We start from the raw sequence: 72,089 nt of genomic DNA, 5'->3' as shown, positions 1-72,089 counted from the left end.
TGATTCTCTCTCTCTTTTGGGTGCTGTGCTTTGCAAAAGAGGCATTGAGTGACAAACATGTTTGGTCTATAGTCGACTTTCAGCATGCATCTCTCATCCAGGGAGGATCCTCCCAACACCGTTTACTTGGTGTTCCCTTTTCTATATGAGCTGGCTTTCCCCCTAGCATGTGTGGGTGGCCTCCAAGCCATGAAGTGAACCTCCTGGTATTTATCTCAGCTATTCTTGGGTGTTAGTTTCCTATTTTGTTACTTTACATTCCCCAGATGAATGCAATCTTTCTATGTATGTCCCTGTCTTTCTGATTCATTTCACTAAGCATGATACTTTCTATGTAGTACCACTTGTATGTAAATTTCATGACTTCATCTTTTCTAACAGCTTCATAGTACTCTATTGTGTAGATATACCAAAGTTCCTTTAACCAGTCATCTATTCTCGGGCACTCGGGGTTTTTTTTTTTTCCAGATTTTGGCTATTGTGAGCAGTGCAGCAATGAACATAGAAGTGCAGATGTAATTTCGAGTGCACTTTTTTGACTTTCTGGGATATATTCCCAGGAGAGGTATTGCTAAGTCAAACGGAAGCTCAATTTCTAATTTTTTGAGAATCGTCCATACAGTTTTCCAAATGGGCTGAACCAGTCGGCATTCCCACCAGCAGTGAAGGAGATTCCCTTTTTCGCCACATCCACGCCAACACCGGTTACTTTTGTTCTTTTGGATGTGGGCCAGTCTCTGTGGTGTGAGATGATATCTCATTGCTGTTTTGATCTGCATCTCCCTGATGATTACTGATATAGAGCATTTTCTCATGTGCCTTTTAGCCATTCGGATTTCTTCGTTGGCAATGTTTCTGTCATCGCCCCATTAAAAAAATTATTAGTGAATCACCATGAGGTACAGTTGTAGACTTACAAATTTTTGTGCTGGGATTTCAATTATACAATGATCAAATACCCATCCTTCCACCAGTGCCCATTTTCCACCACCACGGGTCCCATATCCCTCCCACCCCCCCATCCCACCCATCCCACCCTGCCTCTGTAGCAGGGCATTCCCTTTTGTTTTCTCTCTCCTTTTTGGTGTTGTGGTTTGCAAAAGAAGCATTGGGTGGCAATCATGTTCGTTCTATAGTCTACTTTCTGCATGCTTCTCCCATCCTGGGAGGATCCTCCCAACATCCTTTATTTGGCACTCCCTTCTCTATCTGAGCTCCCTTTTGCCCTAGCATGTGTGGCTGGCCTCCAAGCCATGGAGCAAACCTCCTGGTACAAATCTCAGCCACTCTTGGGTGTTAGTCTCCTATTTTGTTACCTTATGTTCCCCATTTTTAATGGGCTTAGATGTTTTCTTGTGGAGTTCAAACAGTGCTTTGTATATCCTTGATATCAACCCCTTATCAGGTGGGTATTGGGTGAATATCCTTTACCATTCTGTAGATTGTCTTTGTATTATGGTCACTGTATCTTTGAGGTGCAGAAGCGTCTTAATTTAAGATAGTCCCATTTGTTTATCTCTGTTTCCACTTGGTTGGTCAGGGGAGTGTCGTCTTTGAAGATACCATTAGCCTCAATATCGTGGAGGGTTTTGCCGAACTTGTCTTCAATGTACCTTGTGGATTTTGGTCTGATCTTAAGATTTTTAATCCTTTTTGATCTGACTTTTGTGCATGGTGTTAGGTAGAGGTCTAAGCCCATGTTTTGCATGTTGTTGTCCAGTTATGCCAGCACCATTTGTTGAAGAGACTTTCATTGCTCCACTTCACATTTCTTGCTCCCTTATCAAAGATTAGATGCTCATGCATTTGGGGTTGTGTGTACGGATATTCCACCCTGTTCCATTGGTCTGCGGACTTGCCTTTGTTCCAGTACCATGCTGTTTAAATTATTACCGCTTTGTAGTAGAGTTTGAGGTTGGGGAGGGTAATGACTCTCCACATCTTTTTCCCAAGAATTGCTTTAGTTAATTGTGAACGTTTGTTATTCCATATGAATTTTAGGAGTGCCTGATCTATTTCTTTGAAGAATTTCATGGGTATCCTTATAGAGATCGCATTGAATCTGTATAATGCTTTGGGGAGTATTGTTATTTTGACAATGTTTATTCTTCCTATCCATGAGCAGGGTATATGTTTCCATTTCCTCGTGTCCTCTTTTATTTCATGGAGTATAGTTTCTAGTTTTCATTGTAGAGGTCCTTTACATCATTAGTTTGGCTGATTCTGAATTATTTGGTTTTCTATGGCACAATTGTAAATGGGGTTGTTTTTTCACGTCACTTTCTTCTCTCTCATCGTTTGCATATAAGAAGGCCATGGACTTTTGAGCATTAATTTTATAGTCTGCGACTTTACTGTACAAACTATTGTTTCTAGGAGTTTCTTGGTATAGGATTTAGGATTCTCGAGATATAGTATCATATCATCTGTGAATAGTGAGAGCTTGATTTCTTCCTTTCCTATTTGGATGTCATTAATGTCTTTCTTGCCTAATCGCTATTGCAAGTACTTCCAGTACTATATTGAACAGAATTGGTGATAGTGGGCATCCTTGTCTTGTCCCTGATTTTAGAGGAAAGGCCCTTAGTTTTTCCCCATTGAGGATAATACTTCCCATGGGTTTGTCACACATGGCTTTGACTATCTTGAGGAAAGTTCCTTCAAAACCCATTTGGGTTTTTTTTGTTTGTTTTTTGGGTCACACCTGGCTATGCACAGGGGTTACTCCTGGCTCTGCACTCAGGAGTTACTCCTGGCGGTGCTCAGGGGACCATATGTGACGCTGGGAATCGAGCCCGGGTTGGCCTTGTGCAAGGAAAACGCCCTACCCGCTGTGCTATCTCTCCAGCCCCTCAAAACCCAATTTGGTGAGAGTTTTCATCATAAATGCGCACTGGATCTTGTCAATAGCTTTCTCTGCGTCTATTGATATGATCATATGGGTTTTATCATTACTTTTGTTATTATGATGGAATATGTTGATTGATTTCCAAATGTTAAACCACCCTTAAATCCCCGGGATGAATCCCACTTGGTCGTGGTGTATAATCTTTTTGATAACTTGTTGGATTCTAATTGCTAATATTTTGTTGAGAATCTTTGTATCCATGTTCATCATAGATATTGGCCTATAGTTTTCTTTGTTGGTGGTGTTTTTGTTTGCTTTTGGTATTAGTGAGATATGTGCCTCATAGAAGCTGTTTGGGAGAATTCTTTTTTTTTTAATTTCCAGGAAAAGCTTGAGGAGAACTGGCAGCAGGTCTTCTTTAAATGTTTGGAAGAATTCACTAGTGAATCCATCAGGGCCTGGGCTTTTGTTTTGGGGGAAGACTTTTGATTACAGGTTCAATTCCTTGATATAAATGGGTCTATTCAGGTATCCCAAGTCTTCATCGTTCAATCTTGGAAGATTATAGGAATCCAGGAATTTATTCATTTCTTCTAGGTTCTCTTGTTTTGTGGCATACAGAATCTCAAATGATGGTCTTTTGAATTTCATTGATTTCTGTTGTGATGTCCCCTTTTTATTTCTGATCTGTTTATTAGAGTTCTCTCTCTCTTTCTTTCTGAGTCTTGCTAGTGTTTTATCAATCTTGTTTATTTTCTCAAAGAACCAGCTCTTGGTTTCATCGACCTTTCGGATTGTTTTTTGGGGGATGGGAGGTTTCCATGTCATTAATTTCCGCTCTAAGTTTTATTATTTCTTTCCCCCGGCCAGTTTCAGTTCCTTTTGTTGGTCTTTTTCTAAGATCTTGAGCTGTCAGATAGAGAAGGGAGTACCAAATAAAGGTTGTTGGGAGGATCCTCCCAGGATGGGAGAAGCATGCTGAAAGTAGACTATAGAACGAACAGGATTGCCACTCAATGCCTCTTTTGCAAACCACAGCACCCCAAAGGAGAGAGAAAACAAAAGGGAATGCCCTGCCACAGAGGCAGGGAGGGATGAGTGGAATGGGGGGTGGGAGGGATACTGGGAACCGTGGTTGTAGAAAATGGGCACTAGTGGAGGGTTGGGTATTTGATCATTGTATAATTGAAACCCAAGCACAAAAATTTGTAAGCCTACAACTGTATTTTATGGTTTTTCACTAATAAAAATTTTAAAAAAGATCTTGAAATGTGAGTTAGGTTATCTATGTAGGCCCTTTCTTCCTGCCTTAAGAATGCTTGCAAAACTATAAATTTTTCTCTTAACACTGCTTTAGCTGCGTCCCATAGGTTCTGGTAGCTCGTGTCTTCATTCTCATTTTTTCAGGTATCTTTTGATTTCATCCTTGACTTCCTTCCTGACCCACTTGTTGTTCAACATTGAGTTGTTTAATTTCCAGGTGTTTGATTTGGTTCTCCGTGTCTGTGTGTGATTCGCTTCTATCCTCAGTGCATCATGGTCTGAAAAGATTGTTGATACTACTTCTATCTTCCTGATTCTATTGAGGTATGTTTTGTGGCCTAGCACGTGGTCTATTTAGGAAAATGTTCTGTGTGCACTGGAAAAGCATATGTATTCTTTCTTTTTTGGATGTAAAGCCTTGAATAGGTCTATTAGCCTTCTGTCTTCTATTTCTTCCTTCAAAGCCAATATTTCCTTGCTTAGTTTTGTTCTTATTGATCTACCCAGAAGTGATAAGGCAATGTTGAAGTCTTCGACCACTATTGTGTTGCTAGCAATGTTCTCCTTAAAATCTGTTAGCTGTTGTTTTAAATATTTAGCTGTCCTTCATTAGGTGCATATACATTTAAGAGTGTGATTTCTTCCTATTGTATGTATCCCTTGATAAATAGAAAATGGCCTTCGCTGTCCCTTCTAATCTTTTTCAACCTGAAATCTATGTTGTCGGATACTAGTATGGCCACCCCAGCCTTTTGGGGGGGGAGCTATTTGCATGCAGGATTGTTTTCCATCCTTTAACTTTGAGTCTGTGTTTGCTCTGACTGTTCAGATGAGTTTCTTGTAGACAGCACAATGTTGGTTTCAGTTTCTGGATCCATTTTGCCACTCTGTGTCTCTTGATTGGTGTATTTAGACCGTTGACATTGAGAATGATTATTCTTATAGGGTTTTGTGCCATCTTTCTGTATCGGTTGGTTGTGCTTATAAGTCTTTTCCTTCTTATCTTACAGAGGCCCCTTTAATCCTTCTTTTAGATTTGCTTTTGAGTCTATAAAGTTCCTGAACTGTTGTTTATCTATAAAATGGTTTATTGTTTAATCGAATTTGAGTGAGAGTTTAACTGGATTAAGTGTTCTTTGTGAGGTGTTCATTTCATTGTGTTTTTTCACTATTTCCCACCATTTTCTTCGGGCTTTGATGGTTTCCTCTGATAGGTCTGTTGTAAATCTAAGGCATGCTCCTTTGTATGTGAGTTCCTTCTTTGGCCTTGCTGCTTGCAGTATTGTCTCTATCGACGGCTTCCATCATTATGACTATGATATGCCTTGGAGTGTTTTTATTAGGGTCTCTTTTAGCCTGCACCCTTCTGGCTCCTTAGATCTGGATGTCTGCATACTTTAACTCTGGGAACTTTTCAACAATGATTTCTTTGACTATGGCTTTTTCATTGGGGTTGCCTCCCTGTACTTCTGGTACTCTAATGATTCTAATGTTGTTCCTCTTGGCATCATCCCCTAGATCTCTGATTCACCTCAGAGCTATTTTGAGGTCTTTTCCCATTGTTTGTTGTTTCTTATGCGATTTCTGCTGCTCATCTTCAAGCTCACTGATCCTGTCTTTGGCTGTAGTCATTCTACTGCTGAGGGCACCCAGTGAGTTTTTAATTTCATCCACCGAATCCTTTTTTTGTGTCATCTCTTTTTGTAGCTTTCTTATTTCTGCTCTCATTTCTTCTTGCATTTTCTCGGCTATCTGTTCCACTGTTTCATTTCTTCCTTTAATTTTCTGGATGTCTCCTCCATTGATTCTTTTAATTCCTTGAACATCCTTAACATTTCATCATGGAATTCTTTATTGGAGAGCTCATTATCCTCTGTTGAGGATTCGGGACTCTTCTTCGTCCTCTCCTCATAGTGGAGATTTGCCCCGTTTCTTCATGCTGTTGTGGTTGTCTAGAGGTAAAACCTTGAAGTTCACTAGCACTGTTCCCTCTTATTGTCGGAAAGGATTCTGAATATGTTCAGTCAATGGTGGTCACCCTTCTCCCCTTCTAGAATATGTCCTTCTGCTCAGACATTATTTTGTGGTTTATGATAGGCAATGAGTGAAGCGTTGGAGGAGGTGCTCTTTTATATTGGGCTTGTACAGCTTCTGTGGTACACTGTTTTTTTGTTGAAATGGGAGTAAGCCGGTGGATTATTGTCCTATTGTGTTTGAGGCAGCCAGGACGTTTTCCACAGAATTAGGTGAGGAAGTTTGGGATATGAGTCAAGAGTGCTAGGAGTGGGAACTATAACTGCAGCTACGTGAGCACCGCCCACCACACAGAAGGCCACGCCCACTTCTGAGGAGGCCACGCCCCCTACAGTTGAGGCCATGCCCCCAGCCAGTCCTGATGTTAGTCCACAACCTGTTTTGAGGGGTGGGGTGACTATTTGGGCTGGCCCTCGCTGCAGAAGTGGAAGCAGGAGCCCCAGGCCATATGAAATAGTTTTTGACAGATGCCTTTTACCACCTTTGTATATGATTCTAGGTATGTTTTTTATGCATTGCAAAAGAGAAACTTCTTTCTAGCCTAGTTCATTATTTGCATGTAGAAATGCAACAGATTTATATATGTTAAATTTTCAACTATATTTATTTCTTGTTTTTACAGTTTTAGTGGGATTTTTAATTGTTATTTTCATTTCTCATGCAAATAATACTTAAGTTTTTCTTCTCTGACTTCTGTCTAGCATTTCTCTAATAACATATTGAATAATTATGTTGAGAGAGAATATATTTGTTTCATACCTGGTCTTAGGAGAAAACGCTTGCAGATTTTTCAACAGTATATTATTTGTGGATTTTTAAATATATATCACCTTTACTCTATTGTTCTTCGATCCCTATTTTGTTGACATATTTCTTTTTTTTAATTTTTGGGTCTCTGCCCCCGCGCTTCGGTGTTCCTTCCCGGAGTCCCTTGGAGGGGAGCGGATTGAGCTTTCCTCCCCACCCCGACCAGGGCTACGGCAGCCGGAGACCTCCAGGACCAGCCACCACCATGCTGAGACCACTCTCCGCACACCTGAAGGTACCGGCAGAGGGACAAAGCCACGCGGGTTCCGGGGCCGAGACCTCCATGCCTACTCGAATTGGAGTCGAGCATCTTCCACCCAGATCCTCCAAATTCCAGTAGGCGGGGGTCACACCCACCACCTGGCCCCCTGGCGCCGTGTAATCCCATCAGCGGCCAAGACTCAGAGACTATAAAATCCAGATCCCGGACGAGAGCAGTGCAGTCTCTGCCCCCGCGCTTCGGTGTTCCTTCCCGGAGTCCCTTGGAGGGGAGCGGGTTGAGCTTTCCTCCCCGCCCCGACCAGGGCTACGGCAGCCGGAGACCTCCAGGACCAGCCACCACCATGCTGAGACCACTCTCCGCACACCTGAAGGTACCGGCAGAGGGACAAAGCCACGCGGGTTCAGGGGCCGAGACCTCCATGCCTACTCGAATTGGAGTCGAGCATCTTCCACCCAGATCCTCCAAATTCCAGTAGGCGGGGGTCACACCCACCACCTGGCCCCCTGGCGCCGTGTAATCCCATCAGCGGCCAAGACTCAGAGACTATAAAATCCAGATCCCGGACGAGAGCAGTGCAGTCTCTGCCCCCGCGCTTCGGTGTTCCTTCCCGGAGTCCCTTGGAGGGGAGTGGGTTGAGCTTTCCTCCCCGCCCCGACCAGGGCTACGGCAGCCGGAGACCTCCAGGACCAGCCACCACCATGCTGAGACCACTCTCCGCACACCTGAAGGTACCGGCAGAGGGACAAAGCCACGCGGGTTCAGGGGCCGAGACCTCCATGCCTACTCGAATTGGAGTCGAGCATCTTCCACCCAGATCCTCCAAATTCCAGTAGGCGGGGGTCACACCCACCACCTGGCCCCCTGGCGCCGTGTAATCCCATCAGCGGCCAAGACTCAGAGACTATAAAATCCAGATCCCGGACGAGAGCAGTGCAGTCTCTGCCCCCGCGCTTCGGTGTTCCTTCCCGGAGTCCCTTGGAGGGGAGTGGGTTGAGCTTTCCTCCCCGCCCCGACCAGGGCTACGGCAGCCGGAGACCTCCAGGACCAGCCACCACCATGCTGAGACCACTCTCCGCACACCTGAAGGTACCGGCAGAGGGACAAAGCCACGCGGGTTCCGGGGCCGAGACCTCCATGCCTACTCAAATTGGAGTCGAGCATCTTCCACCCAGATCCTCCAAATTCCAGTAGGCGGGGGTCACACCCACCACCTGGCCCCCTGGCGCCGTGTAATCCCATCAGCGGCCAAGACTCAGAGACTATAAAATCCAGATCCCGGACGAGAGCAGTGCAGTCTCTGCCCCCGCGCTTCGGTGTTCCTTCCCGGAGTCCCTTGGAGGGGAGCGGATTGAGCTTTCCTCCCCACCCCGACCAGGGCTACGGCAGCCGGAGACCTCCAGGACCAGCCACCACCATGCTGAGACCACTCTCCGCACACCTGAAGGTACCGGCAGAGGGACAAAGCCACGCGGGTTCCGGGGCCGAGACCTCCATGCCTACTCGAATTGGAGTCGAGCATCTTCCACCCAGATCCTCCAAATTCCAGTAGGCGGGGGTCACACCCACCACCTGGCCCCCTGGCGCCGTGTAATCCCATCAGCGGCCAAGACTCAGAGACTATAAAATCCAGATCCCGGACGAGAGCAGTGCAGTCTCTGCCCCCGCGCTTCGGTGTTCCTTCCCGGAGTCCCTTGGAGGGGAGCGGATTGAGCTTTCCTCCCCACCCCGACCAGGGCTACGGCAGCCGGAGACCTCCAGGACCAGCCACCACCATGCTGAGACCACTCTCCGCACACCTGAAGGTACCGGCAGAGGGACAAAGCCACGCGGGTTCCGGGGCCGAGACCTCCATGCCTACTCGAATTGGAGTCGAGCATCTTCCACCCAGATCCTCCAAATTCCAGTAGGCGGGGGTCACACCCACCACCTGGCCCCCTGGCGCCGTGTAATCCCATCAGCGGCCAAGACTCAGAGACTATAAAATCCAGATCCCGAAACCGCGCGGCCGCATTTGCGGCCGCGCGACATCTTATCAGAACTTTTCTTTATGACATCTTATTATCTCATTTCTACTTTGGACAAACTTGCAGGCTATCGAATGTAGCTTGCCCACAGGGCAGAGTCTGGCAAACTCCCCGTGGCCTACCAAATATGCCAAATACCAGTAACAATGATGGGTCTCATTCTCCTGAAGAGCCATGAATATAATCTCAGGGCTAGGATGAAAGAGACGTTACTGGGGCCTGCTCGAGGCAATCGACGAAATTTTTGGGTCACAGACCGGCGATACACAGGGGTTACTCCTGGCTCTGTACTCAGGAGTTACTCCTGGCGGTGCTCAGGGGACCATATGGGATGCTGGGAATCGAACCTGGGTTGGCTGCGTGCAAGGGAAACACCCTACCCGCTGTGCTCTCTCCAGCCCCTTGTTGACATATTTCTTAATAACAGATGTTGAATCTTATGAATAGGTCTATCTGCATCTATTAGTATGAACGAATGCTTGTCTTTCCTTCTGTTGATGCAGTATATTTCATTTATTATATATGACTATATATATATATATATGATGACTATCTTGAAGTTTGAACTCAACCCTTTTTGGTCATTCTTTTATGCACTATTGAATTTGTGTTGCTAAGATTTCACTGAGGCCTGTTGTCTATGTGTATCAGGAATATTGGTATGAGTAAGAATTATTATTTACAGTGTCTGTCAGATTTTGCTAAAAGAAAAATGTTGGTCTCATATATACTGTAGAATACCTGTTTCTACAGTTTCCTGGAAAATATTGAGATGGATAGGTATAGGTCATCTTCAAATATGTAACTGAGCAGATGAATCCATATGAATAGGTCTGGATCTGAGCTTTTATTTTGCTCTTAATCTTTAATTAGTTTCATTGTCCTTCTTCATAAATGACCTATTCATGTTATATATTTAATAATAGTAATAGTGTGTACGATTATTTATAGTTCTTTTGTTTGGATTTGCTTTGTTTGGAACTCTGAGCTTCCTGTGTCTGTGTAGATAACTTGTTCAGATTGGGCATGTTTGCAACTATTATGTTTTCAAGCACTAGTTATTCCTTTCTTCCTTTTATTCTGGAACTGCTATGATGACAATGTTCATCCTCTAGATGCTCTTCCATAAATAGTTTTTATTAAAAAATTCTTTCTATCTTTGTCTTTACATTTTAAAGATAGTTTTCTATAGTTTATCCTGGAGTTTATCATGTGGTCTTTGGCTTTTGACTCTGCTTTTGAGACATTTATTGTATTATTTTTGAACCACAGTTGGTGGTGCTGAGGGACCCTGTAATGCCAGAGATGAACATGGGGATCCCTCAGACAAATCATGAGTTCCTGTCCTTTAAACCATCTTTCTGACCTTTATTGTGTCTTTCAAGACCTGCATTCTTTTTTAAATATAGGACTACTGCTATTTATTCAGCCACTGATTAAGCTGACTGAAGTGGGCATGAACTCCACATTACTTTTTTAAAAAATTTATTAAATATCCATTAGATAGATCATTACAAAGCTGTTCATGATTAGGTTTCAGTGATACAATGATCCAACGTCCATCCTTCCACCAGCATACATTTCCCACCACCGATGTTCCCTATTTCCCTGCCACCATCCCCCAACAGCCCACCCCCACTCCCAATGGCAGGTATTTTTCTTCTTTCTCTCTCTCTTCTTTTGTGCATTATGGTTTGCTATACAGATATTAAGAGTTCATCGTGTTTGTTCAGGGCACTCAGTATTTTTATTGGGTATGTAAGGCTGGAATAGCTTTTTAACTTGGTGGCAGCTTTGGGGTACAGACACGACTGCTGAGACATCTAGAAGGACAGGGAGGTGGGTGGAAGTAGCCCATTCCCACCGTGAGAAAGCCTGGAGATTTCAGTCGCAAAATCCGCATATCCAAATTTTCAGCAGATTATATCTCCATGAGATCCGTCCTGAGATGGTGGAGTCTAGTTGGAAGCATGGCCGCACCTGTGGGTTGTGGAAGCAAGCGGCTGCCAGGGGCTCTGCTTGGGTGTGCACCAGGCTAACCTGCCCCATCTGATTTACCCCAGCCTATTCAGCCTTGCGCAGGTCTGAGACTAACTTTGGCTTTTGATCCCTTTCAAGATTTATTTATGCGTTTCTGAAGCAAGGCCAGTAGATGAGCTTGTATAGCTGAGCCAGAGGTGGTTTGTGGGCATGGTCCCCACATACCTAACTTTGGTGGTTTAAATTTTGGGGAAACTTGATTCCTAGTTGTTGGCTTCCTTCCAGAGGCACAACGGCAATTTTGGTGTGAGTATCAGGAAGCCTGAAGGCACCATCAGGCTGCTAAAGCAGTCGTCCCTCAGATACAGGTTGACTTGCTGGTGGCACCACATCTCCAAGACCTGTATTCTTTATCTCAGCCATTTTTGTTTGTCTTTTTGTCATACCTTCTATGTTAAAATCCTCTTTTATTTATTTTCTCATTCCATTAAAAATTATTAGGATTGTTGCTTTGTCTTCATCTGGGAGGTTAGAGAGCCATGATGTACTTGTGCTTATTCCCATGTTTTTTTCATCTATCAGTGCAGGTGACTTCCTCTAATCTTTATTATATTTGGAGCTGCATGAGTGTTTGGGGTAAGAGTCTATGCGTGAGCATGCCTGGATGATGACAGGGGGTCCATGGTCATAGATTACAGTCAGAGACTATGGCTATGAATTTGTGAGACTGGTTTACAACTAGTTACAACTGGGAATTTCCAGTCTTAAGTTCCCTGCAACAGTCAGAAAGATAGTACATGGGGTTAGCATGAAAGTATATTTGACCCGGGTTCAAATCTCTGGCACAACATATGGTCCTCTTCGCAACACCAAGAGTGAATCTGATTACTGCCAATTGTAGTCCAAAAACAAGAACAAAAGAAACAAATGCCCTGCAGTAGCTACCACACCAAGGTTAAATGAGCCTGGGCAGTGACCCAACTTTCATAGTTCCTGCTGCCTGGCAATGACTATTGTAACTAAGTCAATTAGGCTGGTCAGTGATTAAGTGTTCACAGCCATGTGTGCCCAATAACAACAAGCACCAAGTAAACCTACATAGCTACCAGGGGATTTTGTTTACAAGCAACAACACTAAGGTCAAATAAATATGGTTAACATCCTGTGGTATGATATTTTGAGTATTTTGCAATGTCTATAGCATGAAGTTTGAGTATCTGTTATATAAAACCAATTTTTTAATTCATTGGTGTCTTGGGGCTCTCGTGTATCAAATTGGAGTAGACCTGGGTAGTGACCAGGAGTCTGAGCTTGTGAATTTCCAGGGACACTTGAGCACCAAGTTTGAGCAGGCCTGTGTGGTGACCAGTATTTGCAATCACAATTGTCCAGTCATAGGTCTCTATCAATTTTGAACTGGTGATATGGGGTGTAAGATTGTGAGTGCTTGTGTTACCTGTGTACCAAGTTCTAAAAGCCTGAGTGGCAGAGACCCTGAATTTGAGCTTGTAAGTACTTAGAAGGACCTGAGTGCTATGGTCATATGACCTGGGTTGTAATATCCTGAATGCATTAAAGTATCTATAAAGCGATATTGAGGATATCTGACTGACAGCAATGGTTCCATGGTTTCCTGTGCCTAGAAGCCTTTAGTTTGCTCTGTTGTGACAACATTGGCCTGTGAAAAACTGGATAACATGGGCCAGGCTTAAGAGGAGGCTGTGGTCTGAGTCACAGACCATGACCTCCCGTACTGAATGGAAGAATAACAGACCATAAGGAACCCCATTGGTAACTGAATATGGTTGAGGAGGTCCTCTGGTACTTTTTAACTGTAGGCCTGTGGGCTACTTGCTTGTAGTCAAACGTGGACTGGGTGGGGCTGAGTCTAGTTAGACTAAGAAAGTGTCAGTAATTAATCTCCCAAATAGTTCAATTAGTACCTTTGGGTGGGTGGAGTTTACTTCAGCAATTTGCCCTGAGAATCTGTTACTATGAAGAAAGTACTGATAAGTAGTCACTGAGTGAGTCACACCCACCAACTGCCCCCTGGCGCCATGTAATCCCATCAACGGCCAAGACTCAGAGACTATAAAACCCAGCTCCCGGAAGCGTGCGGCTGCATTTGCGGCCGCGCAACATCTTATCATCTTATTCCTACTTTGGACAAACTGGCAGGCTACCGAATGTAACCTGCCCACACGGCAAAGTCTGGCAAACTCCCCGTGGCGTACCCAATATGCCAAATACCAGTAACAATGAAGGGTCTCATTCTTCTAACTCTGAAAGAGCCTTGAATATGGCACTTTTTAAAAAATCTCAGGGCTAGGATGAAGGAGACGTTACTGGGGCCTGCTCGAGGCACTCGACGAATAACAGGATGGTTGTGATTGTGATTGTGATTGAGTGAGTCACTTAGTTTCTTGCCTCCTGTTTCAGTGTTGTATAAATTGTATCCCGTTTCAGGATACAGGCACACAGGTGCCTCTATGTGTGTAATCACAAAATAAATAAGCGATCAGTGACTGCCGCTGTGGTGTGGTCTCTCTCGCCCACCACGTGCATTTGGTGGCCATGAGCCACTCCCCCCACCCTGGCCTAAAGCTGCTGCCAACAGACTCATGAAGGAGGGAACAAGGTTGCCAGGCCAGTTGGTGATCAGTTGCCGTTTATTCAATTCTCCCCATGCTCCTGTTCCAATCTCACTGAGTGCTCCATTCCAGTCTCACATTATCCCCCATTTCCATCTCTTCCTGTCCCCCATGCTAGTCTCTCTGCGCTCCGTCTTCCAGCCTTTGTCTAGACAAGTGGGGAAGCAGAGCACAGAGAAGAGGTTAAAGATAAACACACAGGAGTGGGAGTGCTTTGGGAGTACTGTGATTGGTGTAACCCAGGAAACCTAAGCTCCCTGCAGCCAGGGAGAAAGGACAAACCAACGTTATCCTACATATCCCTCTATTCTGTTTAGAAGAACACAAAACTTTGTTTATATGGACCATAGTTTCCATATCCACTCATCTATTCTCGGAAACTTGGGTTGTTTTCAGACTCTGGCTACTGTGAATAGAGCTTCAAAAAACATTGTGCAGATGACTTTTCTGCATTGTATTTTTTTGGCCACTACACTATATTCCCAGAAATCGTATTGCTGGGTTATATGGAAGCTCAATTTCTAGATTTTTTAAAGGAATGTCCATATAGTTTTCCAGAAGGCCTGGACCAATTTGCATTACCACCAGCAGTGAATGAGAGTCCCTTTCTCTAGTGTGTGGACCAGCACTAGTTGTTCTTTTTGATGTGTGCCAGTCTCTTTGTCGTGAAATGATACTCATTGTTGTTTTGATTTGCCTTTCCTGGATAATTCATGATATAGAGCACTTTTTTCATGTGCCTTTTAGGAGGCCCAGTTTGATCCTGGACACAGAAACAGGAGCAACACCTGAACACTTCCAGTTGTGCCACACAAAAACAAACAATGTCTTTTGTTGTTGGAGCTTGTTACTCTGTGGTGGAGTTTCTTTACTGGTCAGGACATCCCTCTGACTTTAGTCTATCTGGGAGCTCTCCTGTATCTGGTTCATTTGGGTTTCATGTAAAACTGTGATTAATGCAAGCTTTGGCATAGATTTTGCAGTGATTATAATAAGATGCAAAAACTGATTTTTCTTAATTAGCTATTTTCACCTTAATGTATCTTGCTTTCTTCATTTAAATACATCACAAAGATATACCATTATGGAACTTTTCTTTCTTTGTTACAGCATCATATAATATTGATGGAACTTTTCTTTCTTTGTTACAGCATCATATAATATTCAGTTTTATCAGTGTCCCATAGTTTATATAATCCTATATTCATGGACACTTGGAATTTTTCCTTTATATTACAAATGAAAAAATGTACATACATTGATCTATAAAGTGCAGTTACGTGCTTAATGAGAGTAAATTAGCAGAAATGAGTTGTTGACTCAAAGGGAAATGTGTTAAGTCTTTGATCAACTTAGAGTTTTACTTGCCATAACAGTGTTAGGAAAATATTAAACCTTTTATCTTTCCACTTAGTTATATCAACAATATTATTTCTTTATCTTTAATACTGTTATTTAATTAAATAATTCTGATTTACAAAGTTATTGATAGTTGAATTTTAGGCATATAATATTTCAACACCAATCCCACCCTAGTGTTAATTTCCCTGCACCAGTCTTCCCATACTCCAGTCACTTTCTCCCTCTATCTGTCCCATACCTGCCTGCCATCTTGACAAACACATTATAAAGTTCTGTGGCTGCAGCTTAGAACTCATGTTTTCAAACAACTATATTTAAAAATAAACCAGTGAGTATATCTTTGTATCAATTTTTATATGCATTGGGTTTTGCTTATGGACTTTCTTGTCTCTTGTTAATCTGTTCTACTTATGTTCCAGTGACTCACTGCATACTTTATCATTTTGCATTTGTAACTCAGAATAGTTTTACTGGAAAGAGATTAGATGCAGTAACAAAGAGATTCAAAATTCTGCACATTGTAGGCTAAAGATCATACAAATAGATTGTATTATGCTAATAGTATACAGCTAAGTTGTCCAGAGCTAAGAAAGCTATACTGTGTATGAGTCCAAGGGCTATTCCTTATTTTGCCATCTCTCAATCAGCCGAGGGCCAAAAAAAAATCAAAAGATTGCATGAACTTTCCATTTGAAGATAAAATATGGCATACATAGGTTACTAAAAACAGCGCTTAGACATACTAAGCTGTAAAGGAGACAGGGAAATTTAGTTTTTTGCTGGATAACGATCTTTATGATGAAACTTAGTTTAGTTAGTAAAAAAAGAAGGGAAGAGTTTCCACTATAATGGTATACTGATGCTAAGGACCCTAATGTAGAAGGTGTGATGATTTTGTAACTTAAAAAATAGGATGAGAGATGCATGCTGAAAGTAGACTATAGACTGAACATGATTGCCACTCGATGCCTCTTTTGTAAACCACAGCACCCAAAAGGAGAGAGAGAGAACAAAAGGGAGTGCCCTGCCACAGGGGTGGTCTGGGAAGGGGGGTGGGGGGTGGGAGGGATGCTGGGAGCATTGGAGGTAGGAAATGGGCACTGGTGGAGGGATGGACACTCAATCATTGTATAACTGAAACCGAAGCACAAAAATTTGTAAGTCTCCGCCTTTCCCCCCACCAACCCCCGGCAGCAAGGTGGCCGCCGCCTCAGAGCTTATTGGAAAGCCAGTTATGAGCCAGCGGTGATGGGGCAACTGCAGTCTCATGGGAAGGGGGGGTGGTACTGGCTCGTCCTTCACGTCCTACGAGTTGCCCCCCATGAGCGGCTCTCCAGCACGGCCATGGCTCCAGAGGCAAAAGGACTTAGTCTAGAGCCAGACAGCTTGTGGCAGAAAAGTGAATGGACCATGCATTAAACTACAGCGCTATGCCTCCCCAGGAGGGAAAGCGTGTTGCTCCCTCTGCCCTCCCCCCCCCCCCTCCGGGCAGCAAGGTGACCGCTGCCTCAGAGCTTATAGGAAAGCCAGGTATGAGCCAGCGGTGACAGGGAAACTGCAGTCTCATGGGAAGGGGGGAGGTAATGGCTGGTCCTTCATGCTCTACCGAGGTCACGAGTTGCCCCCCACGAGTGGCTCTCCGGCACAGCCATAACACCAGACACATAGAAACCAATCTCGTAATTCTCTGGCTCTTTGCAGAAATCCAAAATCATTATATGACATTTTATGATTCTCATACCAGCTATAGAAAACAAAGTATTTCACAATGCCTTTTCAGCAATTCTGATTGTTGGGGGGGACTCTAAACAATAATGGTGCATCTTTTGTTGAAATAATAAATGTAATCAAAGTAGAGAAGAGTTAAGTGGAAATCATCTGCCTCACAGGCATTGGGAGGGGTGGGAGGGGGTATATTGGGGTTCTTGGTGGTGAAAAATGAGTACTGGTGAAGGGAGAGGTGTTTGATCATTGTATGAATGAGACTTAAACCTGAAAGCTTTGTAACTTTTCCCACAGTGATTCAGTAAATAAATATAAGAAGAAAAATAAATAAATAAATAAAATTATGAAAAAAAAGTAAGGTGGAGTTCATGCCCAATTCAATTAGTTAATCAGTGACTGAATAAATAGCAGTACTCCTATATAAAACAAAAAAATTGCAAGTCTACAACTGTACCTCATGGTGTTTCACTAATAAAAATTAAAATATATATGTATATACATGTAATAACGCTTAGCAGAGGCAATTGAAGTAAAAAACATCTTGATAAAACATATTTGACATCTCCTGGAATTCCTCAGAACAAAAGTTTTTAAATGAAATTTTTATTTTTTGTTGTCACGCTCCTTGACAGAACTCAGCAAAATGCTGTTAATACTCCCTTTTTGGGTGGAGAGCGCATTGGTGGTGCTAAGGGGATACTCCTGGCTTTGCTCTCGAGAATTACTCCTGACTGGCTCAGGGAATGGACTATCAGGGAATCAAACCAGCATCTGCTATGTGCAATGCAAACTCCATACCTGCTGTATTACTTTTAGCAGAAATTTATCAAGAACTTATTTTAGTTACCAAGTTCTCTATTCTCTGGCATTTGGGAGTCTTATACAAGTAAAAACTCCTCTTGGGGATGGAGCAATAGCACAGCAGGTAAGGCATTTGCCTTGCACGCGGCTGACCCAGGTTCGATTCCCAGCATCCCATATGGTCCCCCGAGCACCACCAGGAGTGATTCCTGAGTGCAAAGCCAGGAGTAACCCCTGGGCATCGCCGGGTGTGACCCAAAAAACAAAACAAAAACTCTTCTTTTGGTGCAATTGGCAATGGGAGTGATTTTGTTTATTTGTCTTCTGTATCATTGTTTGTATATGAATGCAACATATCGTGTCTTTTTTTTTGTAGGAGTACTGCTATTTATTCAGCCACTGATTAGCTGATTGAATTGTGCATGAACTCCACCTTACTTTTTTCCCATTTTTTATAATTTTATTTATTGAATCACCGTGAGAGCAGTTATAAAACTTTTGGTTCTAAGTCTCAGTCATACAATGAAACACCCGTACCTTCACCAGTGCCCATTCTCCACCACCAAAAATCCCAGTATACCCCCATCCCACACCCTTCCCCTGCCTGTGGGGCAGATGATTTCCACATTACTCTCTCTACTTTGATCACATTCACTATTTCGACACCAGACCCACCATTATTTGAGATTTTACCCCAACACTCAGATCTGCTGAAAAGGCAACAATAGACAATTTGTGTTCTATTGCTGGTTATGAATAACATGATGTCGTGTGGCTGCAGTAGGGCCATGTGGTTTTGAAATTCCGAAATTTTAACACTTAAATCTGGAGGAATTTCTGCCAAAAGCCACTGGGTTTAGAGATCTGCTCCTGAGTCTCTGGGATCATGGCCGTTGAGCAGCTTGATGAGGAGCCAGAGAGGCCGTTCGTGGGCGATGACTTGGGGTCTCGTTGGGGTGGGGAGGACAGGCCCGGCTCCCCCCCCTCATCCCATGAGGCCCAACAAGTTTTGTCACTGCGGGCCCAAGCCTGAATGTCCAATGGCCTCTGGAGGATGACAGCCACCAAGTCGCCAAGAGGGAGCAGGCGGAGGGACAGCACCCATTCCCCCCTGGGATGGCCCGGCAACAGTAACCTACTGTGGGGTCCAGAAACATTTCTGCCAAAAGTCGCTGGGTTTCGAGATTTGTTTCTGAGTCTCTGGGATCAAGGCCGTTGAGCAGCTTGATGAGGAGCCAGAGAGGCCATTCGTGGGCGATGACTTGGGATCTCACTGGGGTGGGGAGGACAAGCCCGGCTCCACCCCCATCCCGTGAGGCCCTGTGTGTCTCGTCACTGGGGGCCCAAATGTGACTATCCAGTGGCCTCAGATGAATGGCGGCCACTGGGCCGCCAGGGGGAACAGGCCAAGGCACGAAACCTATTCCTACCTGGGTTGGCCCAGCACCGGTAGCCTACTGCAGAGATCAGATGCATTTCTACCTAAAGCCACTGGGTTCTGAGATTCGTTTCTGAGTCTCTGGGATCATGTCCATTAAGCAATTCAATCAGGAACCAAAGAGGCCTTGCCTCCAATTATATAGCTGAGCCAGAGGTGGTTTGTGGGTGTGTTTCCCACATACCTAACTTTTGGCCGTTTACTTTCTTGGTAAACTTTGCCCCAAGTTTTTGGGGTCTGGCCAAAGGCACAGCAGCAATTTTGGGGTATCTGGAAGTCTGAAGGCGCCATCAGGCTGCTGATGCACTCGCCTCACAGGTACAGATTGACCTGCTGGCGGCACCTACCCCCTACATATTATGTCTTGCCACCTTATTTTATAGCTTGTCATCTTACTTACTGATTGTGTCTAATATTTTAATGGTACCTCTAGGGTGTTTTATGTATATTATCTGTCATATGCAAAACTCATACTTTTATTACTTCTTTTCCAATTTGGATTTCTTTTATTTCTTTTTCTTCCTTAATTAGCACTGCTAGAGTACTTGCTCTGATTAGTAATTCCAATTCTATATTAAATAATAGTTTGACAATCTTTGTCTCATACCTGATCCTGGAAGCGAAATATTTCAGTTTTTCGGGGCTGGAGAGATGGTAGAGGGGGCAGGGCTTTTGTGTTGCAGGGGGTCAACCTGGGTTTAATCTCCAACACGCCTTATGATCTCTCAGACCCTCCAAGAGTAATCCCTGAGTGCAGAGCCAGGAGTAAACCCTAAGTAATGCTGCGTGTGGCCCCAAAACCAAAACACCCCAAAATTCAGTGTTGCAATATTATTTTAACTTAGGAATTTTTTAAATCACAAATGGATGTTGAATCTTATCCAATGTCTTCTCTGATTCTATTTATATGATTATATGATTTTTGAATCTTTCCTGTTATTGATATAATTCATTACACTTATTGATTGTTCTATGAAAAACTGTTTTCTATCCCTGAAATAAATCACACTTTGTCATAATGTCCCATCATTTTAATGTATCATTGAATTCAATTTGCTAAGAATTTGATGAGGATTCTTGATTCAATGTTTATCAGGTATATTGGTATTCAGTTTGCTTTTTGGTGTTTCTGTATGTTTTCAGTATTAAGGCAATGTTGTTCTCATTACATGGGCATGGTTTATCTTTTCCATTTTTTTCTGAAGCATTTGAGAAGACTCTTGTAGAAATGACTAGTGAAATTGTCTGGTTATGGTTTTTCTTTTTCAGACTTGATTAATATCTCAAGGTTTCTTGTTTATAATTGAATAGTGATATTTCTATTCTATTGTTTTTGTTTTGGGGCCACACTTGGCAATGCTCGGGGCTTACTCTTAATTCTTCCCTCCGGGATAACTCCTGGAAATGCTCAGAGGACCATATGGTTTGCCAGGAATTAAATCTGTAGTTGGCCACATGCAAGGTAAGCAACCTACCTGTTATACTATCACTACAGCCCCAGTTATATTTCTATTCTAATAGGGTAGAAATAGAATTTAAATGTCACTTGTCATCCCGTTGCTCATTGATCTGCTCGAGCGGGTGCCACAAAATCTCCATTCATCCCTGTCGCAAGCTAGCCCATTGGCATCTGCTTCCTCCAGGAACACAAAGAGCCTCAAAGCATTTGTTCAGGGTCTTGACAAAGAAGTCCGACCATCTAGTAAGTGGGTGGCCAGGCATTCTTTTGACATTCCGTGGAATCCAGTCGGTAATAGCTCTAATCCAGTGGTCATCTCTGAATTACGTTATGTGTCCGGCCCATCTGATTGTTGACGCCTTGGCAAATGAGACAGCATCCCTGATTCTCAATTGTTGACGGAGGTTGGAACTCCAGATTCCTTCTCTCACTTGGGTGAAACATGATATTCTGAGCATAGCTCTTTTGATATCTCTTTGGGAGACCCAAATAGCGTTTCTATCTGGTTTTCTTAGGGCCCAGGTCTCTGAGGAGTATGTTAATGTAGGAAGAATGGTAGAGTCGAAAAGATGTGCACGGGCCTGGAGGTTCTTCATTCTCTTAACAACTTCTTCAAAGCTCTTGAAGGCGTTCCACACCGCTCTTTTTCTCCTGCACAGTTCCGGCGCAAAGTCATTTATCATGTTGAGTTCTCGACCCAGGTACACATAACTGCTGCTTTCGGAGACGTTCATTCCATTGAGAGCGAATGGAACATCAGGGACTATTCTGTTACTCATGAACATAGTGTTCTTGAGATTCAGCTGCAGTCCAACCTTTCCACACTCACGATCGAAGTCGGCCAGCACTTGTGCCGCTTGGCTAATGTTTGGTTTTATTAGAACGATGTCATCAACGAAGTGGAGGTGGTGTCGTTGCGGACTGTCTATCTTCACTCCCATTCCTTCCCATTCTAGTCGTCGCATGACGTTCTCGAGGGTGGCACTGAAGAGTTTTGGTGAATTTGTATCACCCTGTCAAACCCCTCTCTTTACATCGATGATCACTTCCTTGTAGAATGGTGAGATCCTGGTGGTGAATTCATAATATAGCTCACGGGGGATCCTGATGTACTGAGTTTGGATGCCCTGTTTGACTAGGGCTTCGATGACTGCTTCAATCTCAACAGAATCAAAGGCCTTTTTAAGTCAATGAATGTTAGACAGATTGGCATCTTGAACTCCTGAGAAACCTCAATGAGCTTGGTCACCATGTGGATAAGGTCACTTCACTTATCACTTAACTTCCCGTTAGTCGTCGATTTGCTCGAGCAGGCGCCAGTAACATCTCCATTTGTCCCTGTCGCGTGCTAGTATAGGCCAATGGCATCTGTTTGCTCTAGGAACATGAAGAGCCTCAAACCGATCATTCATGATCTTGACGAAGAAGTCTGACCATCTGGTAGGTGGGCGGCCATGCGGTCTTTTGACATCCCGTGGAATCCAGTCGGTAACAGCTCTAGTCCAGCAGTCATTTTTAAATCTCATTACGTGACCAGCCCATTTGATTTTTGACACCTTGGCAAACGAGACAGCGTCCCTGATTCTTGATTGTCGATGGATGTTGGAACTCCAGCTTCTTTCTCTCATTTGAGTGAAACGTGATATTCCAAGCATAGCTCTTTCAATTCTTCTTTGGGAGACCTGAATAGCATTCTCATCCTGTTTGTGTAGGGCCCAGGTCTCTGAGGCATATGTTAATGCAGGAAGAACAGTGGAATCAAAGAGATGTGCCCAGAGCCGGAGGTTCTTCGTCCTCTTAGCTATTTCTTCGACGTTCTTGAAGGCGTTCCAAGCCGCTCTCTTCCTCCTGCGCAGCTCAGGTGCCAGGTCATTTGTCATGTTGACTTCTCGACCTAGATACACATAGCTGTTGCATTCAGAGATGGTCGTTCCATTGAGAGCAAATGGGGCATCAGGAACGAGGCTGTTTCTCATAAACATTGTCTTCATAAGATTCAGCTGTAGTGCTACCTTTCCACACTCACGGTCAAAGTCGGCCAGCATTTGTGCCGCTTGGCTGATGTTTGGTGTTATTAAAACAATGTCATCAGCAAAGCGGAGGTGGTGTAGTTGCCGACCATCTATCTTCACTCCCATTCCTTCCCATTCCAGTCGTCGCATGATGTTCTCGAGGGTAGCACTGATGAGTTTTGGTGAAATGGTATCACCCTGCCGAACCCCTCTCTTGACATCAATGATTACTTCTTTGTAGAATGGTGAGATCCTGGTAGTGAATCCGCAATACAGCTCATGGAGGATCTTGATGTACTGGGCTTGAATGCCCTGATTGGCTAGGGCTTCAATGACCGCTTCCGTCTCAACAGAATCAAAGGCCTTCTTTAAATCAATGAACGTTAAACAGAGTGGCATCTTGAATTCCCGAGAAACCTCAATGAGCTTAGTTATCGTGTGGATATGGTCGATGGTGCTGAATCCTTTGCGGAACCCGGCTTGCTCGCATGGTTGTCCTTCATCTAGTGTTCTGCCAATTCTATTTAGGATGACTCGAGTGAACAACTTGTAGATGACAGACAATAGGCAGATCGGGAGATAGTTGCCAATGTCATGGATGTCTCCCTTCTTGAACAGTAGTACGATCCTGCTGGTTTTCCATTGGGATGGAACCTTGCATTCAGACAGGAAGTGTGTGAAGAGCCGAGCCAATGTATTGATGAGTACTGACAGCAGGTTCTTCAGGTGTTCAGGTCTGACCTTGTCTGGGCCAGGTGCTATTCGTTTCTTTACTGACGAAATGGCGTGTTGGATTTCGGAAGGAAGAACATTGGGAACGACATATCCATCCTCTGGAATTTGGTATGTTGGCAAGTGGACATGGCTATCGAAGAGATTTGAGTAGAAGTCATGGATAATCTTCTCCATTGCCGTTCTGGAGGATGTGATGGATCCACCAGGACGTCGGAGGTCAGTCATCTTGGTCTTGTAGTTGGCGAAGGACAGGCAGGCGTTATGAATACTTTTCCCGGCTTCTGCCGCGTCTACCAGCACTTCTGCTCTTCTCTCTTTGAGGATAAGGATAAGGTCAATCATGCTGAATGCTTTTAGGAACCTGGCTTGCTCAAATGGTTGTCCTTCATCTAGTGTTCTGCCAATGCTATTCAGGATGACTCGAGTGAATAACTTGTAGACGATGGAAAACAGGCAGATCAGTGATAGTTGCCGATGTCGTGGATTTCTCCCTTCTTGTACAATAGAACAGTCCTGCTGGTTTTACATTGTGATGGAACCTTGCATTCAGACAGTTAATGTGTGAAGAACTGAGCCAATGTATTGACAAATACTGGTGGCAGATTCTTCAGATATTTGGGTCTGACCTTATCTGGACCGGGTGCTGTACGCTTCTTTACTGACAAAATGGCGTGTCGGATTTTGGAAATGAGGACACTGGGAATGACATATCCATCCTGTGGAATTTGGTATGTGGGTAGTTGGATGTGGCTATCAACAAGATCAGAGTTGAAGTCGTGGATAACCTTTTCCATTGTCCTTCTGGAAGATATGATACATCCATCAGGACATCAGAGAGCAGTCATCTTGGTCTTGTAGTTGGCTAAGAACAGGTGGGAATTGTGAATACTTTCCTCGACTTCTGCTGCATCAGCCCATGCTGCTGCTCTTCTCTCTTTGAGGTTTTCCTTTATCGCTTCTCTGCACTGCTTTTCGAGTTCAGATGTTAGCTTGTGATTGCGTGAAACTCTCACCAAACCACGTTGACGAATGAGCTCGAGAGTTTCCAAAGACAGGCTTTTTTGTGGCTTTCTCTCTCTCAGCATTCCTCGCACAATCATGGAGGTGCTGAACCAGTCGACTGTATTCCTCATCGATGTCAATGATGGCGTCTTCCCATATTGCCACAAAAGTGCCAAAGAGCTCCCAGTGGGTGGTCGTTCTGGGAGTTTTCTTCTTAAGCTTTGCAGTCATTTCTTCCCTCTCCGTGAAGTAGAATTTCATGTGAAGGAGATTAGTGGTGTGATCCCGTTTGGAATTTTGGGACAACAGCAACATCGGTTAGGCAAAATCGTCAATTGAATATGATGTGGTCAGTTTCGTTGTGGAACTGTCCACCAGGAGACTTCCATGTCCAATGTTTAGATTAGGCCTTCTGGAACTGCAAGTTACCATGATGAAATAAAAATGTCTCTCACCCTGTTCTTTCTATTCTAGGCCATGGGTTCCAATGTGGAGTTCTTTGGATGACCTTCTCAGTCCTATCTTGGCATTAAACCCCCTCTCAGTGGTTCACCACCTCATTGTCGCGAAGGGGTGGCAACGGTGCCAACCAGCGAAGAGTGAACCAACATGCCACCCATATGGCAGAGCCTGGCAAGCTATCCATGGCATATTCAATATGCCAAAAACAGTAACAAAAATGAGCCTCACTCCCCTGACCCTGTAAGAGCCCCCAATATGGCAGCATTGAAAGGGATGAGCAAGTAGAGACTGCTAAAATCTCAGGGCCGAACTAGGATGCCAAAGCGAAGAAGAACTAAAATGACTGTCTGCATTTTAAATGTACGTATGCTGGCATCGAAAGCATCCATCGAGGGCCTGATGGTGCAATCACAAAAGATCAAGTATTACGTCATTCGATTGACCAAGATGAGAAGGCATCAATCACATCAGGCCGTTTTCGACACTGGAGAGAAAAATGATCCTCGGAACATGCGACAGTAGAGGCATTGGTGGTGTCGGTGTCCTCGTCAACACGAACTTGGCCATGAGCATTGATTCGTTCAAATGCCTAACAATCCGAATCAGATGCTTACATTTGAATAGATGTGGATCATTGTTGGTTGTTTCTATCTTCGTCACCCACGCACCAACATCCAACTACGACGAAGAAATTGAGAAGTTCTACGTGGAGCTGGATAATTTCTATAAAGAAGACCACACCTTCTACAAGTTCATTGTCAGTGATTTTAACGCCAAGAATTTAAATAGAAAAAAAAATTCTATTTTCTTCATGTTTTCTGATCCCCCTGATTTAGTCTTGAAAAGTAACATGATTCTAAGAATGTGCTTATTGCTCCTAAATTAGCTAATTCAAGAGTAGAGAGATGGTCATAAAGGTATTTTTATGATCCTTTGATTTTTGTGGTATCTATTGTAACATCTCCCCTTTTATTAATGATTTTATTTATTTATTTATTTATTTTTTTATTGTGGTAACTCAGTTGATCCAAGGATGTCACACATGCAAAGAGCAAGGGCTCTATTGCTAAGTTACATTCCTGGCCCAGTTTTTTCTCTTTATTTCTCAATAGGATTAGTTAACAATTTATCTTACTTCCTTTCTTCTTTCCTCCCACCTTCTTCACTCCTTCCTTCCCTCCCTCCTTCTGTAATTCCGTCCCTCCCTCCCTTCCTCCTTCCCTTCTCCCTTCCTTCCTTCCTTCCTTCCTTCCTTCCTTCCTTCCTTCTTTCGTTCCTTTCTTTTCCACACCCTCCTTGCTCAGTACTTACTCCTGGGTCTGCGCTCAGAAATCACATAGGAGTTTAACCAGTATTTTGTATATCCTGGATATCAACCCCTTTTCAGATGTGTATTCGGCGAATATCCTTTCCCATTCTGTAGACTGTCTTTGTATTTTGGTCACTGTTTCTTTGGAGGTGCAGAAGCTTTTTAGTTTAAGATAGTCCCATTTATCTATCTCTGTTTTCACTTGCTTGGCCAGTGGCGTGGCATCTTTGAAGATACCATTAGCTTCAATATCATGGAGGGTATTGCCAACTTTATCTTCAATGTACCTTATGGTTTCTGGTCTGATGTTGAGGTCTTTGATCCATTTTGATCTTACTTTTGTACATGGTGTTAGGCAGAGTTCTGAGCCTATTTTTTTGCATGTAGCCGTCCAATGATGCCAACACAATTTATTAAAGAGGCTTTCCTTACTCCACTTCACATTACTTGCACCTTTATCAAAGATTAGATGATCATATGATTGAGGGGAGATGTCAGTGTATTCAACCCTGTTCCATTGGTCTGCAGTTCTGCCTTTGTTCCAGTACCATGCTGTTTTAATTATTACTGCTTTGTAGTACAGTTTGAAGTTAGGGAGGTTGATTCCTCCCATTTTCTTTTTCCCAAGAATTGCTTTAGCTATTCGTGGGGGCTTATTGTTCCATATAAATTTCAGGAGTGTTTGCTCCATTTCTTTGAAGAATGTCATGGGTATCCTTATAGGAATTGCATTGAATTTATACAATGCTTTTGGTAGTATTGCCATTTTGACAATGTTAAGTCTCCCGACCCATGAACAGGGGATATCTTTCCATTTCCTCATGTCCTCTTTTATTTCCTGAAGTAGCATTTTGTAGTTTTCTTTGTACAGGTCCTTTTCTTCCTTAGTTAAGCTGATTCCTAGGTACTTGATTTTCTGGGGCACAATTGTGAATGGGATTGTTTTTTCCATGTTGCTTTCTTCTCTCTCACTGTTTGCGTATAGGAAAGCCATGGACTTTTGGGTATTGATTTTATAACATACAACTTTACTATACGAGTCTATTGTTTCTAGGAGTTTTTTGGTGGAGGTTATTGGGTTCTCTAAGTAGAGTATCATATCATCTGTGAATAGTGAGAGCTTGATTTCTTCCTTTCCTACCTGAATGCCCTTAATATCTTTTTCTTGCCTAATCGCTATTGCAAGTACTTCCAGTACTATATTGAACAGAAGTGGAGAGAGTGGGCATCCCTGTCTCGTCCCTGATCTTAGAGGGAAGGCTTTCAGTTTTTCCCCATTGAGGATGATGCTTGCTGTCCAAAAATGGGGCAATGAAATGAACAGAAACTTTCTCAAAGAAGAAATCCGAATGGCAAAAAAGCACATGAGAAAATGCTCTACATCATTAATCATCAGAGAGATGCAGATCAAAACCACAATGAGATACCATCTCACACCTCAGAGACTGGCCCACATTCAAAAGAACAAAAGCAACCAATGCTGGCGTGGATGTGGCGAGAAAGGGACACTCCTTCACGGTTGGTGGGAATGTCCACTGGTTCAGCCCTTCTGGACAACAGTATGGACGATTCTCAAAAAATTAGAAATTGAGCTCCCATTTGACCCAGCAATACCACTCCTGGGAATATATCCCAGAGAGGCAAAAATGTATAGTCGAAGTGACAACTGCACTTGTTTGTTCATTGCAGCACTCTTTACAATAGCCAGAAACTGGAAGAAACCTGAATGCCCAAGAACAGATGACTGGTTAAAGAAACTTTGGTACATCTACACAATGGAGTACTATGTAGCTGTTAGAAAAGATGAAGCCATGAAATTTACATACAAGTGGTACAATATGGAAAGTATCATGCTAAGCGAAATGAGTCAGAAAGAGAGGGATAGACATAGAAAGATTGCATTCATCTGGGGGATATAAAGTAACAAAGTATGAGATTAATACCCAAGAATAGCTGAGATCAGCACCAGGAGGATTACTCCATAACTTAGAGGCCAGCCGGATATCCTAGAGGAAAGGGCAGTTCAGATAGAGAAGGGAGCACCAAATAAAGGATGTTTGGAGGATCCTCCCAGGAGGGGAGATGCATGTCGAAAGTAGACTATGGACTGAACATGTTTGCCACTCAATGCCTCTTTTGCAGACCACAACACCCAAACGGAGAGAGAGAACACAGGGGATTGCCCTGCCACAGAGACAGGGGGGGATGGGGGGATGGGGGTGGGAGAGATATTATCCATGGTGGTGAAAAACGGGCACTGGTGGAGGGATGGGTATCTGATCATTGTATAATTGAAACCCAAGCACAAAAAATTGTAAATCTACAACTGTAAAAAAATAAAGGTAAAAGGTAAAGGTAAAAAAAAAAAGAAATCACATAGGGCGATGGGGATTTAACCCTGATTGGGTATGTGCAAGCCAAGCACTTTACTTGTTGTACATATCTCAATTGTCTCTATATTTTTGAAAACCAACTCTTTGTTTCATTCATTTCATTGCTTTAAGATAATTATTTAGTTTTTTCTGAATAATATAGCAATTATACTATTAAATCATTCTTTATATTATTTTTGTTTTTTTAATTCTTTTTCTAGTTCCTTTAGGTGTAAGGCTACTCGGAACTTTTTTTTTTTCTTTTTGGGTCACACCCGGTGATGCACAGGAGTTACTTCTGGTTCATGCACTCAGGAATTACTCCTGGCGGTGCTCAGGGGACCATATAGGATGCTGGGAATCGAACCTAGGTCAGCTGCGTGCAAGGCAAATGCCCTATCTGCTGTGCTATTGCTCCAGCCCCAACATTTTCTATTTTTATTAATTTTTTTATTTAATCACCGTGAGATAGAACATTAAAAAGCTGTTCATAATTGGGTTTCAGTCACACAATGTTCCAATATTTATCCCTCCACCAGAGTACATGTCCCAGCACCAACATTCCCAGTTTACCTCCCTTGACCCTCACAACTCTCCCGCACTCAGCCTGCAGTCTATGGCAGGCACCTCTCTTTTCTCTCTCTCTCTGAGAGAGATCGTTTTCTTTTTGAATGATGCAAGCCCATATTGCTATAAATTTTCCTATTAGTAATGGTTTTGCCCATTTTGAGAGTCCATCTTAATTTTTTTGTTTTTTTGAGCCACACTTAGCAGTGCATAGATTTTCCCCCAGTTCAGTGCTTGGGATCATTCACAGCATTACGTGTGTGTGTGTGTGTGTGTGTGTGTGTGTGTTGGGTGGGGGGCCCATGTGATACTCAGTCTTGGCCTCCTGCATGCAAAGCATGTGTATTAACACTTAGCACTATCTCTCCAACCCAATTATTCATGTATTCATTTTCACTTTTTTCCAGGTATTTGAGAAGTGTCTCCTTTGATTTCCTTGTTGAGCCAACGGTCATTTAATAGCTTGTTATTTAGTCTTTACGTATTTGATATTTTTTCAAGCTTTCTTTTATGGATGATTTCTCTTTACATAGCACTGTGATTGCAAAATATACTTGATATGATTTTAGTATTTGTAAATTTATTGACATTTGTTTTGTGTCACTCTTTTTTTTTTGCTTTTTTGGGTCACATCTGGCAATATACAGGGGTTACTCCTGGATCATGCACTCAGTAATTTGTCCATGCGGTGCTCGGGTGACCATATGGGATGCTGGGAATCGAACCCGGGTCGGCTGCATGCAAGGCAAACGCCTTACCCACTGTGCTATTGCTCCAGCCCGAGTCTCACTTTTGTTGAAGCTCAGGGTACCATGTGAGGTATTGGGTATCAAACTCAGGTTAGCCACAAGTAATACAAGCAGTTTAAACACTGTTATTGCTCCTGCCCCTTCTTCCTGAGTCTTGCTTCATCATGCCTTACTAATCTTGGTAGTTCTCTATTGGTTTTTGTTTGCTTGTTTAGGGGTCAAACCCATTGGTCTCAGGTATTCCTCTAGGTTCTGTACTCAGGGAATATGGTAGTGCTTGGGGACCATCTGCAGTACTAGAGGTTGAACCAGGCTTGACCACATGCAAGGCATGCATTCTTCCTGCTCTACTATCTCTCTGACCTTGATAGTTCTCTTATAATTCAGATGTTTTAAAAAATTTCATAGTTTTTATATTTTTCAATGGGAGAATAAATTCCCATTATGTACTCCAAGATGATCCCATTAGCAGAAGTGAAAATCTCTACAAGAAGATAGTTTGAATAATGCAAACTTGATGATATACCACTCTTGCCTAAATTCCTTCAATACTCTAGAAAGATAGAAAGATGTTCTGCTGAAAAAATACTCAATAAACTCAACAGAATATGATTCAAGTTAGAGCTTTTGTTAACCTCACATGTTAAGAAATTGGATAACAGAGCAGTGTCAAGTTTGGTTAATTCAATGGGTCATTGATTTCATAAAATGTTTATAAGGTAGAACTTTTTTTTTCAGTTTTTTTTTTTGGCAACACCTGACAGTGCTCAGCGGTTACTCCTGGCCGCGCACTCAGGAATCACTCTTGGTGGTGCTTTGGGGGACCAAATGGGATGCTGGGGATTGAATCTGGGCCAACTACTGTTGGATAACTTTGGTTCATCCTTTCTCCTCCGTCCTTTCTCCTCCACTGCAATGCTCCCAAAGCACTCCCATCTAACTTTAACTTATCCTTTGTGCTCTGCTTCCCCTGTCTGTTAATCACTCATTCCTCTAATCAGACCCTGTGACTTGTAAAGTCAGATTCTTCAGAGGATTTTGTATTTTGTATTTGCAAGTGAATTTTTCTCTTTCTTTTATGTCCACTGCAGTTTATTTTAGAGCAATGTCCTTTTTGTATAGATATAAAAAATAAGATAGTTGATGCTATGCTCTTGTTACTTGAGAGTTAATTGGCTCTGAATAATTGCTCCTGGGTATCTGTTATACTTACTTGACTTAATCCTCAGTTGCCCTTAGTTCCTAGCACCCCAAAAGGAGGGTTTCTATGAGGGATTGGCTGGACCCAGGGTAAATCGTAAGCTCCAGGTATCAAAAAGGGATAAGCTGTAAGTAATAATAAGTTAAGATCACAGTCATAGACAAACTGTCATGACCCCCAGAGAAGTAACTGGATAAGGCCCCTGCTGGGGTTAGCAAGGACTAACCTGGCCCAAGGACAGTAGTCTGTGATATATAGCAAGATGTCCCCAGGAGAAGAACTTTAAGCTTAATATATCTCTTACAATGTCCATACAAAATGACTAGAAATATTATTAAGAAGTAAATTTAAGTTATTGTTTAAATGGATTTGGACTAAGGAAAGGAGAAATATGCCTTTAGATGAGACTCTGCCCTTAGGCAGATCACCTAGCAGCATGAAATTTTTGTCCTAGAAGAAGCTTCCCCCAAAAGGAAGGGCTTAAGATATGTTGATTGTGCTATTACACCTATGTATATTTGCTACCCTCAACTCCGGAGGATTGTCTCAATTACTGAACTGTGAGACTGGCACGGGGAGACTAGAATGAGGGACAGGGTAGGGCGCGTGGTGAGACTGGAATAGGTGTGCAGGGAGAATGGAATACAAGCCGGAAGGAGACTGAAGTAAACAGCGACTCATCACTAATTAGCCTGGCCCTCATTCCCTCCTTTGTTCATCGACCTTGGCTGTTTGGGGTGAAGTGTCTCCTGACCACTGAACACTTGTGTTGAGCACCCACACTTTTTGAACTACATGCAAGGCAGGTGGTCTACCTGCTGTTGCCCGGATAAAACCTGGTCAGCTGCATGCAAGGCACGTATCTTATCTGCTGTACTATCTCCCCAGCCCCAGAAATAAAAAGTATTTTCAAAATTAATGTAAATGAAGACACAAACTCTCAGAACCTATGGGATAAATAAAAGCAGTGAAAAGAGGGGAGCTTTTAAATACAGGCTTAAATCAGGAAATTTAAGAAAAAGCTCAAATCAAAAAACTAACCTCACAAGAAGCACAACAAAAAAGCACAACAAACAAATTACAATGTAGAAGGAAAGAAATAATAAAAATCAAAGCAGAAATTATAGAGAAATCAAGAAAATAATACAAAGAGTCAATGAACCTATGAGCTCTTTTTTTTTCCCAAAAGAATAAAGATTGACAGACCCTTAGCTAAACTCACAAGGGAAAAAAAAAGAAAACCCAAATAAATTGGATCAGAGATGAAGTAGAAGAAATTATAATAGTCATCTCAGAAATACAAAAGATTATGCAAACAATTTTATGCCATTAAGCTGAAGAACCTTCAAGAAATCAATCAATTCTTAGAATCACACAGACTCTCAAGATTGAATGCAGAGGAAATAGAAAACCTGTCAAAGACATGAGCAGGGAATGCAAAAAACCCCACATAATCTGACAACCTTAAGTTAGTAATTCCTCCCAGTTACTGAGCACATACTGTATGCCAGACTCTGTGCTAAGGACTAAACGGATGTGACTCATTTGCTACTCACAGTTATTCTATCTAATCCAAAATAATTTGCTTCCAGGTGGAATGGAAAAATACTTAAAGTATACAGACCTGATCATGGGGAGTTCAGGAAGCCATTCTGATCCCAAAATGTAGACTCATTTGGAAGTAATTTAAAGGAAGTTTCTTTTCTTTTCTCTTTTTGGGGAGCCACACCCAGCAGTGCTCAGGGGTCACTGGTGTTGACCAGGAGTGTTGACATGCAAGGCAAACACCTTAATCTCTGTACCATCTCTTCAGCCCCTGACCCCATGTTTATTAACCATACATTGAAAGGATTGAAAAGTTTGTTATCAGTTACTGTTTATAACTAAAATATTGTCCTGTTGGATAATACACTGTGCCTCAGTGTGAATGCACTATAAATTGATTCACATTTCCTACATCTCACTTAGATTTTGAGAGCTATATGTGGGAAGGTTTTAATTTTTCTAACCAAAGCACTTCATTTTAACTATATTTCTAGCATTTTGGACACTAAATAATTAGTTTAAGCTGTATTGTCTGGAATACGGACTCTATATTCCAACTACCTAGACTTGAAATCATCACTTAGAGGCTCTGAAACCTCAAGCAAGAGCAAGTCACTGAACTTCTTATTTTATCAGTTACGTCTTTTTACAAAAGAATGACAGTACCCACTTCCAAATTTTGTGAACGTTAGTTAATATATGAAAAAATGCTATTCCTGCTTGCTGTTACCGTTGTTCATAGCTAGAACAATTACACCGCGATTTTTATTATCCAAAGATGGGGGACGCTAAGAGGGGTGGAGGGCATGCCTTGCATTCGTTTCCCTGCTAGTTTAAGATTGGTGGCCCTATGTAGTACCGCCCAAAAGAGATAAAAGGGAGCCTGGGCCGTTCCCAATTCAGAAAGAAGCTGATTACTAAAGCCATTTAACCGTCATTATGGGAAGTCAGGAAGCCAGAGATTTCTAAAGGAGCTGAGATTGGCAAGGATCCCGCTAGGGAAGCGGAAATTCCTGGCTTGGCGCGCAGAGATTTTCCTCAAGCTGAGGTAGGTTTGTGGGATGCTGCAGCCCCTCCAGGCGCGGAGGCGGGGCCGACGTCGCGACTTTGAGCCTCTCACGCTATCGACGTCAGTCCCGCGTCGCCACTAGGATCCCTTCCCTACCCGCAGGTCCCGAGTCTCCGCCTCCTACTGTCGGTCCCGCCCAACTCTTGAAGGGTTCCAGCGACCCTGTGCGTGCCGGACGTGACAAACGCGAGCCGCACGTCCCACCAGTCTCCTCGCTGATTGACAGCAACTCGGAGCAATGAGAGCTCGCCGGTGCCTTTGGGCTGGTCCAATAGCTGCCGCCGTGCTCGGCGCAGCTGGGGAAGCGGCTGGGAAGAGGCGGGGCTGGGCCACGAAGCCCGCCTGGCGCTAGTCTTTCGGCGGTGTCCCGGGTGCACGTTGGTCACCGCCTCGTTGCTGTCCGAAGCTGCTTTCTTTTACCATCGCTATAGTGCCAAGATGTCGCTTTCCAACAAGTTGACTCTGGACAGGCTGGACGTGAAGGGGAAGAGAGTCATCATGAGGTAATTCTCTAAGTCACCCGGGGCGTTCTGGGAACTCAGCTGCATCTTCTCTGGCCTGGACTGACTCGCTTTCTTTCTGGCCAAAGTTATTTCTGGTCCACGGTTGGGCCCCCAAGGACCGTAACGTTGCAGGGTGAGACTGTTCACCATCGCGCTGAGACTTCGTTCGCGTTTGATGGCTTCTAACTTAATTTCCCCCAGCCCAGAAAATGAACTGTAGTCGTCTTTTGGGGGTGGAACTACGGATAAAGGGACCATATTACCGGGAAGTGTTTTTTCCTCATTCCAATTGCTGAAATGCAGTTCCAGGCCTCTAGTTTTCAGTCACTGATGTTGGGCCTCATGCTTACTTTGCAAATCGGTAGGCCTCAGGAAGAGACCTTGAAAGGTCATTTGGTTGGTGTCCCCTCCCCCGCCGTCCAGACAAATGAAGAAACCACCCACATTCCAAAGGTCCTTGCACTAACGATATCTTCCCTTGAGGATTTTGATTAGAGGTTCAAGAGCCCACTCTAAGTGTTGGGGGGTGGAGGACGAGGTGTGGAGGGGCGCACCAGAGGAGGTCCTGCAGGACTTATGTAACAGGTCTGTCGCCCTTCCTGGATCGTTGGACTTCTTGGGTTTGGGGTTTGCATCAAGGTTGTGACATGCCGGATATTGGTGCAGCAGAATGTGGCTGCTCAGTCTTGGTGTTCTTCAACCTTCCCACCATGGTGGCTAGGGAAGAGGAATATTAGAATTGGGCGGGGCTCCCATTCACTTTTAGGGGTCTCTTGCTCAGCACGCTTGGATACTTGGTCACTTACCAACTTGGTTTCCTTATCTGACAAAATTACTAGTATGGTGTATGGGGTGTTTACAGTGATCCCTTCTGTAATGTGTGACACATACCAGGAGCAAATTGCAGGAGGACAATTAGGTATGTAATTGATAGATTTGACTACTCATATATCTTTTTTTCCATCTTCCTTTTTTAGGGTTGTTGACTCACATGCTTGGTTGTGGTGCGTACTGGGGGTAGCATATCTTTGAGTTGAGGTGCTTGCACCTGTGCTTGACTGCACTAACATTCTTATTTGTGGTTTTAACAAATTCTGATAACAGTGCTTGCAGGGTGCCTCTGTGGGGATCATACATGTGCTGGGGGTGTTACACACCTGGCTGTGGTGCTCTGGAGATCACAAATGATATTGCAGTGTATGGGATTTCAAGCAGCAGAGCTGAAGAGACTATTTTCAGTGCATGTGGGTGGCATCAAGGATTGAATTCTCAGTCTCACACTTGCAAGACAGGTGCTTTTTACCACTGAATCATTCATCCTTGGGCCTCCTTGTATATCTTAGCTAACTTTTTAAAAAATTTATAGGAGTCAGTCCCCACCATACTGTGCCCAGTGGATATGTGTGCAGGGGATGGAACTCAGGGCTTCTCATATGCTAGGTGTGCTCATTTATCTTGATAGGATCTAAGGGTGATGCATTTTGAGGGCCATAAGGCACTGCAATAGGTTGTACAATTTGGGAAGTACATGTGTTTCTTGGGAAGTAGTTGGTTAATGATCAGTCTTATTAATGGACTGATCCAGCTCCTCTTGCCATTTAAGCTTCTTCAAGTGAGAGCACCTCTTGGATATGAACAGACATACAAGGCAGTAGGGTGTCTCTCTTTACACTGACCTTAATCATATAATAGCACTATGAACTAGAAAACTAATTTTTCCCTAAAAAATCATGCAGTTCTACCATCCCTCTAATATGCTTTTATTTGCAAGTGGATATCTCTGCCTTGCTATGGATCACACCATTAATAAGCCTGACCATCAGCTACTTCCCAAACTGCACAATCTATTATTGTAGTGACTGATGGTCCTCAAAAAGCATTTTTAGTGAAACAAGGTAGTTTTTATTGAAGGAAATTTACTTAGATGTGGAGGGGAGAGAAAAAAAGAAATATTTATACTAGAGAGAACATGGGTTTCTCCAGAGAGGAAAAAGCAGAGAGATACATGTTCAAGGGTGAGCACAGAGCAAGCCTCATTGTAAACTACATGAACCCAGTAACTTATGTCCATAAGAAATACCCCATGAACTTAGGCCTTGCAATTGTGACAAATTAGGAATCAGCCATCTTTGTATTAGACTTGGGTCCTTTGGATGTTGGCATGCAGTTTAGTGCTTAGGTTTGAATTACTTCCTACCATCTCCATTGTGCCCAATACTGACCTTTCTAATGTGTGCACAGGCTTGAGGCATCAATTTGATCACCTTCCTGCAATTGTAGTCTCACACCTATGTCTTCTCTCCCTAAGGAAACTTAGTTATTAACTGGACTGAGGTGGTCCTAGAGGTGTGCTTGCTTATCTTTTCTCCTTCTGGAAAGATAGGAAATATCTATTTAATAGGAACTATCTCAGGGGTTTACTGTTTCGTTCAACATATACTAATCCTGAGGCCTGAAGTGATTGACTAGTCCTGTTTTGCTGATGAAAAACGGCTTGTCCAAGGACACTCAACTTGCAAATTCGTTCTAGAAGTTAGGTCTCTGACTGCCAACCAAATCTTCTGAATACTCCAACAGTGAACAAGGACAGGTTAAAATAGATCTTTTGTCAACTGAAAATTGCAGTCAATAAATTTCTCCCGGAAGAAAGTTACTTGTTCCTTGATTACAGCTGTGTCTCTTTGAACAGAGAATCTCATTGTAAACTACTTTTTCATGAAGCAAGATAGTTTTTATTGAGCTATTTAGAAAGATGTGGGTGGGGAGACAGAGAAATACATCTTCCAGAAAGAACTTGGGCTTCTCCAGAGTAGAAACAGGAGAGAGGTAAGTGTTCAAGCTATATTTAAACTACTTTTTAGAAGAGCTTAGGTAACCTTTCTTTGTAAATTTAAATTTCCTTTGGTTTTAAAGGCCTAAGTAACTTTTTTGGGGCTGGCTATTTTCAAATGGGGTCTTCTGAGTAGAGACTCCTATTTACCTTGCCTACTTTATTCTACAAAGTAAATTTGCTGGCTGTTTTGAATTATCTCTGCTTTGAATTATCAAGGAAAATTGATTTGGATGGGGGAGCAGAGTTTGTGCCAACTCAGGTTTGCTCTGGGGCTATTCATGGCTCTGTGCTCAGGAGTATTGTTTAGGGGTGCTCAGAGCACTAAATCATGGCTTGCTGTATGAAAGACAAGCATCAAGTACTATTTCTTCAGCCTGATAAATCGATTTGTTTAGGGAACTTTAGGTTATTAAATTAAATTATCAGGTTCCACCTCATGTATTGTAATAACCCTTTGGGTAAACTGCTTGATTTTGCAATGTCATTTCCTTTCTTCCTTTTCTGGGTTGTCACTTTAAGCCTTTGATGACTTGTAAAGCACTTCCCTTTTACTTGTTCTTCCCCACCCAGTTTTTTAAAAATTTACTTTTTCTGTAACCTGTTCCAGCTTGTTAAGCAAAAGCCTTGGCATAATGGAAAAAGAAAGTGTGAGGGAAAAATAAGAACAGAGGCAGATCAGTCTCCAAGACAGCCATAATATCCCAGAATTTAGAATTGTGAAGCACTGGGGAAGTGTTCCTTTGAGAACTTTTAATGAAACTGAGCTTGAGATGCTGATATTTCAGATGAAAAATACTTAAAATTATTATTCTGAAAAAATTCAGATGGTGAGGGAAATCCATAGGCAGTGAGAAGGTAGCACAACTCCACTTCTTTTTGTTTGTTTTGGGCCACACTTGGTTTTGCTCATGGCTTACTCCTGGCTCTGTGCTCAGGGATCATTCCTGGCAGAGCTCAGGGGGCCATATGCAGTGCTGGATATTGAACCTGGATTGTCTCTATGCAAGGTAAGTGCCTTACCTGCTGTACTGTCTCTGTGGCCCACAAGTCCATTTTTTAAAAAAATCAGTAAGCTGTATGCTGGATAGATAAGACAGATTTTACTTTGTTTTGCTTGGTGGCCATAACTGGCAGTGCTCAGGGCTTATTTCTGACTCTGCACTCAGGGATCACTCCTGGCAAGGCTAGGGACCATAAGGGTTGCCTAGGATTAAATCTGCTATAGTGGTATGCAAGCCAAGCACTTTACCTTCTGTACTGTCTCTCCAGTTCCAGATGAGAGAGATTCTTGAGTGTGTCTACCCAAAGATCTTTCCTATAAGGTCTTGGGGTGAAAGAACCTCGCACTTTCAGGATTGTACTCAATCTCTTGCAATTATCCCTTTTGACCATGGTTCTTCTGGGAAATTGTAGGAAGATGAGCAGCCTGGTAATGGAGTACTCTGTCTGCCCTCTTTGATATGTGGCTGGCAAGGGCCTTGTTTAGTTTATTTATAAGAAGATGCTAGAATCAGAATCAAATAATCTGAAACTAAGTATAGTTTATTTCTCCAGTGGTGCTTTGCCTTTAAAAATATTTTGATAGTGTCTTATTGTTGGTATCAAATTACATTGAACTGCCTTTATGTTTGAAGACTTCCTTTAACTTAGATGTTTGAATATTAAATTAGTTTCTCAGCCTACATTTGTAAAAGGCTGTTCTCTCCAGTCAGGGAGATTAGTGTGTAGTTCTAGGTAATAGGAAGTTGATCTAGAGTATAGAGGGTATTGCTGGTCCTCTTAGGTAAAGGATTATGTATTTGTCGGCCTCAGATTTAGGAAGAACTAATTTTGGAGCTTTATGTTTATGTATAGGAGCAGTTTTTGTGACTAGGTCACACCTTTCTTATAGTTAGTACATAATACTGTTTTAAGTGAAGGTTGATCTACCTTTAAATCACAGAATCATGTATAGTAGAAGCATTAACATACACAAAATAGCAGCTACTTTTATGATATACTGCATACCAGGTACTCCTAATCACTTTAGAAATTAAATTTATTTCAAAATAATTTATTTTTTACAGTAGTACCAATATTATTTTTATGTGTTTTGAACTGTGTTCACTACCAGAGTGACAGTCCCTTCACCATTATCACAAGGTCTCTCCCCCTCCACTCCATTTAGCACCTTCAGATTACAGTTCTATTTATTTATCCCGTCGTCTATTATTGAGCACTTGGGTTGTTTCCAGACCCTGGCAATTGCTGTGATGAACATAGCATATGTCCTTTAGAATTCATATTTTTGTGTTCTTGGGACAGATGCCAGCAGTGGAATTGCAGAGTCACTTCAATAGAATAGAAGTTCTATTCTTAATTTTTTTTCCTTTTAGACCATATTTGGAGGTGCTTAAGACTACTCCTAACATGTTTCTTGGGGATTGTGTGGTGTTTGGGATCAAACGCAGTCCTCCTTTGTGGGATGCATACTATGCTTCCATTTGATCTCTTTTATTATGCTCCACTATAATTTTCATAGTAACTAAACATAAAAATGCATTTTACAGAGAAAAGGAAATCACTTAAAATGAATTTGGGATTGAAGAGATAGTACAAAGAGCTGAGTGCTGGCCTTGCATCCTCCAACCTGCATTCAATCCCCAGCATTCCATGTGGTCTCAGCTCCTCTAGGAGTGGTCTCTGAGTACAGAGGCAGGAGTAAGCCCTGAGTACCGCCTGGTGTGGCCCCGAAACCAAAAAAAAATTCCTTAGTGGGAACAGGGGATACAAATTAATTGGTAGAGTACCTGTGCCTTGCATATGCAGTGCCTTAGATTCTATCTCAAAGCACTGCCTGACTCCCTGAGTACTGCTGGGATTGGGTCCATTGTAGCACTGTAGCACTGTCCTCCCGTTGTTCATCGATTTGCTTGAACGGGCCCAGTAACGTCTCCATTGTGAGACTTGTTACTGTGTTTGGCATATCGAATACATCACAGGTAGCTTGCCAGGCTTTGCTGTGCAGGTAAGATACTCTCAGTAGCTTGCCGGGCTCTCCAAGAGGTGTGAAGGAATTGAACCTGGGTTGGCTGGGCCATCTGCGTGCAAAGCAAACACCCTACCGCTGTGCTATCGCTCCAGTCCAACAAATTAAAAAGAAGTCTTGGTAGGATGATTTTGACCAGTTGCTACACATCATTGTTTTCAGTTATGTTGAAGTAAGCTAAAGATCCAAAGTTCAGAAGGGGGAAGGAATTACTAATTTTAAAAAGGTAAAGCATTACTCTGTTGGACAAGAAAGGAGAAGCTTTCTTTTATTTGCTTGTATTATCTCAATCACTTCTAGTTAACTATTTGTCAGGTGGGCAGGGTGACATTCTTAGGATTTGTGTTTTTGTGCAACAGTGGTTTGTAAGAGTATAAATGTTGTAGGGGTACAGTGTTAGCATACCACCCCTACCACCAATGTGCCAATAGTTCTTCACTATCCATTGAACTCTTTGATCAGAAAGAATGTAAATACCCTTAATTCTTGTGGTAACCTCAATTATAGTATCTGTCGTAGTCTAAGCATATTTTCCACTGGACATTGTTCCATCTATTCTTGGTATACCACATATGAATGAGATCATCCACTAATTGTCTTTCTCTTAATTTCACTTTACTTACCTAATTTCACTTTCTAGTTCTATCCATGTTGTAACAAAATGCAAGATTTCATCTTTTCTTATACTGAATAAAATTTTATTATGTATAAAAATCACTGTCTTTTAAATCCACTCATCTGTTGGGCATGTTTCCAGATTTAGCAATTGTAAATAGTGCTGCAGTAAACATAGGTATGTTTATATTTTTGAATTTGTGTTTTTGTATTCTCTACCAAGGGGTAGAGTTGCTTCATCATACAGAATTTCTTTTTGGGTGGTGAGGGTGGGGCGTTTGGGCAACATCCAGCAATGTTCAGGGTTACTCCTGGCTCTGAGTTCAGCGATCACTACTGGCATGGCTAGGGGGCCATCTGGGTTTCCAGAGATCAAACCCAGGTTAGTCGCAGGCAGCACAATTGCCCTATTGCTCTGACCCCAAATATATGAAAGTTCTATTTTTCTTACTTTGAGAAGTATCCATATTATTTTCCATAGAGGCTGAGCCTGTTTCAGTCCCACCAATAGTGAATGAGAGTTCCTTTCTTTATATAGTTCCTCCTTTATATAGTTCCTTGTCTCTACCCTCTTTGATACTATGTCATTCAAGTTCATTCTCACTGGTGTGATGCTATATCTTTGTTAATTTGATTTGCATTTATGTGACAACATTGACTTTGAACTTTTGTTTTAGTTTTTGGACCACACTTGGTGATGCTCAGGTGTTACTCCAGGCTCTGTGCTCAGGAGTTACACTGGGTGAACTCAGAGAACCATATGGAGTGACAGGGATCAAACCTGGGTTGGCTATAAGTAAGGCAAACACCCTTCCTGCTGTACTGTCTCCAAGCCCCATGAACTTTTTCATACGCATTTTGCTTCTTGGAGAAGTGTCATTTAGCTGTTCTCCCCATTTTTTTTTGCTTTTTGGGTCACAGATGGTGATGCTGAGGGGTTATTCCTAGCTCTGCACTGATAAATTACTCCTGGCAGTGCTCGGGGAACCATATGGGATGCCAGAGATTGAACCCAGTCCACCATCGTGCAAGGCAAATGCCCTACCCACTGTACTATCACTCCGACCTCCCATTCTATCCATTTTTGATGGAGTTGTTTTGTTGTTGAGTGCTTTACATATATTGGATATTAACCCTTTGTGAGGTATATGGTATATAAATATTTTCTCCTATTTAATAGCTTGTCTCTTTGTTTTAATTATTTTTCTTTTCACAGTGCAGAAACTACTTTGTTTGATATTGTCCCATTTGTTTTTTTTTTTTTTTGCTTGTTTTCATGTTTTGTGCCAATGGAGTAGCAATCATTGAAGACACTTCTGAAGTTAGTATGGAATGTTCTGTCTGTTTCCTTCACTCAGATTTTTTGACAGCTTTTAAAAGCTTGATTTATTAGTTTATTATGTAAGCAGTTTTATTTTATTGCCTGCATTTTGCCTGAAGAATATTTTGTCTTAAACACTAGATCCCTTCTGGTCTGGAGGCGCAAAATAATTTCTGAAAGAAGGATAGTCTGTTTTGAGGGGGGTCCACACACAGTGGTGCTTAGGGCTTACTCCTCGCTTTGTTCTCAGGGAACACTTTGTGGAGCTTAGGGGACATTATAGCATGCCTGGGATCAAAACTGGCTTGGCTGCGTGCAAGGCAAGCACTTTATCTACTATTTCTCTGGATCTTAGAATGGTAATCTCTTGACTTGCTTTTTCACTTTTTTTTTGCTTTTGTTTTTGGACCACATCCACTTATTTTCAGAGCTCAGGGGTCTCCTGGAGATCCTGGAGGTGAACTCCTAGGGTTGCATGGGAGACTGTATGTTGTGTGGGGGATTGAACCTGGGTCAGCTGCAAGCAAGGCAAGCTCCTAACCCGCTATACTTTTTCCCCGGCCCAGTTTTTTCTTTTGGGTCATGCAGAAATAATATCAAAGGAATTAGAATCAAGATATATTCTTCTTACCTTCCTCATTCACCACTATAATTAAGATACTATTATGCGAAGCCTACATACAATTATTTATAAAGGGAGTTGCTGGTTTGAGTTTCCCAGGTCATTGGGGCTGTTTTTCTGTGATTTAAGTAAGGTCTCATATTACATATTTAGTGAGATTTTGAGGGGGTGGAGGGCACACAAATGATCTTCATAACATACTCCTGGGTCTGTATTCAGGGATCACTCTTGAAGGTGCTCAGGGGACCATATGAGATGCCACGGATATGTGGTGTTGGGGATTGAACTGGGGTTAGCGATGACTGGCAAGACTAGTACATTAACCTCTATATCTGTGTAATCTCTCTGGGACTTGTTTTTTTTAGTTTTAAAAAATAACATTTAAAGTATGATTTTCATAATCCATGTATTATATACTATGTGCAGTTTTTATTTTGAGGCCATACCTGTTAGTGGCCAGGGGGCTATCCTTTGCTTTGTGCTTTAAGAGTTACTCCTTGTAGTGTTCAGGGGACCATGCAGGGCTGGAGTTGGACCCAGTACTCCTGCATGCAAAGCATGTACTTTTTTTTGGTTTTGGGGGGACCACACCCAGCTGTGATCAAGGGTTACTCCTGTCTCTGCACTCAGGAACTACTCCTCGTGGTACTCAGGGGATTGGATGCTAGGGATCAAATCCGAATCTGCCATGTGCAGTGTGCAAAGCAAACACCCTACCCGCTTGCTATACTATTGCTCTGGCCCCAAAGCATTTACTTTGAAGTCATTTTTCTGGCCTGAGATTACAGGCTTAAAAGGCACAAACCAGAAATTTAAAGAATTACCACCAAATGGGAACATTTCTATTGTGCAGTCACCCGGATAAAGAGAAAATTTTACCAGAAAACCAGAAACCCTTTTTGTTGTCCTATCTCAGTCACTACTCCCACGTTTCTCACCTATTTTGACTTCTTTTACCACAGGATATATTTAAGGTGAATTTTGGACCTCCAACATATTTACCTGGTTGAAACTTAAGTGTTTCTCCTAAATACTAAATTGTTTAGAGTTTTGAATCTGGAACTTCTTTTTGTTTTTCAGAGTGGACTTCAATGTTCCTATGAAGAACAACAAGATAACAAACAACCAGAGGTAAGTTTCCTGCCAAGCAGCCTTTCGTTAGACTAAAGACTGATGTAGGTTGGTGTTCAAGTGCATGTGTCTCATATAGAAAGCCGTAGTTTCAATCCCCAGCAGAAACGAAAACACAAACATGTGTATGGGTATGGGTATATAGGATGAAGTTGTTTTTCTTCTTATTGTAGAAATTTGCCAAACTAAACCATATGATCTATTCTTTCCACCAACCCACCATCTGCTTTACTCTTGTGAGAGTGCAGAAATTGGGAAAAACCCAGAGAGTGATTATTTTTCCTCCTCCTGTTTTCAATTTTGAAGAATGACATTTTCTGAAATAGTCAAGATGAAGTTATTTGGCTTCTCTTGCAAAATGAAGAGCAATGAAAATGTTTTTAATGCCAATAATTAAAATTACATGTAGTTCTTATAAACCCCTGTTCCTCAGGGCTCAGATAAGCCATTTTTCTTAAGAATCTCAGTTCAAGAGTAGGGGTGCGGTGGGGGTGCTGGGAGGGATACTGGGATCATTGGTGATGGAGAATGGGCACTGGTGGAAGGATGGGTACTCGATCATTGTATGACTGAAATGCAAGCACGAAAGTTTGTAAGTCTGTAACTGTACCTCATGGTGATTCACTAATAAAAAATTTAAAAAAGAAGGAATTTCAGTTTCAGGGAAAAATTCAGAATTGATATTTTTAGTTACTTTAGATTGCTTCAAATGTCTTTGCTCCTAGATTCAGAAACAGAAAATTCAAGTGATAGTACTACTCCACAACCAGGATGTAAAAGAAGGTTTTTATTTAAAATTTTATTTTTTCATGTTTTTTTTTGTTTTGCCGCTTCTCTAACACTGCTGGCTATATGCATTGGTGGTCAAGAGGCCATGCATATAAATCTTTTTACTTTCAGAAGTCCCTAGATATGATAGACAAATGAAGTGTTAGTGATAATAGAGTTTACTGACAAGGGAGAATCCTAAAAACTAATTTGATTTTATTGGGAAATTTCCCCTAATTAACTTGTCTTTATGTGGTATAAATGAGTTTTTATGTCTGATACATAGAAAAGATAATTTAGAAAAATATTTTTGGTTTTGTATTTGGGCCGTACCCAGAGATACTTGGCGATTACTTCTGCCTTTGCACACAGGAATCATTCCTGGTCATTCCCCAGGGAATGAGGAGCTGGCAATTGAACCTGGTTAACTACATGCAAGGGAAGCCCTTGCTTGCTGTACTATCATTCAGACCTGAAACATGTTTTTTTCATTTTTAATCATTCAGTTCTCTGCTGAAATGCCACCATAACAGTGGTGTTTCCTATCATTATTCTTTATGAATCTCTAGTTATTTTTTCTATTTTGGGGGGGTAGGGGGTGCATACCCAGCAGTGCTTAGGGCTTACTCATGGCTCTGTATACATGGATCAGTCCTGACAGTGCACAAAGGACCAGTGAGGTGCCAGGGATCCAACCCTGATTGGTAAGCAAGACAGGTACCCTACTTGCTGTACTATTACTCTGGCCCCTCTAGTTATTTTTAAAGGGTGGCTCCCAAGTAGTGCTCAGGGAACCAGAAGTATCTTTTTTCTATTCTTTTCATTTGTTTCTTTTTGGGGTCCACATCTGGCACTTCTTAGAGGTTTTACTCTTGGATCTATGCTCAGAAATCACTATTGGTAGGGTTCAGGGTACCATACCACCGGTGTGCTGGAGATCAAATCTGGTAAGCTGCACGCAAGGCAAGTGTCTTATACCTGCTATACTATCTCTCTGACCCTTTTTCTTCCTTTCTTTTTTCTCCTTTGGAGGAGGGAGGTGGGGCACAAGGAATAGTGCTCAGGGATTTTGGCTCTGTGCTCAGGGATCACTCCTGGCAGGACTTGGGGGACCATTTGTGGTGCTGGAGACTTAATCTAGGTTAGCTATGTGCAAGGCAAGCACCTTACATGCTATACTATTGCTCTGGTCCTCTTCTGTCTATTCTTGGTTATGTGGTTCAGTCCATTGTGGTGCTGATTTGCCTCTGCGTTGCCAAGAAACACCCCAGCCACCCTTCTGATGCTTGGGGATTCCTGGACTGCACCCTGCAATGCTTGGAGGGCATGTGGTCCGAGGAATTGAACTAAGGTTAGGCTATATCTGCCTTACCCCCTGTACTACTTCCTGTGCCCTCTGAGGATTCTGCATTCATGGATTCATCCAACCTTAGATGTTTGGTTAAATTCCTCATTTTGAAGGGGAGCAGACTTGACAGTGCTGGACTTGGTTCTGGCAGCACTTGAGTTATGCAGTGCCAGGAAACTGGGGCTGGTTGCAGGCAAGGCAGAGACCTTAACTGCCTTACTATCTCTCTGCCTCCCCTGGCTGAATTCCAGAATGTAGGACTTATATATGAGAACCAACTCTAATTGATACGTGTATTTGTAGTTGCAGGGGCATCAGTGCCCCTTATCCCCAAGTTGTTCAAAGGTCAAATATACATATATTTAAATTTTTTTCTAACTGAACATACATATGTCTGGTGATTTACTAGAAGGAGTCAACCTATAATTATCAGGACTGATGTTTATTACTTTGAAAGGATACATGACAGGATCAGCAAGAGGAAAAGATACAGGAAGAGTCTGGAAAAAATCCATACATGGACTTCCAGTTCTCCTTTCCATGTGGTGACAAATACAAGTGTGTTCCCCTCTCTAGCAGTGGAAGGTACTTTTAACTGTGCTCATTGTTGGTGCATAGAGAAAACAATTAGGGATTATATTCCCAAGATTTTATTGGAAACTGGTTGCATAGATTACCTGTATCAATTACCTGGTTCCAGCATTCTATAGGGAAACAGATGCTCAGCATAAAACTTGGTTAAACAGAGTAAAAATAGGGAATGGTGCTTGTCAGAGAACTCAGGGACTATTTTGAAAATCGAGTTTGAAGACACGAGGTTGGGGCCAATTTTGCAAGCAAGCAGGTCCTTCTATCTATTTTTTGTTTGTTTTTGAGCCACATTGGATCGTGCTCAGGACTTCACTGCTGGCTCTGTTGTCAGTGATCACTCCTGATATTTCTTGGGGGACCATAGGTAGTGCTGGGAATTGGATGGGCATGGGCCATGTGCATGGCAAGCGCCTTACATGCTGCACTGTATATCTTTCTGGCCAAGCAGGTCTTTTTATTTAAATTTTTTTTTCTGTTGAATCATAGTTAGATACACAGTTACAAGGTTGTTCATGATTGGGTTTCAGTTATATAATGTTCCAACACCCACCCCACTTCACCAGTGTACATTTCTCACCACCGATGTCCCCAGTTTCCTTCTCCCTCCACCTCACCTGACTCTCTGCAGGCACTTTTCTTCTCTCTTGTGCTCTTTCTCTCTTCTCTCTTTCTCCCTCTCCTTCTTGGCATTATGGTTTGCAATACAAATAGTGAAAGGTATTTATGTATATTCCTTTACCTACTTTCAACACTCAGTTCTTGTCCAGAGTGATCATTTCTAACTCTTATTGCCATACTGGTCCCTTCTCTAAAGCAGGTCCTTTTAAAGATAGAAACTTTAGGGGCTGGAGTGATAGCACAGCGGGTAGGGCGTTTGCCTTGCACTCGGCTGACCCGGGTTCGAATCCCAGCATCCCATATGGTCCCCTGAGCACTGCCAGGAGTAATTCCTGAGCGCAGAGCCAGGAGTAACCCCTGTGCATTGCTGGGTGTGACCCAAAAAAGCAAAAAAAAAAAAAAAGATAGAAACTTTAGTTCCGCTGTGTCATACTCTTTCCAAGGGGCAAAAATGATGATGACACCATACAATGCCAGGAGGAGGGTTGGCATTGTAATTGAATTTTTCTTTGACCATGAACCTGAGAAATGTCTTTGAGTTGTAGACTGTAGTTTTGTAGGAATTTAGGTTTTATGACGCTATTGATAAAATAGATGTCACTAATCATAAAATAATTCCTTCTAAAAGAATTACTGCATTCTATCAGCTGTCCTTTTTATTTCCTGTTTGTAGGATCAAGGCAGCCATCCCAAGCATCAAATTCTGCTTGGACAATGGAGCCAAGTCAGTTGTTCTTATGAGCCATCTTGGCCGGCCTGATGGTGTCCCTATGCCCGATAAGTACTCCTTGGAGCCAGTTGCTGGAGAACTCAAATCTCTGCTGGCCAAGTAAGTTACAGATCCTGTTACTGGTAGACTTTGTTACAGGGGATGTTTCCAAGCATATCATTACTGGTTCTTAACTTTCAGACTGCTCATTTGTCTTTTTCTTGTGCTCTCCACAGGGATGTTTTATTTTTGAAAGACTGTGTGGGCCCAGAAGTGGAGAAAGCCTGTGCTGACCCTGCTGCTGGGTCTGTCATCCTGCTGGAGAACCTCCGGTTCCATGTGGAGGAAGAGGGGAAAGGAAAAGATGCTTCTGGGAACAAGGTACAACTTGTGATTTTCCACCTAGATGGGGATGAGGGCTGAGTCTGTAAGTGACTGTGATTGAAGATTCGAGAGATTCGAGAAGCTCTGGTCATCCTTTACCTTTTCATTGAAGTATAACAAAACATAACAATACATTTATCACACAAATAAACACAACTGTGTAATCACGACATAGGTCATAGGAAAGGTAATTCCCAGCATGGCACATGCCCTCTTCATGCTCAGAGGTTTTCAACTACCTTTGTTTATGTATATAGAATTTTATTATTTTTTGTGTTTTGGACCATGCTTGGCTGTAGTCAGTGTCTCTTTTTGGCCCTGTTCAGGGATTCCTCTTAGTGGGCTTGGGGGACCATATGGGATGTTGGTAACTAACTTCGGTCAGCCGTTTGCCAGGCAAGCACCTTCCCTGCTGTACTGTTTCTCTAGCACCATGATTCACAGTACGTTTTTCTTTTTGTTTATGGACAAAACTTGGCTGTGCTCAGGGCTTACTTCAGGGTGTACTTCTGGTTCTCCACACATGGATCGCTCCTTGTAGGGCTTGCGGAACCATATGCTGAGGACTGAATTTAGGTTGGCTATGTGCAAGGCAAATTCCCCCTATACCAACTCTCCAGATTAGTTTACAGTACTTTTAATGAGTGATTTTCATGCCTATAATGTTCAAACACCATCTACCAGCATTCAAACACCTTCTATTATTGCAGGAACCACCCTCCTTGGTAATTGCTCTTGGTAAGCCCAATTCTATAAGCCAGTTCTCAATGAAGAATTTTATTTTCATTTTTCTGGGCTTTTTGGCCATAGTTGGCAGTGCTCAGCTCTTACTTCTGGTGCTTCGTTCAGGTATCATTCCTGGCGGTGTCGGGGATTGAACTGGGGTCAGACATGTGCAAGGGAAGCACCTTAGCCTCTGCACTGTCTCTCTGACCCCTGAACTATCTTTGACAGATATATAAGCACCATCTCAATGCAAAGAGTATTAGGTGAATATGCTGCTTTCTAAATGTTCCTTTGTTGCACACCAGGGTTAAGGTATTACTTGCTAGGTCAGATGTATGTCCAGCATAGCCGATTTTAGCTTAGTTTTGGCCAAGGCTTCAATAATTATTTTGTATTAACAGGTCTTTGTATTTTGGAAGGGAAATAGGTATTCTTACTAAAAAGGGGAATTAATTTAATGCTTGACTTTGGTAAGCATTAAATTAATTCCCCTTTTAGGTTGATGCTTTAAAGATAGCAAATTAAACTGTTTATACTTTAAAGATAGCAAATTAAATTTGACACATTTGGGAATTTCTTATAAAGGAATTATATGGTCAGAGAAAGAACTTTTCTGTGTTAAAAGGAAAAGGCTTGTTTGGGAATACTTGGTGGTTATGAGGATATATTCCTGGATTTAAGGCATTTTTCTGAACTGTAAAGTATATTTCTTTGATTTTCTTTTTAAGATAGGGAAATATAGGCCATCATTTTAAAAAGAGATAGTCTCAGAAATAGCGGATTTGACTAAAGTTAGAGGTAATGGTGCTCTTGATAGGCTTTATAATTCAGTCCATTAGCAAACTATTTCAGAGGAGGGGATGAGGTTGGGCCACAGCCATCACTGCTTAGGGCTTACTCTTGGCTCTGTGCTCAGAGCTTACTCCTTAGGAGGCTACATTTGGTTGGTTGTCCATGTAAACTTTCTTAGTTTCCATATGCATAGTAAGTGCCTTACTTACTGTACTATCATTCTGGCCCTGGTAAGCTTTTCTCTTTTTTCTCTTTTTGGGACACACATGGCAATGCTCAAGGGTTGTTTCTGGCTCTGCTCTCCGCTCAGGAATTACTCCTGCTGGTGCTCGGGGGACCATATGGACTGTAGTGTTGGGGATCAAACTTAGGTTGGCAGCGTACAAGGCAAATGCCCTCCCTGCTGTACTGTCACTCTGGCCCCTTGGCAAGCCGTTTTTAATTGTTTTTTTGAACCATGGTACTCAGTGGCTACTCCTGGATTAGTGCTCAGCATCACTCTTAGCAGTACTTGGAAAGCATGTGGTGGCAGGGCTCAAACCTGGGGTTCCTGCATGCAAAGCATTTACTCAGCCCATTGAACCATCTCTGATCCTAGGTCATCTAACTTTGGTGTTTGGACCATACCCGGTGGTGCTCAGGGCTTATTCCTTGCTCTGTGCTCAGGGATGAATCTTGGTGGTGCTTGGGGAACATGTGCAGTGTCAGGAACTAAAGATGGGTCAGCTCCATGCAAGGCTATAATCTTACTTGCTGTACTATCTCTCCAGCTCCATATAGTCTATAATAACTGTATATAGATGGTGGAAAAGTTATGCACCTCTTTCATTGTTATGCAGAAGAAACCATAGGTAACCCAAGAAACAAACAAGCAAAATTCAGGTATTAAATTCTGAGCTGGCTCTTTGAGAATGACTCAAAGCAGGTTACTTTAGAACTTTTCACAATTAAGGTCTTTCATTTTAAGGACCAAGCTTAGTGACTCACTCTGTTCTACTTGTGACATTTCATAAAGTAATCTGAGTGTCTGCCTTTTAGCAGTTTCTTTTCTTAGCACTTCAGGTCCTGTTTTTTCCTTAGCCTGTTTTTGGCATGGTCTTGCTACAGTAGTATGAGTCAAATGCTGATCTAAAATTTGATGCCCTTTAAAATTAAAGCTCATGTAAAACAAACTTAACTCTAGGCCTTAGAAATGGCAGGAGGTGGGGCCAAAGCAGTACTACTTTGGGTAGGGCACTCGTCTTGCGTGTGGCCTTCCTGGGTTTGAAGAGTTACTTCCTGGGTATCCCATATATTTTGCTGATACTCCAGGAGTGACCCCTGAGCTTAGAGCAAAGAGTAAGACCTGAGTACTGCCAGGTGTGGCTCCCAAACACTGTCACTGTCCTCCCATTCATCGATTTGCTCGAGTGGGCCCAGTAACATCTCCATTATGAGACTTGCTGTTACTGTGTTTGGCATATCAAATATGTCACGGGGTAGTTTTCCAGGCTTTGCCGTGTGGGCCAGATATTCTCAGTAGCTTGCTGGGCTCTCCAAGAGGGGCAGAGGAATCGAACTCGGGTCAGCCATGTTGGCTGCATTCAAGGCAAATGCCCTACTTACTGTGCTATCGCTCCAGCCTGGCTCCAAAACAAAAACAGAAAGAAATGGCAGGAGGCAGTTGGTAAGTTGAAGCATAATTTATTTAGGAGGAGATGAACCAACTATGCTAGAATGATTAAAAAAATTAACAGTACATTTAGTGTTCACTGGTTTTCAGCACTCAATCAGCATTTCACAAGTCAGTCTTCAGTTCAAAATGGTGAAAGGACCAAAGTGAGGAAATAAAATATTTCTTTTGACCTCCAGTTGTCCACATTCTTTTCCTTCTAATTAAGGATCAAAAATGAGAAAAACCTTTAGTTGATTCTCTTAATACTTTTTTTCATGGAGAAACTTTAATTTGTCCAATTTTTCCTCAAATGATTCTGAAATAGAAAAGTGATACATTTTTAGCAGAATTAGTCAGGTTTATATGATGAATTAGTGTCAAAGGTGAGTTTAGAACCCAGGTCTCTTGGCAGTCAAGTAATATTTTCATTACTGTATGTCTCTTCTTTCAAACATAAGAGTGTTCTACAGTTTTCAGTTTTAGCTTTAGTATGAAAGCTAAAACTGCATTCTTTGCATTATTAGTCTTCCTGGGAGCCCCTTTGACATAGAAATGAATGTTGGCTGAAATGAATGTTGGGACTGTGCTGTGAACTCTCCTGTGCCATAATCCCCTTCATCTGGCTTGCGTCCTCTGCATTTTTGTTTTGTCTCCTGACAAGTCTTTGCTTGATTCATCTTCTGTCCTACTTTGAGGAGGAATACCAAGATAGTGACTTACCCTTCTAAGGTCCTATCCTTTACTTCTGTTTTTTTTTGTTATTCTCCTTTTTGTGTGCCAAACTTTCAGGCAAGACTATCAACATAACACCTTTTGAGGCTGGATAAATAGTACAGCAGTGCTTGCTTTGCATGTGGCTCCTTCTCAGTAATAGCTTTTTTGGTTTTGGGGCTGTACTTAGTGGTGCACAGGAGTTACTCCTGGCTCTACACTCAGGAATTACCCATGATGGTGCTTGGGGGGACAATATGGGATGCTGGAGATTGAACCCAGGTTAACTGTATGCAAGGCAAGTGCTCTACTGTTGTACTATTGCTCTGGCCCCTAGTAATACCTTTTAGTCAACATAAAATATTTCTGAGTTCCTTTTTTGTTGTGTGTTTCTACCATTGTTGTCCTGGCCTGTTGGTGTTCTCATGAAGAATATATCTGAGTTTTCTTTGCATGAAAGCCCGTTTAGACAGAAACTTGGGTCAAATATGATTCTTTTACAAGAATATTATAAAATAAGGAAGTGAGTCAAAATAAGGCAAGTGAAGGATAATTAGAATCTGTTTCTAAGTGTTGGGACAGAGACCAGTGGATGTGGTAAGCTTCATATAGTTAGACATTGAGTCAGTGCTCAGGCATCTTCACTTTGCAGTTTTAGGGAGGGCAAAGAAAGGCAAAGACACTTAGAAAAATCACCATATGGAAAAAGAAAGCACACTTTATTGTTGGTTGTATAAACTGCTGTCCATTAACTCAGGATCTTTGGAGATATTTAAGAGGACTCTTGGTATGGTTTTAGACTTGGTTTGTCTTTGAAGCCATCAACATTTCCTGTGTTTTTAAAATTATTCTTTGATTTTCTCTACAGATTAAAGCTGAGCCAGCCAAAGTAGAAGCCTTCCGAGCATCACTTTCCAAACTAGGGGATGTCTATGTCAATGATGCTTTTGGCACTGCTCACCGAGCCCACAGGTACAAAGTTTCTTTTCTGATGACAAGACAGGGCAGTATTCCATTCCTCAGATTACTCAAGCAGCCCAAACTCTGGGTTGCTTTTGGCAACTGTGATCCTTCCTCTAGTTGGTGAAAGAGTCAGTTTCTCTGTGGCTTGTGCTGACTTACATTGACTATCCCTGATTTAAGGAGGAAATAAAAATGAAAATTGTTGGTTATTTTGTTTGTTTTGGACCATTGCTGATGGTGCATAGGACTTCCTCATGGCAGGCCCAGGGGACCATAATGTGGTGTCATAGATAAAATCCAGTCGGCTGTGTGCAAGGCAGGCACTCTGCCTTCTGTACTATTGCTCAGGTCCCCAAGTTGGGAGTTTTTTGTTGAGTTTTGGGAATAGGTTGCTTTTTCTCTCTTAGGATATTTGATGTAAAATTTCACCTTTGTGAATGTTGTAAGATCACAGTGTTATGTTGTCAGCAGGAAGCAAATTGAGGAATTCCATCCTGTTATCAATTGACTGATTATTGATTCTGGTTATACTCTTGACCTGAAGAAAGTCAGTTGGGTATCTTAAATTCTACTTAGGGGCCAGAGATATGGTATAGGGGCTAAGGCACTTTTGCCTTGTAAATGGCCAGCCACTATTTGATCCCCGGCACTATATATGATCCCCTGAGCATGACCAGGAGTGCTCAGATCCAGGAGTAAGTTCTGAGCACAGTGGGTCTGGCACAACAAAAAAAAAAATACAATTGTTACTCAGGTCATTGCTTTTTACTTGTTTTTTTGTGGCACTGTATTATTGGTAAAACAAAAAGCTTGTACCTTGCTTTTGTTGCAGTTTGTGGATAAAAACAGTTACCTCTTGGAATCTTAGAAGTGAAAACATTTCAGTGATAAGAATATGGACTGTGGGATTGGTTGAATTGGTAGATATTGGGTTAAGTTTGAATTTCTCTGATCTTTTCTAGCTCCATGGTGGGAGTCAATCTGCCACAGAAGGCTGGCGGTTTTTTGATGAAGAAGGAGTTGAACTACTTTGCCAAGGCCCTGGAGAGCCCAGAAAAACCCTTCCTGGCTATCTTGGGCGGGTATGAAGAATTCTTCAGATTGTGCTTTTAAGTAATGTATTTGCCAGATAGAACAATCAGACTGGGTAACAGGAGAATTTAATAAAGGTATTAATCAATAAAGGTGGTGTGGATGGGGTTAGGGAACCCAAAGAGGGCAGTTCTTTATCTGGAGTTTGCAACAACCATCACAACCCCTAGTCTTGAAGGGACAAGGGAGAGAGTTTGTCAAAATTAAGAGGGGGAAGTTGTGTAGAGAGGGCCTTCTGGAAGAACTTTGTAAATTTTGGTAAAGGGAGCCTAGGGAATGTTCAGCCTTTCAATCTTCTACTGGTGTAACTCTTACCAGCTGCAACCCAAATGACATCCAGAGTAAGCCCCTCGATATAGTTCATGCAGGTGAGCCTTCGGGACTGCAGAGACTGAAAAGGATTTCCTTAGCATAGGTGCTTATCCAACAGGTTTTGAAGTGTTTGAATCTTTCAGTTCAGAACTATTCAGCCTTTCAATACAAAGAATCTGGCGAGGTATTAACTTAAAACTTTTTCATATGTGTTTTTGGGAGTGGGGAAGGTGTTGGACCATACGTGGTGGTAGTGGGGATTGCTCCTGGCAATGCTTGGGGGACCACATGCAGTGCTGGGCTTGACCACATGCACAGTAAGTACTTGAACCTTTGTACTATCTCTCCAGCTCTTTCGTAATATTTAATATTTAGAATTGATTTCTTCAGGGCACATACTTGTTTATTTTCTCCTATGGGGAAAGGATATCATGTCTATAATGATATCCTAGTTTGAATGGCTTAGTTAAGAGTAGAACTTCCAGGGCTGGAGAGATAATATGGAGGTTAGGGTACTTGGTCATATATGGTCCCCCAGCACGGCACAGAGCTCAGTGTGACCTCTGTACCATTGGGTGTGCCCCTCACTAAAATAGTAGAGAAATTCCAGAATTTTGAATGGAGAGCTAGGAGGTTAATTTTAGGTGATAAAATAGGGACAGGAAGCTGTGAGTTTGGAAATAGGTAGGAGCAACCTCTGTTTCACTAGAGGCTCCTTATCTCCTATGAGCTGAGCAGGTCTGCCCCCAGCTTCCCCCAAGATAATACACTCCCTTAGCACTTTCCTGTGATATTTGACTTGGATTTTGTTGTCAATTTTAGCATAGCAGGTAGAGCATTTGCCTTGCATGCGGCTGACCCGGGTTTGATTCTTCTGCCTCTCTCGGAGAGCAAGCTACCGAGAGTATTCAGCCCGCACAGCAAAGCTTGGCAAGCTCCCCGTGACATATTCGATATGCCAAAAACAGTATCAATAAGTCTCACAATGGAGATGTTGCCCGCTCGAGCAAATCAATCAACAACGGGAGGACAATGCTACAGTACTGCAGTGCTACTTGCTTTTTAGACTTTGAGGCCACTTTCAATGTCCTAAAAATAATTAAGGTTCATACAGGTTGTTTTCTGTATCCTGGAAGCATTTCCCTATGTACTGGTTTAAAAAAATCGGGATTATCCTTTTGCTTCATTGGGGAATAAGATCTGAGCTGCCTGATCCATCTGGTAGTTAAGATCAGGCTTTAAAGAGTGTGAAGTAGCTATTTTGGGGGAAGCTGACGTGCAGGGTTTTTAAACCACGTTTCTTACAGTGTAGTCTTATTAACAACTCTTGGGAAAATTTTACATTGAACAGTTCTACAAAATTGAGCACAAACTTACTGTTCAATCCTTCATACCACATATGGCACCATTTGTGGCCTATCACACCCTGGAAAACATAATTCTCCAAACCCTAAACACTCTTGTATAAAAACTGGAACAGGTATGGTTGAGAGAATAGTATATAATAAAAACTTCTAGGTACCCATTTCCCTGCTTCAATAATGTGACTTTTTGGTCAGTTTTGTTTTATCTCTTCTCTAGTTACCCGCCCCTGTACCACCTTTTATTTTGGGGCTACACCCCTCTGTGCTCAGGGCTTACTTCTGGCTCTGTGCTTAGGGTCTCTCCTGGTAGTGCTCAGAAGACCACATGTAGTACTAGGAATATAGCCCCTTTTTGTTAGTATTTTGTAGATCCTTTCCCATTGCAGTTAAATTCATCCCTCTCCTTCCTTTTGTTTTTGTTGAAATGACCATGAGTAACACACTTGGTTACAGTGTTCATACACTTGTTGGTATTCCTGGGGTTGGCATACTTGGTGGTGCCACTCTCACACACTTAGTTGTGGTGTCCAGAGATCTCACATGGTTTTCCAACTTCTTATTTTATTTTATTCCTTTCATTTTCTTCAGATTGTTTTTCCCCAAGCGATAGCACAGCGGGTAGGGCGTTCGCCTTACAAGCGGCCAACATGGCCGACCCGAGTTCGATTCCTCCACCCCTCTCGGAGAGCCCGGCAAGCTACCGAGAGTATTCGATATGCCAGACACAGTAACAACAAAGTCTCCAATGGAGACGTTACTGGGCCTGCTCGAGCAAATCGACAATCAACGGGAGGGCCTTTACCTTTACCTTATTTTATTAAATCACTGTGATGTACAAAGCTTTTCATAGTTGGGACTTTGACATACAATGTTCCATCACTGATATCTCCACCAGTGTTAACTTCCCTTTATCAGTGTTCCCAGGTTTCCTATCTGACCCCTTCCCACAGCCCTAGCCTCCCTTTTTGACAGACACCTTTTTAAGTTTGGTTGTTATAGTTTCGGTCCCTTGATTTCTTTTTTTTCTTTTTTTAATGATCTCTTGATTTCTGTGTTTATTAACTGTGTGATTTAGATATTTTCTTCTGTTATTCCTTAACACTACCGATGTACGTGAATACCCTTTACCCCTACCCCTATTCCTTCTAATCTATCTTTTTTCCACTCCCCCTTTACTCTGTTTCTTTCCTCTCCTTCCTGTACTCTAGGGACAAAGGTGATCTAAGCATCTCCACTTTAAACTATCCAGTTACTCTGAATACCACATACTCTGTATACCACATATACGTCATATCATCCTGTTTTTGTCCTTTTAGATCTCACACATTTGTGGTGGTGGTAGGGATCCAAAATGGCCATGTTGCTGGGACTGTACTCAGCATTTGGGGTGGTGCCTGGGATCAAACTTGGTGCTTTGTGCCCATAAGGCAGGTGCTGTACGACAGAGCCACATCCCAGAACTCATTAGAAAATATCATCCCCAATATCTTAAAGAAAGTTTTATATATTATATATTTCTACTTACAATGTTTTTGTATGTATTTTATAACTGATGAGTTTTCTTATAGCAACAGGAGGACAGTGCTACAGTGCTACCTAATAATTTAAATCTGTTTTTGTTTTTTTGGGGCCATACTCAGCTAAGCTCAGGGGTTACTCCTGGCTCTGCACTCGAATTCCTTCTGGTGTTGCTCGGTGGATCATACAGGATGCCAGAGATCAAACTTAGGTTGGCCTCGTGCAAGGCAAATGCCCTACCCACAGTGCTATTGCTCTGGCTCACAATTGAAAACTTTTTTTTTACTATGAATATATGGTATGCATTTAGTAGTAGTTATCCTTTATCTCAGGAATGTCTTTTTATAGTTTTTTTTTAAATATGATCCAGATGTAGTCCGTGCTTGGTTGTAAGGTATATTTATATAATTTTCCTCTTCCTTATATTTTCATTCTATTGATTTGTTGAAGAAATGGCATTTGAAATATATAATATCCTCTATTGTTTAGAAATTGTTGTATCCCTTCCTTTTCTTTCTCTTTTTTTGTCCTGCTTCTCCCATATCCCACCCCAATAAAGTAATTAATCCATTCTTTCCCTTGGTGGTAATCCTCACTAAGGAGATACATTTTTGCCATCTATTCTACAATGTGACTACTTTTTTGAAAATCTATTTCCAAATCCTAACATAGGACCTCTTATGGGATAGATATCATCTTTTTTATTGAATGAAGAGAGAGACAGGTCCAAGGTGATTTGTTCACTTAAGTGTGATTGATTTAGTTATATGAGAAGGTTTAGCGAAGACAAACTATTATTGAGGAAGTTAAAGGTGTACTTCAGATGATTTTTTCCCTTTTATTTGGATCTTTTTATCTTATAGGGAGCAGGTATGTCTGTTTATTGCTTATTTTGCGCTATTAGAATATAAATCCAAAGGGCTAGGGGAAATCTCTGTTTTTGCCCATTGATATTTCTCAAAGATCTAGAACAGTGGTTCGGACAAAATAAATGCTTAGTAAATGCACTGGGCTAATGACTAGTATAGTAATAAATACCATAAAGCAAATATTCCAGCAAATGATCACTATCATGAGTATGTATTTACACTAGAAATACTGGCTACAATTAGCTGCCTTACTCAGGCACAATTAGCAATCTTGACTCTGATTTTAGGGGGAGAAGGTGCAAAGTAGACCTATTTGAAACTCACGGTTCCTTTATGTTTATTTTGTGTCTGTGTATGAGGTATCAAACTAAGCGCTCCATACATATAGGGCAGGCACTCTACCCCTGACCACATCCCTGGCCCAGAAACTCACATTTCATTTAGAGACTGGTGGGTCTTTTGAGCCTCTCATGGTATAGAGCAGATGTTTTGGCCCTTTTCACAAAATAAAATTTTAAAAAAGTTATTTAGCATCCCGAGGAAACCTGTTTTCTTTTCTTTTCCTTTTTTTAATTTTTTAAAAATTTTTCAATGAATCACCATGATGTGCAATTACAGACTTACAAACTATTGTGATTACATTTCAGTCATAAAATGATCGAGTACCCATCCCTCCATCAATGCACATTTTCCACCAATTTCCCAGTATCCCTCCCGCCACTTTCTTTAAGTGAACAACAGAAACACCCCCAAGTTGTGCTGAAGGCTTCTGACGCCACCTACTGGAAAGACTGGGTTAGAATTATACCTTGAAGAATTTCTTAGAAATGGGTATGAGGAATATAAAGTTAGCCAGTATTTTTGTCACTTGTGGGACATTTCTTTTATCCTGTGCCTTGAGAGAAAAAACTTGGACTGTATAATTTAATTTCCTTATCATGTTTGTTCTTTTTGGTGATGATTCTTGCTTTCTCCTCTAGAGCTAAAGTTGCAGATAAAATCCAGCTGATCAATAATATGTTGGACAAAGTCAATGAGATGATTATTGGTGGTGGAATGGCTTTTACCTTCCTTAAGGTGCTGAACAACATGGAGGTAGGAAACTAAGGACAAGTGGATGTGAAGTAGTTACCCATGATAAGTAGAGCATGTGAAAAAAACCCCAGTATCTGACTTGAACATTAAAACCTCCCATTTAGGGACTGGAGAGATAGTACAGTGGGTGGAGTAAGGCATTGCATGGGTCCGTCCGGCTCTGATCCCTGGCATTATATGGTTCCGTGGGCCTGCCAGGAGTAAGTCCTAAGCACTGTCGAGTGTGGCCATAAAACAAAATAAACAAAAGTTCCCATTTAAATTTATTTTAGCAATTTTTCTGTTCATTTTTCTATGATAAACTCAGGGTTTAAACTCAGGGTCTCACACATGTGAGGCACACGCTCTGCCACTGAGCCACCTACCCTTTTCTTTTTGCATTGTTATTTTAAATTGTTCCTGTCTGCTTGGTGTGGTAATCAAGTTCTTCATACAGAGGCTGATCTTCATTACCTTGTTTCCCTTGTATAGATTGGCACATCTCTGTTTGATGAAGAGGGAGCCAAGATTGTCAAAGACCTGATGTCCAAAGCTGAGAAGAATGGTGTGAAGATTACCTTGCCTGTTGACTTTGTCATTGCTGACAAGTTTGATGAAAATGCCAAGACTGGCCAAGCTCTTGTGGCCTCTGGTATACCTGCGAACTGGATGGTGAGTCACTTGTATAGTGAATAAAAAATATTTTGGTATTATTTATTCAATCAACAAGCATTTAAAAAACAATCTCTATAGATATCTACTAAAAGGCTCCCTCCTTGGAGGAGAATGGATAGGGTGAAAGTAGTGGCAGCAGATTTTTGCTTTATCAGTAATATGGGACAGAACTATTTTCTGTCTTTTCATGTATTTAATATATTAAGTACGTATGTCCTGGAGGGCTGCTATGTACTTTCATGATTTGTATTGCTAACGAAACTCTGGTATAAGAAATCTTATGTACAGGAAAACATTAAGATAGAAGTATATTGATTACAATCAGGTGTGTGTATATGAATATTATAGATATATATTTGTGTGAATGTGTGTATATAAAAGACTAAAGTTTATTAGTGTTCTCTGCATGTTATTTTAGTAGTTGTATAAAATTGTGCCATAGTGATTAGTTCACTTAATAACTATTCTTCAGTTAGGCATTTATTTTTTAGTTCACTATTTCTCAGAATATGGTCCCAAAAAACAGTGTTATAAGCATTGTTTGGGGACTTGCAATAATAAATGCGTGTACTTGGGCTCCACATTCAGACCTACTGAATCAGAAACACTTGCGATGGAGCCCATTGATCTGCTTGAACAAGTCTTCCTGGTGATTCCAATACACACCAAAGTTTGAGAACCTGTGATCTTGTTCAGTATCTCTTAGCATCCGCACTATTGACATCTCAGGTAGTTTTTGTCATGGTGTAGCTTGTTTAAGGCCTTCTTGGTGATATACTGTTATGCCAGTTGTACTCCCTCTCAAGTTGTAGAAATGAAAAAAATGCCTCTAGACGTTGCCCCATATTCCCTTGGGAACCCTGAAGACATCAATCTAGTTTTTAAACTTGCATAAGAAATGTGACTATAGATACAATAAATTTGAACACAGACCCTGAGACTTAATGTTCCATGGAGGACATGTACAGGTTTATAATTTAAAAGATTTTAAGGGTAATTTTTAAGTCTAGAAGAAAATCTTTGAGTCTTGAGTTCTAGTCATGTTGACATTTACTCCTCTAAGTAGCTTTGGTTGGTAGCTCATCTCTTTGTTGTTTTGGGTGTCACCCAGTGACACTCGGATCATTCCTGGTGCTGCTTGGGGGACCATATGTGGTACCAGGAATCAAACCTAGTTCAGCCACATGCAAGGCTAGTGCCTTACTGCTGTTACCTCTCTGGTCCTTCATCTTCTCTTTTAACTCTGCCCTTTAGGGCTTGGACTGTGGTCCTGAGAGCAGTAAGAAGTATGCTGAGGCTGTTGGTCGGGCTAAGCAGATCGTCTGGAATGGACCTGTAGGTGTATTTGAGTGGGAAGCTTTTGCCCGAGGAACCAAAGCCCTTATGGATGAGGTGGTGAAAGCTACTTCCAGAGGCTGCATCACCATCATAGGTAAGGAATCTTGTACAAAGCTTATGCAAATCTCAGCTGATAGAAGAAAAAAAGTAGAAGGTAAGTGGTTAACTCTTCCTAGATTTTTCTTTATTTGTGGGTGCCAGGGATTAAACCTAGGACCTCACACATGCAAGGCAAATGGTCCACTATCAAGCAACGTCCACTACAGTTCTAGGTTTCATAACAGTGGATGAATCTTGAATAAAACAGCTATGTACTTCTCAAGGAGTCTCTTAATGAGTTGGGGGTTCATGTTATTAGTTAGGCTTTAGGCAGTATTCCCTATAGTTTGTGTGCCAGTCTTTTTTCTTTCTTGCCTTTTTCCCTTTCCATGTTGCTTTTTATTTAACAGGTGGTGGAGACACTGCCACTTGCTGTGCCAAATGGAATACGGAGGATAAAGTCAGCCATGTGAGCACTGGAGGTGGAGCCAGTTTAGAGCTCCTGGAAGGTGAGGTTCTTCCCTGTGTTTTTATTTAGCTTGTTTGGGGGAAGGATGGAGTCTGTTCAGTGAGAGGTGGGTAGAATAGAGTGGAAATAGTTAATACGTTTCATTGTCATTAGTAGTCACTATTAGTTTGGGCAGTACAAATGGAGGAACTTAACATAAAGCTCCTGGCATCTATTTGATGTGGGAAGGGGCAGATAGGAAAGGTAGATAGACCTCAAGGAGGCCTGCTCTGGTAGACCTGAGACCCAAAATGCAAATTACCAACTCCTGGCCATATATCCTAAAGAAGATCTGATATTATTGGGAAGACAGAAATGGGCAAATCTCTCATAGTGGGCCCTATAGTAATGCTGTTTATATGTGTGTGCTCTCTCAAAAACAGGTAAAGTCCTTCCTGGGGTGGATGCTCTCAGCAATGTTTAGTATTTTCCTGCCTTTCGGTTCCTGTGCACAACCCCTAAGTCAAGTTAGTATTTTCTGCATCTTCACTTGGCATTAGCTAAAATCTTTCCCTATGTCAAGATTCAGCTAGTAGCCAATAGATGAAGCAACAGGAGCCCTTAACAATTACACAGCATCTCAGCTTATCTTTTTACTGCATCCTGGATCTGCCTACATTCTTCAAGATCCCATTTGAGTTTCTTAGTGACTAAACCATTATGCATTTTAGAGTGTGTATATTTATATTTTGCCTGTTAAAAATGAGCTGTGAGCTTAGTTCTCTTTTTGAAGTAGTTTATTCTAATAATCTTTATCAGTGTTTCACTACTCAGCATGGAAACAAGATGAAATTCCAGCTCTATGGAAGGGGGATGAAATTGGTGAACTATTAAATAAATAATAAAAGTAACTATTGAGACTGGAATTTTTTTTTCTGTCATACTTTGTTAGTATGAGAATAGAATTTTAAAATTGCTACAGTTAAGGTGTGGTGTGTTTATAATGATACTAGCATTCATGGTCTTGGTGTGCATAGTTACCTAACTACCAACAGTGCCAAGACCCCCCACTCATACCCCTCTCTCACTTCCAGGGAGAACATAATTTTTTTATGAAAGAAAACAAAATTTTAATGTTTTAATTTAAAAATATTACAACTGGTCTTTTGCAGACTAGAAAGTTTATGAAACAATTCATACAACTGTTCTTTTATTTATACACAACACATGAACATTTAGATCAAATGTGGTATCTCTGACATTTTTTGTGTCTCATGTATATTTTTTTAAATTTTTTTTTATTAGTGAAACACCATGAGGTACAGTTGTAGACTTACAAATTTTTGTGCTTGGGTTTCTGTTGTACAATGATCAAGTACCCATCCCTCCACCAGTGCCCATTTTCCACCACCACTGATCCCAGTACCCCTCCCCCCCTTATCCCCCCATCCCACCCTACCTCTGTGGCATGGCACTCCCTTTTGTTCTCTCTCTCCTTTTGGGTGCTGTGGCCTGCAAAAGAGGCATCGAGTGGCAACATGTTCGGTCTAGAGTCTAATCTCAGCATGCTGGGAGAACACAGTTTTAAGGAAAGAATAAATTACATTTCTGAATGAAGGAAAGTGGGCAGCAGCAGTTAGAGTGGGGAACTAGGTTTCTGTCACTGTCACTGTCCTCCCATTGTTCATCAGTTTGCTCGAGCGGGCCCAGTAATGTCTCCATTGTGACAGTTGTTACTGTGTTTGGCATATCGAATGTGTCACGGGTACCTTGCCAGGCTTTGCCATGTGGGCGAGATACTCTCGGTAGCTTGCCGGGCTCTCCGAGAGGGTCAGAGGAATCGAACTCGGGTTGGCCATGTTTGCTGCATGCAAGGCAAACACCCTACCCGCTGTGCTATCACTCCAGCCCATCTTTTTCTGAGGACATTTTATTAAAGGTACTTTAATAATTATTTTGAAGTTTTACTATGTTTTAAGTGACATTTAAGATTTATTTTTATCAGTTACACATGATTGTGGTTTTAAAAGTCAAGGTTTTTGAAAAATGTGGGCCTCAGTCCATTCATTCCATTTGTGATTCTCACACTCCAGATTTTTGAAAATTGTTTTTTTTTGAAACACTTAGCTTTTTGAAAATGAAAGCTACCTTCTGTTTCTAAGTAACATGATTATACTGTTAACTTCTTGTTTTCTTTTTATTGAATCACCATGAAATCCAAAGTTGTTAATGTATTGAGGTTTAGTTGTACAATATTCAAGCACCATATACTGTGAACTTCTTGATTTTTTTTCTTTTTTGGGGGGGATTACACCCATTAGTGCTCAGGGCCTACTCCTAGCTCTGTGCTCAGGAGTGACGCCTGGTGGTGCTAAGAGAACACTGCATGAAAGGCCTTACCTCCACTATTTCTCTGTCCTTAGTTTCTTGATTCTGAGCATTCTGAACAATGCATGCTCAGGGTTTACTTCGGGCTCTGGTCAGCGTTCACTCTTGGCAGTGCTTAGGCGATCATGTGTGGTGCTGGGGGTTGAACCCTGGTTGACTGCATGAAAGGCAAGCACCCTACCTGTTGTACTACTGTTCCATTAACTTCTTTTTTCTGTTTTTTAAAGAGATAGTACAGGAGATAAGGTTCTCATCTTGCATGCAGCTGACCCAAGTTCTATACCTAGCATTACATATGGTCCCGAGCACTGCACAGAGCCAGGAATAGTTCCTTAGCCCTGCTGGGTGTGACCCCAGGATAAAACAAAAAAATAATTTTGTACTTTGTATGTGGCGCCACACCTGGTTCTGAAGTGAAGAAAATTCTGATTCTTCTGTTGTCCTTGCAGTTTTCCTTTCATTTATTTCATGTTTTTGTGTGTAGGGGACGTACCAGGGATGAAACCCAGGTCTCATCATGCACTTAGCTGCAGAGTCACATCCTAGACACCTTTTCTATCAATTTTGGGTTTGGGCAGTGAGTAGATATAAATACACAATTCCAAACTATGCTGTATTTAACCACAATTTCTTTCCTGGATATTTTTTACATACTAGATATATATTTCACCTATAGTTCAATTCATGGATCACAAAGCTAATAAGTAATAACAAGGATTCAAGTCCATGTTTGATTCCAAAGGATGATACCTTTTCATTCTACCTCATTCCTGAAATGATGCTTCTAGAATAGAATATTTTTGCTTAGTTTTGTAGAGAATAGTCAATATTTTGGTGAGTGCTTTAAACAAAACAAGAATTTTGGAGTCTTGAATAATTTTATAAAACTTCATATGTGATTTGGGCTGGAGAGATAGCACAGCAGGTAGGGCGTTTGCCTTGCACGCAGCCAGCATGGCCAATTCGAGTTCGATTCCTCCGCCCCTCTTGGAGAGCCCGGCAAGCTACTGAGAGTATCTCGCCCGCACAGCAGAGCCTGGCAAGCTCCCCGTGATGTATTCGATATGCCAGACACAGTAACAACAAAGTCTCCAATGGAGACGTTACTGGGCCCACTCGAGCAAATCGATGATCAACGGGAGGGCCTTTACTTTACTTTTTACTTTACATATGTGATTTAGTTAATGCTATGCCTATAATTATAATGAATTAAAATGCATCATTTCTGCAAACCTCTGATGGAACCATAACTATACTTTTGTTGAGAAGCAGGAATTTTAGTCTAGTCTTTTTTGTAGATGAGGTCCAGAGATAACTACCCATAGACCAAGAAAAATAATATTAATAGTTGGGCTAGAGCTTTAGCATACTAATAACTTGTACTCCACTTACGTTTTCCCAATTTCAGTTTTTTTTTTTTTAAATTTTGGGCCATATCCAGAGGTGCTCAGGGCTTACTTCTGGCTATGTCCTTTGGGATCACTCCTGGCAGGCTCGGGGAAACATGTGGTGCTGGTGATTGAATCCAGGTCAACTGCATGCAAGGCAAGCACCCTACCTGCTGTATTCTCGAACCCCGTGACATTTTATTTTAAATATTTAAAGTATTTGAAAGAATTGTCTAGTTAACATATTCATAAACCTAGCATGCTATTTTATCCATTCATTAATACCTGATTGTAACTTTTTACTAGACTCTGCTCAGGATATTATCCCATTTTGGGTTCATTAATCGAAAGAATAAGTGGGAAAATGCAAATCGCCAAATCTTTGAGTACTGACTATATGCTTAGGACTTAATAGAGGTATAATGTAGCATTTATGGCATAAAGGAATTTATAACTTTATCAAGGAAGATTTTGCCTTGTAAGCGGCAAACATGGCCAACCCGAGTTCGATTTCTCCGCTCCTCTCAGAGAGCCCGGCAAGCTACCGAGAGTATCTTCCCGCACGGGAAAGCCTGGGAAGCTGCCCGTGATGTATTCATTCTGCCAAACACAGTAACAATTGTCACAGTGGACACGTTACTGGGCCCGCTCGAGCAAATCGATGAACAACAGGAGGACAGTGATAGTGATCAAAGAAGATTATTGAAAAGTTTATGAGCATATAAACTTGAATAGTATAAGGATGCATGTACTCATTTAAGGGTGAATTATGAGTTAATGATAAAAAGTTGCAAAGGTTTAGGATTCAGTGTGGAAAACTAGTTTGAGCCCCCAGATATTTCCATCCCTATATAAAATTATTCTTAGTCATAAGCGAATAAACGCATTAGTATTAGTGTTTTTAGTGTTTTCAATTTTCTTTCTTTACTTTTTTTGAGCCATATTCAGCTATACACATGCACTTGGAGATTGAATCTGGGTGTACCACATGCAAAGCAAGTGCCTTACCTGCTATACTCTCTCTCTGGCCCTCCAACTTTCTTTTGTATAAAAATTCCTTGAACAGTCTTCCCATGTGGGTGGGAGGGTTTAGCTTGAGGTGCAACTGGGAGGGACTGTTCATTCCTTTAAAGAAGGAGGATTTCCAGAGGGCACAGAGTTTTTTTTGGAAAAGGGGGTGATAATGTTTGGAACCTCTGCTCTTTCTAGTACACAGTATGAATAAAAAAAAGATACATAGTAAGAGTCCTTCTCTTAGTCTCCTCACAGTTCGTTTCCCTTCTGAGAAGCAACCACTGGTAATACTGATTTATTTGAGTGCATAGAAAAAGCATTCGTGTTCATATATATATATGATGGTATATTATACACACTCTATTATATCTGTTCTTCAGGTTAGTGTTTTCTTTCCTACACCTTGAGTACTTTATTTCACTCTAGATTCTTTAAACCACAGTGTGCATTGTATCTTCTATCCTTCTCTCCTATGGGCGATAGGTCTGTATTTCTACACAGATCAGGGACACATAGTTCTTCCTGCTTATAAAAGGAATAATTTGGGATGAAAATGCACTTACTCCATTCACATCAGTACATTAAAAATTCCTCCTGCAAGCTGCTTTGAAGTCACTCTTGAAACTAGATTTCACTAGATTTCCCATCCTTAAAGGAGGGATGATCTTCAAGATAAAGTCGTCTTCATCTGAAAGAACAAACCACTTACTGGGTGATCTAGTAAGTGAATGAACATTCAGATTGCAACCTCAAATGTATAGTTCCATCAAAGATAGCATGCTAGGGTTATTTCTGTGTGTGTTTGCCATAGCCGGCAGTGCTCAGGGATCACTCCTGGGGTGCTTCTGGGATCATATGTGGTACCAGGGATTGAACCTGGGTTGGCTGCATGCAAGCCAAACGCCCTCCCCACTATTAGTTTTTTTAAGAGGCTTAAGCCCATATTCTTTCAATCATTCTTATTTGTACTTTGCTTCACTATGTCACATACTGATTCTAAATAAAGTCAAGTGATTTTTCTAATGTAATTCATCCATTAAGCAAATCTTAATTTGGTTTTGGACTTCAGAATTACCAGAACTCATTCATCATTTTTGAATTCCTTAAGTAAGAGACGAAAGGTAAGTTCAACTTTTTTATTAATAATCTTGGAACAAATACGAACTTTCACATATACCAGTTAAACCTCACAACATCCCTGTGAGGTAGGCAAGGCTGGTGTTATTTTCCTACCAGTGAGTAGAACAAGGCTTAGGTGAAGTAAGGTCATAAATGAAAAATCACGGAGCCAAAACTAGAACCTAGGCTTTCTGACATGCTGCCTCCCTGAGAACATTCAAGTAATGATTTCCTATGCTATATAATGAGTCTTTCCTATGATGATCAGTTCTTTTGTTACAAGTTTGATACCACCTCTTTTATCATCCCCTACTGTGATGAGTATACCTACTGTGACGAGATGTATCTTCCTGTTACTGGGCTACTTATCTTTGATGTATCAAGTACCATCCGAGATGCAATTTAAGTTTTAAAATTTGAGGATCCCTTATACATACTCTAAATTATGTTATGAAAATACATTTTGGAAAATTCTGCAAAGTAATTTATGTTAATTATGTCAAACTTAGAAATAATGTTAAGTCTTTATATTTTTAAACTGTACAGCATTTCCCAATAAGATGTTCAGGTAGATTTAAATGGCACATAGGAAAAGGTGATTAGAAACATACCATCTTACGGGAAATGAAGTACACATAAGTACAAGTCACTTCACACTCATCTGATTTCCTTATTGGTTTTCTCAGGAAGAAAAACTTTTTAGGTCTCATCTCATGTATGACATCCTCAGCAACAAACCATAAAAATGATCTGAATGGGACTGGAGAGATAGCACAGCGGGTAGGGCGTTTGCCTTGCACGCGGCTGACCCGGGTTCGATTTCCAGCATCCCATATGGTCCCCTGAGCACCGCCAGGAGTAACTCCTGTGCATCACCAGGTGTGACCCAAAAAGCAAAAAAAAATTATCTGAATTATACCATTAGGAGTATTCAGGCAGTAGTGATCAAAGCATATTTGCATATGGTAAAAAGAAAAAAATTGTTTTCAGTGATTTTTGCCTAATCCCAGTGTAAATAACTTATTAAGGCAGATTTTAAGTGATAGCATCTAAGTTAAATTTAGAATTGTGAAATACAGTGGAATTATCAACTTAAAATACGAGGGTGAAATTGAATGTAAACTACTAAAAACTACCTGTCCTAAGCATAGTATGGCATTAAATGTAAAAGGACAAAACACAACAGCTCTGGTATAGAGACAAAAAAATAAATTCAAACCCTTTGGGTTTAAGTGAACATCATACATCAAAGCATTTAAAGAGCAGGTTTATAGAAAAGCCTGAAAATGGCATGGAGCTTTATTATCAGGAATTATTTAATATTCTATTTTTGGACTTTTAAATTAAATTGCCATATGAAGAAAATCTTTTAAGAGCAGAGGGTGCAGAAAATGAATGAATGGAGGATCCAGACACATTTGAGGGGTTGTGAAATAGCAAACACCAAGAAACAGATACATTCAAATGGATTTAGAATCTCTCTAAATACATTCTCCAAATTATTACCCTACATTTAGATCTGTTCAGAAAAGTTGGTGACTGTCTTACCTTACAGAAAGGAAGTAGCCGTTGAATATATGTTAGAAATTGTAAGGTAAGGCTAGTAAGACTGCAAAAACTGAAACTTTAGTGCTGTTGTCAATGATTCTGGGAGAAAACTGCTTCCAAAAATAGAACTGCCACAGTAGGTCTCAACATTAATGAAACTTTGTACTTTAGCCTAATGAAAAAAACTGGTGCTCACTTTTAAATCTTAACAGTTCTAACTATTGCAGCTATATTTACGATTCCTAAGATAACACTTGAAAAGATCTAGAATGTTCTCATTTAGTATACAGGGCTCAAAATCAACTACACATTTGAAATGCATCTTGACTATTCCTTACATAGTATCATTGTCATCATCTTCATGTTTTCTCTTCAATGTCTTTGATTCATTGGCTGAATTCTGTGATGAAACCATGTTGGTGGTAATAAGAACATTTTTTTGCCCAATCATTGAAGGATTGATCAGAACATTTTGAACTGCCGTTGTTGTAGGAACTGTAAACAGAAGAAAACATCCGCAAACTATGAATTAGCCTGAATCAGAAACTTATAGTAAAAAGCACACAAAATAAATGACTAATAATGTAACAACTTAAATTCCAACTGTACTTTATAAGAAGCCTTGGTAATTTTAATGCATCAAGAATTGAATTACATTTTTAATGCCTGAAAGTATTTAAATGCTACAAGATTACATAAATTCTACATTTTAAAAACTTAATCACCTAGAATTTCAATTTGTAGTACTTATTATTGAAGTTTTATTCCTCATAGAAAATACATAGTCAAAGTAAAACTTTACATTTCACTTATAGCCAATATTTTATGTAAGATTTTTACTACGTGCATTTAGGTTTTAGAAAATGAAATCTACAGACATGCATTAATTAACCATGCTATAACTGAATTCCATTTCTATTATAACTTTACATGTATCCTATAGAGTGAGCAAAGGTAAAATTAAATTTGTTGTACACCAAATTCTATTATATTTTCAACTCTAACCCTCACTGTTTTTTCCTGAAGATGCTTTATATTAGTTCACAGTGGTTTTTTTTGTTACAAATATGTAGCACTGTAGCACTGTCGTCCCGTTGTTCACAGATTTGCTCTAGCAGCGCAGTAACCTTTCCCTTGTGAGAGTTGTTGTTACTGTGTTTGGCATATCAAATAAGTCATGGGAAGCTTGCCAGGCTTTTGCTGTGCGGGCAAGATACTCTCGGTAGCTTGCCGGGCTCTCTGAGAGGGGCGCAGGAATCGAACTCGGGTCATCCCTGTCCGCCACATGGAAGGCAAACGCCCTACCTGCTGTAAATTTTCATATAGTTTTAGTGGGTTTGTGAAGGACCAGTACCTGCGTTCTCACTGCCACCTTTCTTTCCGATTAAAATGTCTTTTAAATTTTTTGCTATAGGAACACAAGTTCTTGTGTTATAACATTTGTGTTACAAATGTTAAAATACTGAAGAGATATTTTTAAACCACTTGCCGCCCATGCCCCTGTCACGTTACCTGGTTTGATGGGTGTGGACTGAGAAGTTGGAATCTGCACTGCAAATCTCTGGCTTGTCACTGATACTGGAGTTGCAACTTTATTTGGGACAGACATTGTTTGTGGGGTTGCTGTAGTTACAATTAACAGACCATGTAATTAGTTAGATGACTTAATATAGGTTTGCACTCTGTATTCCTTAATTTACCAGAAATTAACACAGAAACTAAAAGCTGAGAAGAAAAATCATTAGAAATAAAGAACAAAGTAACTTTAAAGGCTGGAGATATAGCACAGTGAATAAGGCATTTTCCTTACATGAGAATGGGCTGCATTCAATTCCCAGCACCCCTTATGGCCGCTAAGCCCTCTTTGTAGTAATTCCTGAGAGCAGAGCCAGGAACAGGCCCTGAGCATCACCAGGTGTGGCCTTCAAACCATGCCAAAATGAAAGCTCTCAAATATTTAGATCTGAAAACTTAGAATAGCATAGTGGTGAAGAATATAGGTTTTGAGTGGGAAGGGAGATAATACAGTGGAAAAATACTTGCGTTGCACGTGGCTTATTCGATACCTGACAACACATCTCCTGAGCCCTGCTAGAAATGATCACTGAAAGCAGAGCCAAGAGTGTGCCCTCATCAAGCTGAGTGTAGCCCCCACCCACAATATAGGTTCTGGTGCCTATTACTTGAGATTACATTTAAGTTTTCTCACCTACCAGCAAAGTGTCCTTGGGAAAGTTATTTAATCTTTCATGTCTTAGTCTTCTCATCTGTCAAATGGTGATAATTATTTCACAGGAGTCTTGTGAGAATTAAATCATGTAAAGTGCTTCAGCTAATGACTGGCACTGTTTTAGCTATAGGAAGTAGAGTGTTTAAGTAAATTAGCAGAATAAAGATTAATTTTTTGTTAATTTAGGTAAGATTTTGTTACTTGCTGAGAATTAAATATCTGTTATGCCATGAAGCTAAATCAATTTGAACATCACAAGAGCCGATGAAGGGTCCATAAGTGGGCCTGAAAACGACATTTCTTTACTATATTCACACTTCTTAAAGCATAATGGATTTTGAGGTAACCTCGTATGTCTTTAAATTCTACCCATTGTTTCAAGGTACATTCAAATGGTACCCAATATTTTTGTGGTGCCAGAAATCAAATCCTAAATCTCAAATGCAAGGCATGGGTTTTAACACTGAACCCACTCCCTGACAATATCACCCAATTTGTTTTTTGATTTTTGTGCCACACCCTGCAGTACTTGGGGCATACTCTTGGGTTTGTGCTCAGGGATTATTCCTGGCAGTCTTAGGGCATCATATGGGGTACCATAGATCAAATCCAGAGTTTGGCCATGTGCAAGGCAAATGCCCTGCCTGCTGTACTATTACTGTGATCCAATACTACCCAATTTTATAAAATTCTTCTTGATTTCTGAAATTCCCTTTTA

At 41.4% G+C, this 72,089-nt stretch overlaps 2 protein-coding genes across 3 annotated transcripts in view; one reads left to right on the top strand and one right to left on the bottom strand.

Moving 5' to 3' along the window:
• The first annotated feature begins 33,995 nt into the window (after window positions 1–33,995).
• PGK1 (phosphoglycerate kinase 1) lies at window positions 33,996–62,608 on the top strand. Its single transcript, XM_056124101.1, has 11 exons — window positions 33,996–34,141; window positions 43,641–43,691; window positions 47,690–47,845; window positions 47,962–48,106; window positions 52,861–52,964; window positions 53,918–54,037; window positions 59,091–59,205; window positions 59,677–59,856; window positions 61,114–61,291; window positions 61,647–61,745; window positions 62,128–62,608. The coding sequence occupies exons 1-11, from the start codon at window positions 34,077–34,079 to the stop codon at window positions 62,166–62,168; spliced, it is 1,254 nt and encodes a 417-aa protein (XP_055980076.1). The 5' UTR covers window positions 33,996–34,076; the 3' UTR covers window positions 62,169–62,608.
• A 4,988-nt stretch (window positions 62,609–67,596) lies between these two features.
• TAF9B (TATA-box binding protein associated factor 9b) overlaps window positions 67,597–72,089 on the bottom strand; it is an 11,203-nt gene continuing 6,710 nt past the window's right edge. The window contains exons 6-7 of one of the 2 annotated variants that reach the window (XM_056124103.1): window positions 70,654–70,764; window positions 67,597–69,636 (exon numbers count right to left, since the gene is read on the bottom strand). In XM_056124103.1, the coding sequence (XP_055980078.1) occupies window positions 69,476–69,636; window positions 70,654–70,764 (272 nt within the window). In that variant the 3' untranslated portion in view covers window positions 67,597–69,475. The remainder of the gene's footprint in view (window positions 69,637–70,653; window positions 70,765–72,089) is intronic. The other variant, XM_056124104.1, reaches the window with a different exon arrangement.

The sequence above is a fragment of the Sorex fumeus genome, unplaced genomic scaffold (genome assembly GCF_029834395.1).
Source record: "Sorex fumeus unplaced genomic scaffold, SorFum_2.1 ptg000050l, whole genome shotgun sequence".
NCBI lineage: Eukaryota > Metazoa > Chordata > Mammalia > Eulipotyphla > Soricidae > Sorex > Sorex fumeus.
This window is presented reverse-complemented; position numbering and strand designations above follow the sequence as displayed.

Bases quoted from the DNA above. Each gene is read 5' to 3' on its own strand.
- PGK1 (XM_056124101.1), top strand. From the start codon at position 34,077: ATGTCGCTTTCCAACAAGTTGACTCTGGACAGGCTGGACGTGAAGGGG. The intron at 48,107-52,860 runs GTACAACTTGTG...TTTTCTCTACAG, and splicing joins AAGATGCTTCTGGGAACAAG to ATTAAAGCTGAGCCAGCCAA. The intron at 59,857-61,113 runs GTGAGTCACTTG...TCTGCCCTTTAG, and splicing joins GTATACCTGCGAACTGGATG to GGCTTGGACTGTGGTCCTGA.